Source organism: Papilio machaon, chromosome W (genome assembly GCF_912999745.1).
Source record: "Papilio machaon chromosome W, ilPapMach1.1, whole genome shotgun sequence".
Lineage (NCBI taxonomy): Eukaryota > Metazoa > Arthropoda > Insecta > Lepidoptera > Papilionidae > Papilio > Papilio machaon.
Window position 1 is genome coordinate 10,335,820 of NC_060015.1, and position 70,299 is coordinate 10,406,118.

Here is a 70,299-nt window from a genome sequence, read left to right on the forward strand (position 1 = left end):
CCTATACCCTCCACGGCGCGCTTTATATCCTCCAGATAGGGTTCCAGTGGTGCGTCCCCCTCGAGGTAGACCGAGACCACCCCTATCTCCCAGGCCCCTGTTCTTAATTTCACGACTGCTATGTTTTCGGTTGTAAGAGTTGGGAACTGGGTGACATTGATAGTGCCGTCAAACAGCATGATAGCTGCTTTGATGACTCGGTCGGTTGTAGATCTTACGCATACGATAATTCTTGTTCCCCGATATTGTTTCATTTCCCCTATCTGTCCGACATACGGCTCTTGCACCATGGCGAAGGTCAATTTTTTAGCCGCGGCCTCTGTGACGAGTTCAGCCGTTGCGGTTCTACTACGTTGTAAGTTGACTTGGAGATCGCAGTACTGGTGGGCGTTGCTTTTTGTGTTGCCATTGTTGCCCGGTGCGCCCTTAGCAATAGGAGATTGAAGACCTCGCTATTGTATCCCAGCGCATGCGCACCGGGCACTCTTGGCTGAACGCATAATGGTCAACTTTTTCTAATTTCGCTAATTTACAGTTACAGCACGAGGGTACTGCTCCCGTTTGCCATTCTGTGCACTCACTTCTTTGGTGTTGTCCTCCGCAGTGGGCACATTTTTCGGTCGTTTCTTTGCACAATCTTTTCGGGTGTCCATACCCCAGGCACAGCGAACACTGAGTGAGGGGGGACTGGTCCTCTACCCTCACTCTTTGTAGGTCTATCTGCACCTTCCCTGCTTCCACCAGTTTCTTCCATGCCTGTGGGTTCACCCTTAGTACAATGTGTTGTGTTAGAGGGTTTCTTGCCTTTTTTCTATATATAATGTCTAGTTTTTCTGTGTCGCTTTTTTCTGTTAGTATTGTTCTATTTTGGTTTCTTAGAGCGGCAATGATGTCCTCGTCTGTGTTTTTCTTTAGAACATCCCGGATTATCATTAGTGGGGTTTTTATTTTTCATCTCCTGTACGTCCAGCTGGTCTTCTGCGCTCAGTCTCTCTTTTAGTTTGCTTCTTTCTTCTTCTGTTTTACACCCCACTATGATTTTTCTGTCCTTCGCTTTTCTGACACTCTCTACCGCTATACCCCCTTCCTTCGCTTTGACTACTTTTCTTACTCTGTCCAAAACTTCTTCCCCTGTCTCTAGTGTATTTTTGGATGTTATTTTTATTGAGTGCAGTGCTGGTTTTCTTGTTTGTGTGTTTGATGCTACTACTGTTGCATATGTTCTATTATTGTTGTGTTCGATGTTGTATTTTATTAGATTTTCGTTCAGTTTTTCTATCTTTTTATTATTTTCGTTTATCAGTTTTGTGTGTTCTTCTATTGTTTTCATAAGTTTGTCCTCGCTTTCCTTGTATGAATTTTGTATATTCTTTTGTTGTTGCTGTGTGTTTATTTCCTTACTGTTTTTGTTGTTTTTTTCCATTTTCTATTTCAAGTTCTTTGAGTATTTCATATGTCTTATTTATTGTTTGTATTACGTCATTTATTGTTTCGTCTTTTAAGTTTGTTGATTTCTTTAATTGGGTTTTTGCATTTACTAGTAGTGCCTTTGCCTCTTTTATTTTGGAGATTTTTTGTTATTTCTGTTTGTTTATGCGGTGAAGTATCGGGGGCCATTGCCAGAGTTTCTGTTGGTGTTTGTGTTGTGGTGTCGGAAGCCAGTGTCGGTGTTTCTACTGGCATGTATGATGTAGTTTCGGCGGCCATTTCCGATATTTTTGCTGGCATGTGTGGTGTAGTATCGGAGGCCTGTGCCAGTGTTTCTGTTGACTTGAGTGGTGTGATTTTGGGGGCCAGTGTCTGTGTTTCTGGCTCCTTACTTGTGGAGGAGGCTCTTGATTGTGATCTGGTCCTCCTTTGATTCGGTTTTGGGAAAGTTAAACGAAGGCCCTTATTGTCTGTTGAGGTTGTTGGTTGTTGGTCATTTGGATCCATTGTCTTATGGTCTGTCTTTTGCTGGGGGGGTAAAGTTGGCGCCTTTTTGGTTTGTTTCCTAGGGGGTGAGTGTGTGATCGGCATGTTTCTAATTTATGATTAGTATGTGTATTTTTTTTTTTTTTTTTTGTTGACGCGGGGAATGCATTTACGCACTTCGCCGTCCGTGCTGCGGGGGCAGCAGGGACGGTTTCGTGTGGGACTCGTCGGCCGCAGAAGGCGACCGGAATACCCACTAAACCCCGCGGTGTTCTCCTTCGCCTGACCGGGCCGTGGCATCTACGTTAGTTTATCCACGACCCGGCTAGGGGAGCCCCTTGGTAGGGGCTCGACACGTGTAGGGAGGGGCTGTTTTTAACACCCCCTACCATCACCCTATGATGCCCTCCCTCGGAACACAGGAGAGAGGGCATCCGCCACATTCGGCGCAGCAGGCCCCCCGGCCTGCCGCGCGTGGCCACCTCAAGTTGGTTGAAGGGCCGCGGCGTACCTCGTACGCCTGCGGCCCCTCGCTGGGGCCCTGCGGGGCGGCAGCGTTTCGCTGGCGCGTTCCCGTTCCCGCAGGGCTTCTCTCTTGGCCGCCATCACCTCGCGTGCAAACGAGGCGATGGCGGCCCAGCTCTGCTCGCTGCCGGCCATCGATCTAACAACGGCCGGCAGCGACAGATCGCGTCCTATTGCGCCAGTGAGTGTGGCGCGTTGAGCGTCCCAGGCCGTGCACACGGCGAGCGTATGCTCGGCCGTGTCCACGGCGCCGGTCGCGCAATGTCGGCAACCGGGATCCGACTCTATTCCCACAACTTCACACAGGTAACGGCCAAAACAGCCGTGCCCTGTGAGAAGCTGCGTCAGGAAGTAAGTCGGCTCCCGGTGCTTCGCCTCCACCCACTGGCGCAGGACGGGGCGGACAGCCTCGACGAGTCGCCTGCTCACCGAGGTGTCCGCCAACCTCTCCTCCCATCGCCGGAAGAGATCGTCACGTCCTTCCTTCCTCCAGCGTACGATCTCTTCCGGGAGGGGTTCTTCCCCTCTATGCCGCATCAGGGCCCTTCTCCGGTAAACCTCCGCCAGGACCCCGGCTTCGAGGTCCCAAGGGAGGCTCCCGGAGATGAGGCACGCCGCCTCGTACGAGACGGTGCGATACGCTCTGGAGGCCCGCTGAGCCATGGTCCGTTGCGCACGTCGCAACAGGACCATGTTATCCTTGCTCAGGGGCCTCGACGCCCAAATGGGCGCTCCGTAGAGCGCCTTAGAGCGCACCACACCGTCGTATAGGCGGCGGCATACACCGCCCGCCCCCCCACAGTTGGGGAGCAGCCTGGTGAGCATTCCCGCATACTTCACCAGCTTTGGTGCAAGTATCCGGAAATGCTCACCGAACCCCCATCGGCTGTCGAGGACGAGACCAAGATATTTCATAGTCCCCCCGACAGCAATGGGGGTGCCGCTCACAACGATGGAATAGCCGCGGGGGGGCTTAGTCCGAGGCCCATGGAAGAACATGGCCTCGGACTTCTCGAGGGCCACGTTGAGGCCCAGGGCCCTGATGCGGCGCACCACGTGGGCCGTGCCCGCAGTTGCGAGCACGCCCGCGTCCCGGAACGTTGGGCCCCGCGCGGTGACCAGGGTGTCGTCGGCATAACAAAGAACTTCGACACCCCGGAGATTAGCACCGCGCAGAACCCAATCGTATCCGATGTTCCACAGGAGCGGCCCGAGGACCGACCCCTGTGGAACACCGCACGTCATGTCCCTGCGGACTACCTGGTCTCGGGCCGGATAAAATATGGCCCGGTCGACGAAGTAGTCCGCAAGGACTCGCCTGAGGTATCCCGGGACGCGGTGGTACCTCAGCGCCTCCGCGATTGTCGGCCAGGGGATCGTGTTGAAGGCGTTCGCGATGTCCAGCGACACCGCCAACAACACTCCCCCGTGGCCGACAACCTCCTCGACCCTGTCCCTGAGTCGGGTGATGGCGTCAATGGTGGACCGCCCGCGACGGAAGCCAAACTGGCCACCGCTCAAATTGGGCCCAACCGCCTCCATGTGCGCGACGAGACGCGCAGCGAGCACTCGCTCGAACAGCTTGCACGCCTCGTCGAGCAACACGATGGGGCGGTAGGCCGACGGCGAGTCGGCCGGGCGCCCGGGCTTCCGGAGAAGCACGAGCTTACCCGTCTTCCACCGCCGCGGGACTCTTCCGGACGCCAAGCACTCCGACAACAGGGACAGCGTCTCCTCCTGAAGGACCGGCACGACTTGGGCGAGGGCGCGCCCAGGGATGCCGTCTGGGCCCGGAGCGCGATTCTTCAGCCTTAGCTTCAGAATCGCGGCTCTGAGCTCGGCCTCAGATACGGGCGGGATTTCCTCGCCCGATACGGCCGGTCCCTCAGGATCCGGCGCCGCCATCCTCGGCGGCACCCACTCCTCCCTTGCCGGGAAGAGGGAGCTGACCACCTGCTCTGTGAGGAGCGGGTCGAGAGACCTGGTTAGCGGGGGGGCCCATGGTCGGAGCTTTTGGCTCACGATCTTATATGGGCGCCCCCACGGATCACGGTTCAGGCTCTCGAGCCACTCCTTCCAGGCTTCCTCCTTGGCGGCCTTTATGGCCGAGGTCAGCGCCGCACGAGCGGCCCGGTACGCGGCGAGCAGCAGCGCCTCTTGGTCCAGGTCCCTCCTGCTTCTTCTGCGGCTGCGGGTGTACGTGCGGCGTGCCACCTGACAAGCCGTACGAAGACCGGCCAGGTGAGGTCTCCACCAGTACACCCGCGTTCGCGGGAGGGCCGGACCTGCGCGTCGCATCGCCGCGTCGCAGACGCGAGTCAGTGCTCCAGCTAGTCGCTCGCACCTCGCGTCTGCGTCCAGGCCGTTCAACGTGCCATTGGCGCCCCACCTCTCCACAATGGCCGCCTCCTTGGCCAGCTCCGGATCCAGGGTGGACACCTTCCACCTTGGGCCCTCTCCCGGCAAGGGACGGTCCGGCGTTACAGCCGAAGCGTCCGCGGGGGTGGAGACCATGTCGAACCGGATATACCGATGATCCGACAGAGTCTCCACCCCCTCCTCCACTCTCCACCTCCTCGTGCGGCGAGCCAGTGCGGGGCTAGCGAATGAAAGATCCACGATAGACCCGCCCTGACTGCGCACGCACGTCTGGGCCGCCCCCCTATTCAGGAGGACGAGCCCCGTGGACACCGCCCAGTCCGCCAGTGTCTCCCCCCTGAGGTCTGTCACCGGAGAACCCCATGCACTCGATTTGGCGTTGAAGTCTCCAGCGACCACCACAGGGGTGGGGTGTGCATCGGCCACAAGAGCGCCGACTTCGGCGAGCATCCGCTCGAAGTCGGCAAAACTCCTGCTCGGCGCGAAGTACACCCCGATCACTGCAATGCCGCCCAGCGACGCAAGAACCCAACCGCGACCCTTTGTTATACTTTTGAAGGGTGTGGGGCCCGTGCGTCTCCAGGCGACGATAGCCACCGAGTCGTCGCGATCGCCCGCCCAATCATCGCGGTCGCGGACGTAGTACGGCTCGGCGACTATGACTACGTCGATCTTCCACTGCGCCGCGGTCTGTATCAATAAATCTTGAGCCGCGACGCAGTGGTTGACGTTCGCCTGCAGGATCGAGACACTGGGGGCCATTATTACTGGGCGGTGTCCATCGCCTCCGTGTCAGCGGCTGCTGTAGACGACGAGGCGGGGGGTCCCTGATTGCCCCCGCCTGTCTTTTTCTTGCCGCCTCTATTGGGGGGCCGGTTCATCGCTGGGCACTTCTTGTGACCCAAACGATGACCGGCCTCCACGCCCTCCGACGCACAAATTGCGCAGGAGGGCTCCTCCTTGCACGACGCGGCCTTGTGGCCCGGCTGGCCACATCGGAAGCACAGCGCGCTGCGGTCGACGCCGCAGTCGCACTGCACCCCCAGATGGCCGGGGACCAGGCAGCGGTAGCAGCGCTGCGGCCGCGCCTCCAGGAGGGTTGCCCTCACCGTCGACCAGCCGACCGTGAACCGGCCAGCGTCGACGATCTTTTTGGCCGCCAGGACAGGGCATTTCACCCACACGGTGCCCTGGCGGCCAGGTGGGCGATTTATGGAGCCCACATTCACACCTTCGGGAGGGCAACCCCCCAACTTCGCTACTTGCGCTGCCACCGCCTGGCTGGTGGCCGCGTCGCCCAGACCGGAGATGCGTATCTCAGCGCACAGCTCCGGCCGGGAGACGCGGGCCACATCGCCGATGGTTACCCGCAGCTTGGCCGCCAGTTCATCGGCCTTTTGGCCCTTGTCGGCGCCAGCCACCTCCAAGACTCGGCCGCCGGTTCTCGCCGTGCGGAACCGGAGCCCCTCTATGCCCAAGGCCGAGAGGTCGACAGACTTCTCGGCCCTGTCCAAGACGGCCTCGTAGGTCGTCATGGACCCCTCGGGTAATGTTACGACGACTGCTGCCGTTTTAGGGGCACGCAGTCGCCGTCGGGGGGCCCTCTTTCTCTTCTTCTTGGAGGCGGCGGGCGCCGCGGGGGCCGGCGCCGCCGGCTTCGGGGCCTTCGCCTTCCGCGCCACTACGTTCCAGGCCTCTTCGGGTTGGGGCTGGGGAGCGGGGGGCGCCGGCTCTGGCTTGCGGGCAGCCTCAGCCTCGCGGGCCGCCAGGCTCTTCTTGCCCTTCCCCTTCCCCTTTTTCGCCGCCGCGGCATATGTCGCAGCGGGGACTGGGGTCGGGGCGGGCACCGGCTCTACGGCCGGGGCGGGGGCAGCGCGCTTCACCTCGCGGCGGGTGCTGGTCGCTCCTGCGGTGGCGGTGGCGGCGGCGGCGGCATTATGCGCGTCCGCAGCCAGCGGAGGGCGCAATCTCGGCTCGGGCAGCAGGCGGTCGCCAATACCCGCGATCCGGGAGTCTACCATGAATAGGATCTCCTCCCGGGTCATCTGCGGGGGGGCGGCCGCCTGCCGCTTAACCGCCTCTAGTTCCGCCCTCATCGCAGCCAGCTCGGCCTGCAGGTGGGCGACCTCCTGCGACTCGGTGCGGGTTCGTAAAGCTCGCACTGCCTCGCCAATGGTCACCACTGCCTCGCGGACGCTGGCGATGTGCTGGCACTTCATTTTGGCCGATTTCTTGGCGACGCTGGCAATTACGTCCAGCGCCGCCTCGACCGTGCCGGCGAGGTCTTCGGCGGAGTGCTCGCCGGACGCCGCCTCTCCCGGACCTTCGGGCATCGCCGCCCTGGCCCGGGCTCGCAGCACCCGGCTCCTCTCCGCGACCTGCGCCGCCAGCTCCGCCTCCGCCTGCAGCTCTAGCTCCCGCTCCCGTTGGGCGTTGAGCTCCGCCTTTGCTTTGGCCAGGCCGGCGTACTCCCCCGTTGTTGTGGGGCGTCCGCGGCCTCTCTTTCGCGGCGCCGTTGTTCTGGCGCCTGCCGATCCCTCCTCCGGCGTCAGCGACCGCTTTCGCCAAAATCGGCTGGGTGGGGAGCGCGATCTTGAGCGCCTGCCCTCACCCCCGATTGCCTCTAATGAGGCGCAGCTGCCGCTGTCCGTATCGGACAGCTGCCTCCTCTCCAGGACCATGGGCGAGTCGCACCGAGAGAGCGATACCCGCAACTCCCGGACGGCCACACCCGCGGCCCTGTTCCCGCCTTCGACTGCTTCCACATCGTTGTGCGTCTCTTCTATCCTTTGTGCGTTGCCATTGTCGTCGTTGTGTTTTTTGTGTTCTGTATCCATATAGTTCCCACGAGTGTGGGGGAAAGGATACTCCAGACAGGCAGAGCCCCCTGTACCCAGACTGGGCGTACATACTGCGGAGGTCCGCCGGTATCCGCAGGTTTTAACGACTTCGCTGTCGGGTTTTTAGTGACTGATCCTTGTCTTGGGCCGGCCAATGAAGGCAAGCCCCCTGTCCCGGCGACGCCGCTAGACATGATCAACTGACACGTCTGACCGGGACAGGTTGCCCGACGTTGTCCCAAAGGACATCCCCCTGAGTGCGGGTTAGCACACCCAGGGGAACCGCCGCGCCGCGGAATACTCCCGCCAAAACTACGTCCGAAGACCGCTGTCCAACAGGACCGACAATGGGGAGAACACCGCTCCCAAGCCGACTAAGCCGGCGACGACGCCGGTCTGCACCAGTTCACCAGTCGACTCTGAAAACAGAGCCAAACCGTGCACTGAGCAGACCCGGCAACTCGCGGGGCGCTCTTAAAAGAGCGCCTCGCCGCGGACCTTGAAGGTCCGCCATCCCACGACCCCTCCATGGGTCAGCTGGCCGGATATTGGTCAGCGGCAGATGACTTCCCTCCCCCCCGTAGAAGAAAAGGAACCCATCTGCCGCCGTCCAGGGTGCACCGGACCAACCGCTTCCATTCCCCCAGGACTTGTCCCAGAGCAATCCAAGCGGCGGCCCAACGTGGAGGTTTCCGACCCTAGCACCCCTGATTAGTATGTGTATTTGCTTTGTGTTTTTATTCTAAGATTCTAGTTTTAAGTATCTGTTTTTTTTTTAAACGGCAAAACAAGTTTACAAAATTTTTTTTTTTTTTTTTAGAATTTTAGGTGGTTGACACACTATAGTGGTGATTTCTGAATTTATTTATATTATTTCAGCTATTGCTTATCGTATTGAGCTTCTTTATATTTATTCTTAATTTATAGTGTGATATTTTTATTTTATAATTTTAATTTTCTTAATATTTTAAGGATTAATATAGTATTCTTAAATTCTTATCTTACTTAATTTATACTAATTATGCTTACTTATAATTCTCTATTATATTTATGTATTATATCTAGTTGTTAACCTTCCTATACCCGCGCCAAATGTTTTAACACCTATACCCGCGCACGGTGTGACAGACCGAAACTTTGACTCCTATTATCTGGTTATTTTTCTATGATACTGTTTATATTTTTTTTACTTTACAGGAACTATAGGATGTAATAAAACAAAAAATATCAATTGTTAGCATAAACTATTTAATACTGTAATGACTATCAGTCTTTCCATAACAGCCTTAAAAAAGTCACATTTTTTCGTATAGTCTTGAAAAACAAACATAAAACTCTTTATTCTAAAAACAAACATAAAATACCTTTTAATTCTTAAAAATCACATATTTTGAGATCAATGTAAAATAAAATTAGTTACATATTACAGTTTTAAAGCAGTCAGAACATACCATAACAGCATGTTCTAAACAAAAATATTTGGTACAAGCGGCGCAGTTGTACCGTGTTTTTCTATTTTTTTTTTATTCGCAATATCCACATCGACCAATTTTATTATTGTTAGATGCAGCTGCAGATTCAGGGCCATCTAATTTGCATATTTCATTGAGCCTCAACCTCAGTGTCCTTGGCAGAGAAAGAGTGAGAGCTCGTCGCCTGAGGATTTAGTAAGTCGTAAGACAGTGTTTCCAAAAACATTCTGCGGCTAATCTTCTTGTTAGCATTATTCAAAAGATATAAAACAAACGAATTTATTCCTGCCACGTTCATCAAACTGTAAAATATTACCATAGGCCTAAGTAGCCTATGGTAATATCTTTTGTGCCTATATCATAATCTTCTGTCTCTGATTGAGAATCATTCTCTCAGTCCGAAGACTGAATTTCATCTTCAAAATTACGTTTTTCTTCTTGGGCTGGACTACCATCTTCAACTTCGCTACCAAATTCATCATCATAATTAGAGTCTGAACTTTCTTCCTCCAACGACGATCGAATACGTTCTTCATTCATTTTTGAAGCATTTATAACCTAAAAATTCATAAATCGAAATAGTAGTTGTAAACAAGTAAAATGCAAGACAAATCATTACATAAAAACAAATAAATAACATGTATATACACATAAACAAAAAAATATGACTTACGTAAAAAGTTGATCGTGTACCCGCGTCGGTGTCACAGACCGATCAGACCGTATTAGGCCTATGAATCCTGCTCGCACTACTTCGTGCCACGTACTAACCAAAAGCGAGCCCCAAATCGTGCAGCTAGCAGAAAGTGCGAATTCTCAAAGTTCTTGGAAAAAAAAATATTTACGAAAAACTGTTTCGTCGGTCTCACAGACATTTGCGCGGGTATAGGAAGGTTAATGTATAATGCTACAATATATTTTGTAAATTTATGTTTTACCGTTTGAATGGGTTGCGGCCCTAATGTTTATGGAATTTTAGATAAGAATGAGTTCGGGCGGTGGTTCACTAGAGTGATTGGTTTTTACTGATTTAATATTTATGTTTTTCAAAATAAGTATCTAAATTGCTTGTTGGAGTAGTTAATGTTAATTGTAGTTGCAATAATTATAATAATATTAATACAGTAATAATACTTATAAAGCTAGTCTTACTATATTGAGTTCTTATACTACACTTACGGTATATATTTGTACGCTAGTTTAAGTACCTAAAGATATGATTTATTACACAATTTTTATTTTACAATTTGTAATTTTAAAGAGATATCCTAACTAAGTAATGTTAATATTTCTAATTTTATCAATACTATATATTGTTATCACTGAGGTGGGTGGTATCCTAATTCGTGTAAGTTTTCAACTTTGGGCTCCTCAGTTTATGCTTTTCACCACTAGATGTCTTTAGAATTAACAGTTATCTTATTACGTTAAATTTCTAGAAACTCTTAGGTGAGTGACACACTATAGTATTACACTTAATATTTATAAAAATTTTTGTTTTGTTTTATTTTATATTAGATTCTATCTACTAATTACATAGGTTTAAATTAAATGAAAATTATTATTAATTACGTTATATTCTAAACTAATTTCTAGACTTATTACTAATTATGATATAATTCCTATATCTACTTATATAATTTTAGTATAGTTTATTTAATAATTTTTATTGACTATTTTAATGTTTTTATTAATTTTAATGGTGAAATTATATTATTGTAACTTATTTAGTAAGTAAGATAAATTTTTAAAATAATCACTTATCTATTTCTATTAACTGAGGTGGGTGACGACCCTTATATTTTAACCTCGGAGTCCGCCGTTTCAACTTCCTGTCGCTAGAGGTCACTATTTTTAGTTTACGATTTAACGTATATCCGTTAAATTTAGAAATTATTATGCCAGCAACACACAATAGTACTAAGGTTAATATAATGTTTTGAAATTTCTCTGTTTATTTAAATTAATTAAATGGTGAATGTTATATTTCTAAATTTAGATCTGGATGTTGATACTTATTAATTTTACAGTTTTTTATTACTTTTACAATGTAACAAACTCTTAATTTTTTAAAATATTTTAATGTTTTAGTTTTATTGATCACTAATAGTAAGGTTCTATTGTTAGACTAATTTACTACTGGAATGAGAGAAGTTAGAGATAATTGTAATAAAAGTATAAGTTAAAGTTATATTCTATTTTCTTACGTGTGTTGCTGTTCTAATGTCCTGTCCTTGGGATGTATGTTTCAGCTCTCCGTCGCTAGATGTCGCTGGCGTGTCGTGAGTTGAATTTTTTGTTTTTTGCTATTTATTTGCACTTATTTGCTGTAAATTACACTTTTGCTATTGTTTTTAAGTTACCTGGTCTAAGTCGAAATCGTGGGTATATGTCACAACACACTCCACTCACTACTTTTTGAATGACATATGGTCAAAGTTTAAAATGTTTATAAAGTTTTCTTTTTAAGCAGGAAAAATCCAATTTATACACCACAGGGAGGGGCTCTTCTCGACGAACAAAATGATTTTTTTTTTTTTTTTTTTTTTTTTAAGAGGGGAATGCTTTATGCATACGCCGTGTCCCGGGGGGGACACGGTAGTTATGCGAGATTCTCTCCCCTAATGGGAGCATACCCGCTAAACCACCTCTGTTCCTCCTACTGCGCATAGTGACGGGGTCACGGGTACTGCTTTCGCATATCTTCCGCGGCCCCGTCTGCGCTAGCCGCCGCAGCAGCTTCTCCACTGATAGTGGGCTACGCCCACCAACCTCCATTGGGGAGGCGCGCCGTCCTCCTGGCCCTTTGAAGCGGGTGACAGGTACCCCCGTACCTGCCACCACAGGGCTATGGAAGCCGGGGAGGCGGTTGTCCCACCTCCCCAGCCTCCAACGGCGGATCTGATGTTAGGTCCCGCCGTCGACCTTACCGGGCCGCAGAGGGGCTGGATAAGCCAGTACCCCCCCCCCCCACGGCCCCACCACACATCCGGCCACGAGGGGTGCAGGGTGGCAGGATAAACCAGTACCCGCCCACACCCCCCGCGGCCCCACCGCACATCCGGCCACGAGGGCTGCAGGGGGCAGGATAAACCAGTACCCACCCGCAGCCCCCACGACCCCACCACACATCCGGCCACGAGGGATGCAGGGTGGCAGGATAAACCAGTACCCGCCCACACCCCCCGCGGCCCCACCTACAGGCCCTCACAGGGGCAGACCCGCGAACATAGTCCACCCCTGGAGGCCTCCCCCAGGTGGGCCGGCCCGGCGCGCTACACTCGGCGGCTCCGGGGGGCAAGCGGCCAGTCCTGCACGCCGAACCGACCCTGGTTCCTCTTAGCTTCGCCGTGGGTGAAAATCCCACAGGTACTAGAGCCCCACCGCCACGACAAGGCGGGAACCGTTGGTGGGGGACGAACAAAATGATGTATTCAAACACCTATGTCGTCGATCTTATTGCTGAGATAATTCGTATCGAAATTTTTACACTTAACGGTTTTCAGTTTTTTTTTTTTTTTTTTTTTTTTTTTTTTTTTTTTTTTTTTTTTTGATATAACTCCTTGCAGGGTTTGTGGATCGCAAAGATTTTTGCACTAACTTATCCGCGGCGCTAAGACGCATCCGGTGATATGTAACACTGCACTATTTAGACACTTTTTTTTTTTTTTATGCAACTTTGAATTTTGTTAGTGCCCTCATTCAATGGGGGCAACCGCTGGACATCGTCGTGGCCGGGGACCTAAATGCCAAATCGAGAGCTTGGGGTTCCCCGGTCTCGGACTGTCGCGGAGATCTATTGCTGGAGTGGATGGCCCAGCACAACTTGGTGCCATTAAATACGGGCGCGGAGCATACGTGCGTGCGCATGCTGGGTGGTTCTATTATAGATGTCACATTCGCGAGCCCCGCCCTAGCATGTCGCGTGCAAAATTGGAGGGTCCTGACTGGGGTGGAGACACTGTCGGACCACAGGTACATCCGTTTCGAAGTTGTCTCCTCCCCATCCGGGGCCCAGACCAGGCGAAACACCCCTGCTCCCGCGGGGACTGGGCAAATGTGGTCCCTAAGATCGATGGACAAAGAAGTAGCCGAACTTGCCACCATCGTCGGCACCTGGTCCTACAAAATGGAGGGAAAAGAGATCAATGAAGGCGTGAACTGGCTGACCGAGACATTGGCGCATATTTCCGATAGCGCCATGTCGAAGGTTCGGCCAGCACAACATCGGAGAAATCGGGTCTACTGGTGGTCGGCAGAGCTATCGCGGTTGCGAGCTGTGTGTGTGGCTGCCCGCCACCAGTACGCTAGATACCGCAGACGTCGCGCAAGGGAAGAGACTGAGGAGCGGCGTCTCTACGTCTTATATCAAGATGCCAAGAAGGCCTTGAGATCTGAGATCGCCGCCTCCAAAGACCGGGCCTGGGAGGAATTTCTGAGCAGTCTGGAGTTGGACCCATGGGGCCGGCCGTACAAACTCGTCATGAGTAAGCTGCGCCCCTGGGCTCCTCCTCTAACTTCGACTCTGGACCCGGCGCTGTTAACATCTGTTGTGACCACGCTCTTTCCTCCCAGTGCCCGAAGCACCGGATTCGACTTCTCCGGCTCAATACCGCCCGGTTCTGTCCCGGAGGTATCCGAGTCGGAGATAACCCTTGCTAAAACGAAGATGCAGTGCAAGCGCACCGCCCCAGGTCCCGATGGGATTCATGGGTGGCTGCTTGCACTAGCATTAAACCACGGAATTGACGACGCGCTTAGGTCACTACTGACCAAGTGCCTAAACGATGGAGACTTCCCGTCAAAGTGGAAAGTGGGAAAACTGGTCCTACTGAGGAAACCCGGGAAACCGGAGGAAAGCCCGGCAGCCTATCGTCCAATAGTGCTGCTCGATGAGGCCGGCAAGCTGTTTGAGAGGGTGATTGCCGGCCGCATCAATCAACATCTCTCCTCAGTAGGGCCAGACTTGGCGGATTCCCAATTTGGCTTTAGGCGTCAACGGTCCACGGTAGACGCCATTGCCCATCTCCGGAATGTATGTACAGAGGCGACATCTCAGGGTGGGGTGGTGGTTGCAGTCTCGCTTGACATAGCGAATGCTTTCATCACCCTGCCCTGGGACAGTATAATGGCGGGACTGGAACACCACAGGGTCCCCCATTACCTAAGGAGAATTGTAGGCTGTTATCTTCGGGATAGAAAAATCCTATACCCTACTGGGGACGGCTGGGAGAGCCACATTGTGTCGTGTGGAGTTCCACAGGGGTCGGTCCTCGGGCCACTCCTGTGGAACATTGGCTATAACGCGGTGCTGCGGGGAGTGTTAGTCCGTGGCGTGCAGCTTATATGCTACGCGGACGACACGCTCGTCGTAGCTACCGGCTCCGACTTCAGGGAGGCCAAACTGCGGGCCACAGCCGGGGCCTCACAAGTCACGGCGAGGATCCGCGGTTTGGGTCTCAAAGTCGCCCTGGATAAATCGGAAGCGATCTGCTTTCATGGAAGTAGAAGAGCGCCCCAGACGGGACTAGAAATAGTGATCGGAGGCACTCCCATACCAATCCGCGGTACCATAAAATACCTCGGGTTGGTACTAGACTCGAAATGGACCTTCAGGCCGCACTTTGCGGCCCTTGCTCCAAAACTGGACGCCACGGCAGCGGCTTTGACCCGCATACTGCCCAACATCGGTGGCCCAAGTAGCCAAAGGAGAAAACTCTATGCGATGATGCTGAGATCGAAGGCCCTATACGGATGTCCGGTTTGGGCCGGCGATCTCTGCTCACAAAACAGGACTCTGCTGCGGCGGTCCCAACGTGCTGTGGCCATTAGGGTGGCCAGGGCGTACCGCACGGTGTCATTCGATGCCGTGTGTGTTATTGCCGGGCTCCCACCATGGCACTTGGAGGCCGCCGCCTTAGCGGATGTATACTGGAGGAGAGACAGTAGCAGGAGAGAAGGTGAGGAACCTCCCCTTGAACTAGTTCAGGAGTGGAGGGACCAAGCCCAGAGGAGAACCACACAAACATGGAGCGAGGAGTTGAGGATGTCAGTGGCGGGCAAGTGGACATTGGACGCTGTCCGCCCCAGACTCCGAGACTGGTTGGACAGGCGGTGGGGGCACCTCTCCTACCGGCTGGTGCAGATGCTGAGTGGCCATGGCTGCTTTGGCAAATATCTGCACCAAATAGCCGGTAGGGAACTAACACCTCGGTGCCACCACTGTCCTGCATTAATTGACGACGTGGCACACACCATCTTCGACTGCCCGGCATGGGAAACCGAAAGGCAACCTATAGCCCACATTCTGGATACGACGACACTGACTGGAGTGCTCGACAGTATGTTGCGTAACGAGCACGACTGGCGGGCATTCCAACAGTTTGCAGAAAACATTCTAAATATTAAGGAAGAAGCGGAGAGGGTAAGAGAGGCTGACCCAGCATCCGCCCCTCTTCGTCAAAGGAGAACGGGCCGGCGCCGGCGCGCATTCCATCGCCCGGCGTAGGCCATGTATATACATATTGGAGATAATATTTACAAATGTTTATATTTATATTTTATTTTATTTAATATTTATATAGTTATTTTGTGAATATAGATTATAAGGTGTTAGTGTTATATTTTTATACACACACGTTAAATTTTAAATTTTAAGGAGACAATTTATTATTATTATTTTATTAAGGAGATTTATTATTATTTCTATTTATTTGCTTATACACATTTTTATAGTGATGCAACGGATGTCTGTTTCCGTTTCCGCAAGTGCGGAAGTTCCGCGTGCTTTTCAACATCCGTTTCTGCTTCTGTTTCCGCAACTTTTATAACGGAGATAAAACGGAACTTTACGACGGCTGAGAGATCCAAATGCGCGGCGCGAGACGGGCAGTCCGTGCGCGGCCTTTCGTCACTTGTCGCATTTGTTTGTTTACGTACTATTTTGTGAATTTAAGCCCGTAATATTTTCTGCTGCTGTTTGAAACAATCAGTTTCTCTTGCTGGAGTAAACTGTCTAGTTGTTGTTCATATAAAATTTGACAACTGGCAAAATGTGACTATTTCATACTTACGAGTTATTAAATTTACTTTTGAATAGGTGATAACCATGTAATATATCATCATCATTATATAGTTAGAAATATATTTGTCCTTGGTCAACACGAGTGGTTTGGCGAACTTTAATTTGTAAATAGTGTAATTTTGTTTCCTGAAAATAAATTAAAAAAAACCCGTATTTTAACTTATTGCAGCGCAGTAAAAATACATACATTGAAGGCTAAAGGACACCGATATCCAATGCCTTAATAAATTAAAAACGAATACAAACTGTTTTTACCGAAAAAAATATTTTTGTAAATATGTTTTTTATTATTATTTACACTTCTGTTTCCGCATCCGTTTCCGTTTCCGTTTCTGCTAAAATTTATTTTTGACATCTGTTTCCGTTTCTGGTTCCGGTAAGCCACTTCCGTTGCATCACTAATTTTACCATTGTTATTGCTGTTGTTATGTAAATATGTGAATATGTAAATAAATAGGTTAATTAATGGAGAGCTGCGCAAGCAGCAGCACAGGTGGAAACTCTGGTTAAGGCACTGCTGATACAGGGTGAAACCAATGTGTAAGGTGGGCACGAGGGTTTTTAGTGGGTATGGCCGAACGCCTGTAGGCGAGTCCCACACTCCCTGCGCCATTGCACTGCCCGGCGCAGGGGTACGGAAGTGTATTTTCCCTCTGAAAAAAAAAAAAAAAAAAAAAAAGGTTCCACGGACCTCCACGGACCTGCTCGGTTGTCCGAGTGGGCGGAGAGGTGAACCCCGACGTGAAGGTTCCACCGACCTGCTCGGTTGTCCGAGTGGGCGGAGAGGAGTACTCCGACGTGGCGCGTCCCCGGGTGGTGGATAGGGGAACGCCCCGGCATATTGCTGGGGTAGTGCTTTTTTCGCCCCGCGAACCAAACACCAACAAACCCGTAAGTCCGCACTGAGCGGAAACGGGGGCTCTGCGCCTAGCGTGGGGCCGCGAGGAAGAAAACCTCTATAAAAAATCACCCGGTGGTGACACCACACTTGTCCGCCCCGTTGCGTTTTTGTGTTGTGTATTTTAAAGTTAAAATCGGAATCTAAAAAGTGAAATTTACAAACTCGAATTTTAAAAATAAATTTAGGTTGGTGATGCACTAGTGTTGAAATTTACAATTTTAATATTTTTCTGTTATTTTAGAATAGCAATTTTTATTTGTTGGTAAAAGTGATTAATATTAATTCCTTAATATAAAAAGTAATACTGTAAAATTTACAATTTTATTATTTTCAAAATTTAAATTTAGTGTTTTACTATCTTGACTTACGTAATTATTAATGTTTTAAAACTTACTTACAAATATCTGTTATATATTTAATTTATTTACTAAATATTGCTAAGTAATATAATATACTTTTAATAATTTTATACTATCACTAAAGTGAGTAACGACCCTAATGGTTATAAGTTTTAAGAACAGAGTTTTTAGTTTTGACTTTCAACACTAGATGTCGCGATTTAGTTAAACAAAATTCCAATTCGATAAGACTGATAAGATAGAACTTTAAAACTTCGGTGTGCGACACACTACAGTCGTATTTTGATTTTACTTTTATAAGTTACAATTTTTATTTTTATTTATTTGATGTAATTAACAATAATATTTATATAAAGTGGAATATTTAATTTTACTCTAATGTTATTAATATTAATATTTACGTATATTTGATATTTTAATTTTATAGTACTAATATTTTAATTTTAAATTACTAATATTTTAAATTTACAGTTTTTACAATTATATTTTATAGTTATTAGTACTTAAATTTTAATCCTAATTTGCTTATTTTAAATTAACTTATTTTAAAGAATATAATATTAATAAAAAGATTAATTGTATTCATGTCAAAATATAATTTTAAATTATTTTACCACTATGGTGTATTGTAGTCCTTATGTTTCTATAAGTTTCCGGTTACGGAAATCAGTTTCGGCTTTTCGCCGCTAGGTGTTGTTATAGAACGAGTAGAATATTCGAGAATGCTAAAGTGGGTTACACACAACTGAAATTAATATAATATTTGTAAAATTTTTAAGACCTATTTTTCATCTAGATTAGTATAATTAAGTATTTTATTTGTTAGTTTTTCTAACTTTTATTCTAATTTATATTTTAGTGAAATTATTAATTTTTATATTAATTTTAGCTATGTAAATTTTATAATTCTACTTTAATAAATTAATTATATAGTTAGTCTAGTTCTAATTATTGATATATTGATATTTTGATAAATTTTTCAATGAAATGTTATAGAGTAAAGTTAATGTACAAATTTAAGTAATTAAAATTTAAATATTCTTCCTGCTGTGTGCAACCTTCTTTATGTCGTGTCCTTGGAGTAGGCGGTTTCCACTTCTCGCCGCTAGATGTCGCTGCTTGCGCGAAGTATGAAATTTTTTTTTTAATGTTTTTTCGTATTTATCTATTGTATACTATGTTTTCACTATTGTACATGGATGCACTACACTGAGATGAAATCGTACATGTATTTCACTTCACTTTCCACTCACTAGTTTTTAAACTGTACTAGTTTGAAGTTAAAAATGTTTATAAATTTTTTATTATTTATGGGAAAAATCTGAATTATGTATGTCAAGAAAGGGCTCTTCTTGCTCTTTAAAATGATAAATATTTAAAAACTTATATGTCGTCGATCTTGTTCAAGATGCAACTCACATATTGTAATCACTTAGGTCGTTAGATGGCGTAGTGTTCTTATTAGATCGCACTATGGTTTGGTTAGCGTGGTATTGTATACGGACCGCGAGTTAAAAATAAAGACACGCTCAGATCAGAATACAGTTGTGGTTTTATTTAATTATTGACCCTTCTAGTAGTTCACAAATTTCGAGGAGCTGTCAAGAAAACACGCTCAGTGTTAAACAATCTTAATCTTGAAATATTTCCTTGCGAAATTTTTAACCGTGACAGTTTTTGGTTTTTACCTTATAACTTTTCGCTGGAATGCTGGATTCTCACCGTTTTTGCACTATTATATTCGTTGCACCGAGACGAATCCAGTAATATATAACACTATATTGTTTTCAAACTTCTTTTTCCACCACTTAGAATTTTATTGCTCTAGAGCCGCGCGGAACGATGCGTTCGCCTTGGCGGTTTTTTTTTTTTTTTTTTTTTTTTGTTGACGCGGGGAATGCATTTACGCACTTCGCCGTCCGTGCTGCGGGGGCAGCAGGGATGGTTTCGTGTGGGACTCGCCGGCCGCAGAAGGCGACCGGAATACCCACTAAACCCCGCGGTGTTCTCCTTCGCCTGACCGGGCCGTGGCATCTACGTTAGTTTATCCACGACCCGGCTAGGGGAGCCCCTTGGTAGGGGCTCGACACGTGTAGGGAGGGGCTGGATGTAACACCCCCTCCCATCACCCTATGATGCCCTCCCTCGGAACACACGAGAGAGGGCATCCGCCACATTCGGCGCAGCAGATCCCCCGACCTGCCGCGCGTGGCCACCTCAAATTGGTTGAAGGGCCGCGGCGTACCTTGTACGCCGGCGGGCCCTGCGGGGCGGCAGCGTTTCGCTGGCGCGTTCGCGTTCCCGCAGGGCTTCTCTCTTGGCCGCCATCACCTCGCGTGCAAACGAGGCGACGGCGGCCCAGCTCTGCTCGCTGCCGGCCATCGATCTAACGACGGCCGGCAGCGACAGATCGCGTCCTATTGCGCCAGTGAGTGTGGCGCGTTCAGCGTCCCAGGCCGTGCACACGGCGAGCGTATGCTCGGCCGTGTCCACGGCGCTGGTCGCGCAATGTCGGCAACCGGGATCCGACTCAATTCCCACAACTTCACACAGGTAACGGCCAAAACAGCCGTGCCCTGTGAGAAGCTGCGTCAGGAAGTAAGTCGGCTCCTGGTGCTTCGCCTCCACCCACTGGCGCAGGACAGGGCGGACAGCCTCGACGAGCCGCCTGCTCACCGAGGTGTCCGCCAACCTCTCCTCCCATCGCCGGAAGAGATCGTCACGTCCTTCCTTCCTCCAGCGTACGATCTCTTCCGGGAGGGGTTCTACACCTCTTTGTCGCATCAGGGCCCTTCTCCGGTAAACCTCCGCCAGGACCCCGGTTTCGAGGTCCCAAGGGAGGCTCCCGGAGATGAGGCACGCCGCCTCGTACGAGACGGTGCGATACGCTCTGGAGGCCCGCTGAGCCATGGTCCGTTGCGCACGTCGCAACAGGACCATGTTATCCTTGCTCAGGGGCCTCGACGCCCAAATGGGCGCTCCGTAGAGCGCCTTAGAGCGCACCACACCGTCGTATAGGCGGCGGCATACACCGCCCGCCCCCCCACAGTTGGGGAGCAGCCTGGCGAGCATTCCCGCATACCTCACCAGCTTTGGTGCAAGTATCCGGAAATGCTCACCGAACCCCCATCGGCTGTCGAGGACGAGACCAAGATATTTCATAGTCCCCCCGACAGCAATGGGGGTGCCGCTCACAACGATGGAATAGCCGCGGGGGGGCTTAGTCCGAGGCCCATGGAAGAACATGGCCTCGGACTTCTCGAGGGCCACGTTGAGGCCCAGGGCCCTGATGCGGCGCACCACGTGGGCCGTGCCCGCAGTTGCGAGCACGCCCGCGTCCCGGAACGTTAGGCCCCGCGCGGTGACCAGGGTGTCGTCGGCATAACAAAGAACTTCGACACCCCGGAGATTGGCACCGCGCAGAACCCAATCGTATCCGATGTTCCACAGGAGCGGCCCGAGGACCGACCCCTGTGGAACACCGCACGTCATGTCCCTGCGGACTACCTGGTCTCGGGCCGGATAAAATATGGCCCGGTCGACGAAGTAGTCCGCAAGGACTCGCCTGAGGTACCCCGGGACGCGGTGGTACCTCAGCGCCTCCGCGATTGTCGGCCAGGGGATCGTGTTGAAGGCGTTCGCGATATCCAGCGACACCGCCAACAACACTCCCCCGTGGCCGACAACCTCCTCGACCCTGTCCCTGAGTCGGGTGATGGCGTCAATGGTGGACCGCCCGCGACGGAAGCCGAACTGGCCGCCGCTCAAATTGGGCCCAACCGCCTCCATATGCGCGACGAGACGCGCAGCGAGCACTCGCTCGAACAGCTTGCACGCCTCGTCGAGCAACACGATGGGGCGGTAGGCCGACGGCGAGTCGGCCGGGCGCCCGGGCTTCCGGAGAAGCACGAGCTTACCCGTCTTCCACCGCCGCGGGACTCTTCCGGACGCCAAGCACTCCGACAACAGGGACAGCGTCTCCTCCTGAAGGACCGGCACGACTTGGGCGAGGGCGCGCCCAGGGACGCCGTCTGGGCCCGGAGCGCGGTTCTTCAGCCTTAGCTTCAGAATCGCGGCTCCGAGCTCGGCCTCAGATACGGGCGGGATTTCCTCGCCCGATACGGCCGGTCCCTCAGGATCCGGCGCCGCCATCCTCGGCGGCACCCACTCCTCCCTTGCCGGGAAGAGGGAGCTGACCACCTGCTCTGTGAGGAGCGGGTCGAGAGACCTGGTTAGCGGGGGGGCCCATGGTCGGAGCTTTTGGCTCACGATCTTATATGGGCGCCCCCACGGATCACGGTTCAGGCTCTCGAGCCACTCCTTCCAGGCTTCCTCCTTGGCGGCCTTTATGGCCGAGGTCAGCGCCACACGAGCGGCCCGGTACGCGGCGAGCAGCTGCGCCTCTTGGTCCAGGTCCCTCCTGCTTCTTCTGCGGCTGCGGGTGTACCTGCGTCGTGCCACCTGACAAGCCGTACGAAAACCGGCCAGGTGAGGTCTCCACCAGTACACCCGCGTTCGCGGGAGGGCCGGACCTGCGCTTCGCATCGCCGCGTCGCAGACGCGAGTCAGTGCTCCAGCTAGTCGCTCGCACCTCGCGTCTACGTCCAGGCCGTTCAGCGTGCCATTGGCGCCCCACCTCTCCACAATGGCCGCCTCCTTGGCCAGCTCCGGGTCCAGGGTGGACACCTTCCACCGTGGGCCCTCTCCCGGCAAGGGACGGTCCGGTGTTACGGCCGGAGCGTCCGCGGGGGTGGAGACCATGTCTAACCGGATATACCGATGACCCGACAGAGTCTCCACCCCCTCCTCCACTCTCCACCTCCTCGTGCGGCGAGCCAGGGCGGGGCTAGCGAATGAAAGATCCACGATAGACCCGCCCTGACTGCGCACGCACGTCTGGGCCGCCCCCCTGTTCAGGAGGACGAGCCCCGTGGACACCGCCCAATCCGCCAGTGTCTCCCCCCTGAGGTCTGTCACCGGAGAACCCCATGCACTCGATTTGGCGTTGAAGTCTCCAGCGACCACCACAGGGGTGGGGTGCACATCGGCCACAAGAGCGCCGACTTCAGCGAGCATCCGCTCAAAGTCGGCAAAACTCCTGCTCGGCGCGAAGTACACCCCGATCACTGCAATGCCGCCCAGCGACGCAAGAACCCAACCGCTACCCTTTGTTACACTTTCGAAGGGTGTGGGGCCCGTGCGTCGCCAGGCGACGATAGCCACCGAGCCGTCGCGATCGCCCGCCCAATCATCGCGGGCGCGGACGTAGTACGGCTCGGCGACTATGGCTACATCGATCTTCCACTGCGCCGCGGTCTGGATCAATAAATCTTGGGCCGCGACGCAGTGGTTGACATTCGCCTGCAGGATCGAGACACTGGAGGCCATTATTAATGGGCGGTGTCCATTGCCTCCACATCAGCTGCAGCTGCAGCTGGAGACGACGAGGCGGGGGGTCCCTGATTGCCCCCGCCTGTCTTTTTCTTGCCACCTTTGGTAGGGGGCCGGTTCATCGCTGGACACTTCTTGTGTCCCAAACGATGACCGGCCTCCACGCCCTCCGAAGCACAAATTGCGCAGGAGGGCTCCTCCTCGCACGACGCGGCCTTGTGGCCCGGCTGGCCACACCGAAAGCATAGCGCGCTGCGGTCGACGCCGCAGTCGCACTGCACCCCTAGGTGGCCGGAGACCAGGCAGCGGTAACACCGCTGCGGCCGCGCCTCCAGGAGGGTTGCCCTCACCGTCGACCAGCCGACCGTGAACCGGCCGGCGTCGACGATCTTCTTGGCTGCCAGGACGGGGCATTTCACCCACACGGTGCCCTGGCGGCCAGGTGGGCGATTTATAACGCCCACCTTTACACCTTCGGGAGGGCAACCCCCCAACTTCGCCACTTGCGCCGCCACCGCCTGGCTGGTGGCCGCATCGCCCAGACCGGAGATGCGTATCTCAGCGCAGAGCTCCGGCCGGGAGACGCGGGCCACGTCACCGATGGTCGCCCGCAGCTTGGCCGCCAGTTCATCGGCCTTTTGGCCCTTGTCGGCGCCAGCCACCTCCAAGACTCGGCCGCCGGTTCTCGCCGTGCGGAACCTGAGCCCCTCTATGCCCAGGGCCGAGAGGTCGACAGACTTCTCGGCCTTGTCCAGGACGGCCTCGTAGGTCGTCATGGACCCCTCGGGTAATGTTATGACGACTGCTGCCGTTTTAGGAGCACGCAGTCGCCGTCGGGGGGCCCTCTTCCTCTTCTTCTTGGATGCGGCGGGCGTCGCGGGGGCCGTTGCCGCCTGCTTCGGGGCCTTCGCCTTCCGCGTCACCACGTTCCAGGCCTCCTCAGGTTGGGACTGGGGAGCGGGGGGCGCCGGCTCTGGCTTGCGGGCGGCCTCGGCCTCGCGGGCAGCCAGGCTCTTCTTGCCCTTCCCCTTACCCTTTTTCGCCGCCGCGGCACACGTCGCAGCGGGGACTGGGGTCGGGGCGGGCACTGGCTCTACGGCCGGGGCGGGGGCAGCGCGCTTTGCCTCGCGACGAGTGTTGGTCGCTCCTGCGGTGGCGGCGGCGGCGGCGGCATTATGTGCGTCCGCAGCCAGCGGAGGGCGCAGCCTCGGCTCGGGCAGCAGGCGGTCGCCAATTCCCGCGATCCGGGAGTCTACCATAAATAAGATCTCCTCCCGGGTCATCTGCGGGGGGGCAGCCGCCTGCCGCTTTACCGCCTCCAGCTCCGCCCTCATAGCGGCCAGCTCGGCCTGCAGGTGAGCGACCTCCTGCGACTCAGTGCGGGACCGAAGCGCTCGCACCGCGTCGCCGATGGTCGACACCGCCTCGCGGACGCTGGCGATGTGCTGGCACTTCATCTTGGCCGATTTCTTGGCGACGCTGGCAATTACGTCCAGCGCCGCCTCGACCGTGCCGGCGAGGTCTTCGGCGGAGTGCTCGCCGGACGCCGCCTCTCCCGGACCTTCGGGCATCGCCGCCCTGGCCCGGGCTCGCAGCACCCGGCTCCTCTCCGCGACCTGCGCCGCCAGCTCCGCCTCCGCCTGCAGCTCTATCTCCCGCTCCCGTTGAGCGTTGAGCTCCGCCTTTGCTCGGGCCAGGCCGGCGTACTCCCCCGTTGTTACGGGGCGTCCGCGGCCTCTCTTTTGCGGCGCCGTTGTTCTGGCGCCTGCCGATCCCTCCTCCGGCGTCAGCGATCGCTTTCGCCAAACTCGGCTGGGTGGGGAGCGCGATCTTGAGCGCATGCCCTCACCCCCGATTGCCTCTAATGAGGCGCAGCTGCCGCTGTCCGTATCGGACAGCTGCCTCCTCTCCAGGACCATGGGCGAGTCGCACCGAGAGAGCGACACCCGCAACTCCCGGACGGCCACACCCGCGGCCCTGTTCCCGCCTTCAACTGCTTCCACATCGTTGTGCGTCTCTTCTGTCCTTTGTGCCTTGCCAATGTCGTCGTTGTTGTTTTGAGTTTTCTGATTTTCCATATAGTTCCCACGAGTGTGGGGGAAAGAAAACTCCAGCCAGGCAGAGCCCCCTGTACCCAGACCGGGCGTATATACTGCGGAGGTCCGCCGGTATCCACAGGTTTTAACGATTTCGCTGTCGGGTTTTTTTTTTTTTTTTTTTTTTTTTTTTTTTTTTTTTTTTTTTTTTTTTTTTTTTTTTTTTTTTTTAGTGACTGGTCCTTGTCTTGGGCCGGCCAATTAAGGCAAGCCCCCTGTCCCGGCGACGCCGCTAGACATGATCAACTGACACGTCTGACCGGGACAGGTTGCCCGACGTTGTCCCGAAGGACATCCCCCTGAGTGCGGGTTAGCACACCCAGGGGAACCGCCGCGCCGCGGAATACTCCCGCCGAAACTACGTCCGAAGACCGCTGTCCAACAGGACCGACAATAGGGAGAACACCGCTCCCAAGCCGACTAAGCCGGCGACGACGCCGGTCTGCACCAGTTCACCAGTCGACTCTGAAAACAGAGCCAAACCGTGAACTGAGCAGACCCGGCAACTCGCGGGGCGCTCTTAAAAGAGCGCCTCGCCGCGGACCTTGAAGGTCCGCCATCCCACGACCCCTCCATGGGTCAGCTGGCCGGATATTGGTCAGCGGCAGATGACTTCCCTCCCCCCCGTAGAGGAAAAGGAACCCATCTGCCGCCGTCCAGGGTGCACCGGACCAACCGCTTCCATTCCCCCAGGACTTGTCCCAGAGCAATCCAAGCGGCGGCCCAACGTGGAGGTTTCCGACCCTAGCACCCCTTCGCCTTGGCGGTTGGCACTCGACGGTTAGGTTAGGTTAGGTTAGGTTAGGTTCCACGGACCTGCTCGGTTGTCCGAGTGGGCGGAGAGGTGAACTCCGACGTGGCGCGTCCCCGGGTGGTGGATAGGGGAACGCCCCGGCCTTCTGCCGGGGTAGGGCTTCGGCCCCGCGAACCAAACGCCAACAAACCCGTAAGTCCGCACTGAGCGGAAACGGGGGCCCTGCGCTTATCGTGGGGCCGCGAGGAAGAAAACCTCTATAAAAAATTACCCTCAGGGGGGGTGGGGTTTAGGTAGGGTGGGGGGGGTTTTTCCGCGGGGCTACACCGGATAGGGCCACCCATACCGGGCAGGCCCGCGGAAAATTGGGGAGGGCGGCCCCGGCGTGCACTAACCTGCCGTCGGGGAGGGGGGTGGGGGTCATCCGTCCGCAACTAGGGAGGGTACGCCGACCTCCCTAGATTTCCGTAGACCTAGTGGCTTTGGGGGGGCTTTTTTCTTTTTTGTTTGTTTTTTCTTGCATTTTTTCGTTTTGGTCTTTTATATTTTTTGGTTATTTTTTGTTTGTTAAGGGGAATACCGCAACGACCTCGTAGAAGCGGCGCTATGAGTATGCGGGGCCACTAGGAGCGGAGCGCTTGCCTTAGCCGGCCGGCGCGCGAGAAAGGAAAACTCTATAAAAACCCGACAGTAAAGTCGTTAAAACCTACAGATACCTGGCGACCTCTGTAGTAAGAAGCCCCATTATCCGGAACGGGCGTCACCCGGTGGTGGAGTGTATATCGTCCCATAATCGTGGGAACAAGTATGGATATAAAAGAAAACAAAAGTAATGAGGAGGGGAACGTGATGAAGGAGTTGACGAAGGAGTTGAGGGTTGTGCTTACGCGCACCCCGATACCGGTAGGGCCTCAGGCCGACAGGAGGGTTTCGGAGTCCGACTCGGACGCGGCGGCGAGCATGGCGTCCGCTGCTAGTCGTGTTGGGTCCCTAGAGGTATTGAACCGGGACGATCTCGGTAGGTTCTGGAGTGAGGGTCGCGGGCAAAAGCGCCCCAGTGAAGTAGATATGGCAGGCTGGTCTGATGAGGAAAGGTCGGAGGCATCAGTTTGCATAGGGCCTCGTACAGAAAAGAGGGCCCAGGCGAAAGCAGCTAGGCAGCGGGCTGAGGAAGACCTCGCCAGGGAGGCAAATATCGCCCGCTTTCGGCGGGAGACCCGGGCTAAGTTGTTCCCGGAGCCCAAGCAGAGGATGGAAGAGAGGGGGGCAGCCCAGCTGCAGGAACAAGTAAAGGAGGACTTGGAGGTCATCACCAAGGTAGCCACCAAGTCCTCCAACCTGAAGGGTACATTCGTGCGGACCCTTAAGGACGCCGCGGCATCTATTAAGGAAGCCGTGGAAGTCCTCGGGGCCCGCACAGTCACGGAAGAGACGCGGCATTTGCAGGCGGACAACGCCCGCCTAAGAGCCGAGATGGCCAGCCTCCGCAAGGAGCTGGCAGAGCTACGGGAGGAAATGCAGAGAGGGCGGACACAAGGTCCCGCCCCCACAGCCACGGACATGACCGCGGAGGCCGCCCCTACAGGGCCCTCCCAACTAGAGGAGATCTGTCGGACGGTGATGGTCCAGGTGGGCGGGATGTTAAATGCCCGCCTGGCCTCGTTTGAAGACAGGCTCCTCCCGGAGAAAAGATTGCGGCCGCCGCTGGCAGCCGACAAGAGAAACAGCGGACGCTCTTACGCGGCGGCGCTCTCGGGGCCAGCACCGGTATCAGCACCGGTGCCAGCTCCACGAGTACAGGGCAAGGCGCCCCCAGCGCCGCCAGCCAAACCTGGCGCCAGCGGGCTTCCGCGGCAGGCGCCCGGTTTGTCCACGCAGCGCCCTGCGGCGTCTGCACAAATTCGTCCGCCCCAAGCCCAAGCGCGGGCTACAAAAGGAGGCACTTCTTCTACCCCGCTTTCGGAGGGGGAGAAGAGAAAAAAGAAAAAGAAGAAGAAGAAGAAGACAAAAAGTAGTCCTCCACAGGGGCTTCAGCAGCCGCCGCAGCCGCCGCAGCTTATTGAGTTCCCGTGGATTAAGGTGGGGCCTAAAAAGCGGCCCGACGCAAAGAGTCGCGCCCGTAAGCTCCAAGCACCCCAGTCGTCAGCAGTCGTCCTGACGTTGCAACCGGGGGCGGAAGAGAAGGGCGCGACTTATGCGAAGGTGATTGCCGCGGCAAAAGAAAAGATAGACGTGGCGGAATTCGGTGGCCAGGGGGTCCGACTTCGAAAGGCAGCCAATGGAGGCCGCCTTTTCGAATTCCCAGGGGCCTCCAGTGGTGAAAAGGCGGACTCCCTGGCTCAAAAGCTGCGGGAGGTCTTAGGTAGCGAAGTCGTCCGGGTCTCCAGGCCCATGAAAATGGCTAGCCTACGGGTTACGGGTCTGGACGACTCCGTTACCAGTGCCGAGGTGGTCGCCGCTGTTGCGGCGGCAGGAGTATGCCCAGCGGAACAAGTGCGGGCTGGAGGAATAAACGCCGGCCGCGACGGACTTGGGTCAATCATTGTTACCTGTCCCGTCGCAGCTGCGAAAAAAATTGTAGAGGGCGGAAGGCTGCTCGTGGGCTGGGTGTCCGCGCAGATTCAGCTTCTGGACGCCCGGCCCCTTATGTGCTTTAAGTGTCACGAACGTGGGCACACGGTGGGCCAATGCAGCGTAGAGGTTGATCGCAGCGCTTTGTGTTACCGTTGCGGTCAACCGGGCCACAAGGCCCGCGAGTGCTCCGCGGCACTGTGCTGCGCGGTTTGCACTGCCGCTGGCAGGCCGGCAGGCCACCGCGCGGGCAGCAGAGCCTGCGTCTCCCCACCCAAGGGGAAAAAGAAGGGAGGAACAGGCAGTTCGAGCCAGGTGGCCGGACAGTCTTCTTCCTCGCCCCAGGCGGTAGCGCCAGTGGCTGAGGGGGTTCCAATGGTCGAGGGTTAAGAATGGACCTGAATCTCCTCCAGGCTAATATCAACCACTCCGCCAGAGCTCAAGACTTATTGTTCCAGAGTATGGCGGAGTGGGGGATCCACATCGCAGTGGTAGCCGAGCCCTACCGCGTCCCGTCAGGGGATGATTGGGTGGGGGACATAGATGGTGTCGTGGCTTTGACGTCCCGGTCCATGGTGGGATCTCCGGCCTTCGCCAACGTTGTCCGAGGCCGGGGATACGTCTCCGCTCTTGTCGGCGACATCATGGTGGTCGGGGTGTACTTCTCGCCGAACCGGAGCCTCGCCGACTTTGAAGAGTTTATAGAAGAAGTCGGCGTTCTCATAGGCAGAAGTCACTCCGCCCGCGTGCTCGTCGCCGGAGACCTCAACGCCAAGTCAACGGCTTGGGGGTGCCCGGCGACGGATCCGCGCGGACAAGAGCTGGAGGAGTGGGCGACGGCGACCGGACTCACGGTCCTGAACCAGGGGTCGGTTAATACGTGCGTCCGACGCCAGGGCGGCTCAATAGTAGACGTCACTTTTGCCGGTGCCGCTCTGGCACGACGTATTCGGGGCTGGGAGGTGCTGGAGAACGTGGAGACACTGTCGGACCATCTTTACATAAGGCTCGTTGTCTCCACGACTCCGGCCAACCCCACGGGCCCAAGCCGACCCTTGCGGGGGGATGGTCCCCGCTGGTCGCTGCCACGCATGGACCGCGACTTCCTTGTTGAGGTTGCCCTTGTTGAGGCGTGGTTCTCCGCACCGCGTGAGGACAACGTCACCGACGCTGTACAGGAGGCGGAGCGCCTCGGTGCTGCCATGACGCGCATTTGCGACGGCGCCATGCCGAGAGTGCGTTCCGCCCCCTCGAGGCAAGCGGCGTATTGGTGGTGTGCGGAGGTCGCCTCACTGCGCCGCTCATGTGTGGCGGCGCGGCGCCAATACACCCGCTGCCGTCGTCGAAGAAGGCACAACTTGGCCGAAGAAGAGCGACTCTACTCCCTCTACAGAGAGGCGGTAAAGGCTCTGCGGACGGCCATCGGTGTGGCCAAAGACAGGGCCAACGACGAGATGCTGGGGACTCTGGATAGAGATCCGTTCGGGAGGCCCTATAAGATGGTTCGGAATAAGCTTCGGTCCAGGGGTCCTCCCATTACCCGGAGTCTTCAGCCTCTCGTCGTGGAGTCGGTGGTCGCGGCGCTGTTTCCGCAAAGAGCCGAACACGAGGCGCCCTGCATGGCGCCTCCAACTGTAGAGGGAGAAGAGAGCCTAGGCGCGCCACCGGTCACGGAGGCCGAGCTCGGGGCGGCGGTGATGCGCATGCGCGCGAAAAATACCGCCCCAGGCCCTGATGGCATCCCCGGTCGCGCCTGGGCGCTGGCACTAGGGCCGCTCGAACAGTGGGTTCGGGCTTTGTTCTGCGCCTGTCTCGAGCAGGGTCAGTTTCCGGGAGAATGGAAGAAGGGAAAGCTGGTCCTGCTCAGGAAGGATGGACGCCCGGCAAACGAGCCGTCGGCGTACCGACCGATCGTGTTGCTGGACGAGGTGAGTAAACTTTTTGAGCGTGTGATCGCTGATCGCCTCGTACTTGGAGACGGTGGGGCCGCACCTCAGCGCCAACCAGTATGGCTTCCGCAGGGGCAAATCCACCATCGACGCAATAGCGCGGGTGAAGGCCCTTGCGGACAGTGCGGTATCCCGGGGGGAGGTGTTGGTGGCGATATCTATTGACATCTCGAACGCCTTCAACACCTTGCCCTGGAGCTGCATCAAGGAGGCGCTGAGGTACCACACGGTCCCCCGGTACCTTCGGAGGATCGTGGCGGCCTACCTCTCCGAGCGATCGGTCGGGTACCCTACCAGCGGTGGCTGGTCAGAGAGGGAGATGTCGTGCGGTGTTCCACAGGGGTCGGTTCTTGGGCCCCTCCTGTGGAACATCGGGTACGACTGGGTCCTGCGCGGGGCCGTCCCGAGGGGTGTTAACGTCGTATGCTACGCCGACGACACCCTCGTGACGGCCTGTGGCAGCACGGACAGGGAGGCTCGAAGCAGAGCAACAGCCGGCGTGGCCCAAATAGTGGCCAGAATCCGAGGACTGGGATTGGAGGTAGCCTTACACAAATCTGAGGCCCTATACTTTCATGGGCCTCGAAGAGCGCCTCCAGCCCAGTCCGGAGTCGTGGTTGGCGGAGTTTCCATCGGCGTCGGGAGCACAATGAAATACTTAGGTCTTGTTCTCGACAGCCGATGGAACTTCGAGGAGCACTTTCGGCGTCTCGTCCCAAAGCTCGTGGGAGCGGCTAGAGCCCTCAGTAGGCTCCTGCCGAACTTGGGCGGACCGAGCTCGCGGTGTCGCCGCCTTTACACAGGTGTGGTGCGATCCATGGCGCTCTACGGAGCGCCTATTTGGTCGGACGCTCTGACCGCCCGTACTAGGGCCCTTTTACGTGGGCCCCAGAGAATCATGGCGGTCAGAGTGATCCGAGGATATCGCACCATATCATGTGAGGCGGCCTGTGTGTTGGCGGGGACGCCGCCCTGGGATTTGGACGCCGAAGTGCTCGCCGGTATTTACTGGCGGCGAGCGGATGCCCGTCTCCGGGGAGAACCCCCTCCCCCAGTGCAGGAACGTACGTGGCGGCAGGCGGCAGAGGCCGAACTTGTCGTTCAGTGGCAGGAGCGGCTTTTAACGCCGTCTGCCGGCCACCGCACAATTGAGGCGGTCCGGCCCGTCCTTGAGCTATGGACGGGCCGGAAGCATGGAGCTCTCTCTTTCCACCTGGTGCAGATCCTGTCGGGGCACGGTTGCTTCGGCAGGTATCTGTGCAGGGTGGCGAGACGAGAGCCCACCGAGGAGTGCCACGAGTGCGGCCACGTGGAAGACACAGCGCAACATACGCTGGAGTCATGCACTCATTGGTCGACCCAGCGGGCCGCACTAGTGGCGGCAATAGGAACGGACCTCTCGCTGCCCGCCGTCGCTAATGCCATGGCGAGCAGCGACAGTTCGTGGCAAGCCGTCGCCTCCTTTTGCGAGGAGGTGATGACGCAAAAGGAGGCGGCTGAGCGGCGGCGGGAGGACGATGCAGTCGGTAATCCTCTCCGCCGCCGCAGGGCCGGGCGCCGGGCGCAGGCAGCGTGCCCAAGACCGCCGCATGCCCCCATAGTGGCAGGGCTCCGGGCGGTGGACCTGAGATAGCCATCGCCCGCCGAGCGTCAAAATTGATCTCGAGGTGGAAGGCGCACTGTAATGTTCCCGGTGCGCCTTACATGAAGTTCGGGGACCCCAGGTCCCCACAAAGGAGGGTCTGCTTTGTCGGACGGCGCTGACCGGGTCGCGGAAGATTGCGCAAGTGTTCCCGTGACCCGGTCACCAGGCGCGTGGCGGAACGTCGTTGGGTTTTTAGTGGGTATTCCGGCCACTTCTTCTTGGCCGGCGAGTCCCACATACCCTCCCGGAAACGGGAGGGATGCGGAAATGCATTTTCCCAACGTAAAAAAAAAAAAAAAAAAAAAGGTTAGGTTAGGTTAGGTTAGGTTAGGTTTTTTTTTTTTTTTATTTTTTTTTTTTTTTTTTTTTTTTCCCGAGATCCCCCGACATATTTGTGGGTCGGAGACTTTGTCAATCCAGTTTACATTTTTGCCTCATATTTTTTCTGTTGTGTTAAGTTTATTAATGCTGGCTTGTGATGGTGCAAATGGTATATGTGGTGCGGTGTGCGGCGTTCACTCTTCGCATGAAAGCATGCGCCCAAGGAAGCCGCACCTTGCGAAGCCTTTTTACTATAGCATTTGCACCATTACGTTTCTTTCCCAGGTGTGAGGGGCCAATTTTGCTTCTGTTCGTGCGTTCCTGTCTACTTCCTTTGGTAAGTACGTTTTTTGTCTTCTTAATTTTGTTTCTAATCTTGTCTATTGCTTTATCCGTATCCCTTCCTATTCCAATTCCTGCTTTCCCAATATCCTTTTTTAATCCCCTTTTTTCGACCTTGTTGCCTTTTTTGTTACTGCCCTTCCTCGGGTCAGAGAACCGTGCGGCCAACGCAGACGCCGAAGGCCTACTCTCGATAAATGTTTGATCGTAAGTTTCATCATACGACCCCACCTTTACTGCCATCTTACTTGTTTTGACCTTGATGTGGTCCACACGGCTCTCGGTCCGTTGGTTCTTGTTTTGGCGAATGTGTAAAGAGACCCAGGTCGACTCCCAAATGTCCTTATTTAATCCCCTTTTGCCAACCATATTACCTTTTTTATTGCTGCCCTTCCTCGGGTCAGAAAACCGTGCGGCCAACGCAGACGCCAAAGGCCTACACTCGATAAATGTTTGGTCGTAAGTTTCAGCATACGACCCCACCTTTATTGCCGTCTTACTTGTTTTGACCTTAGTGTGGTCCACGCGGTTTTCGGACCGTTGGTTGTTGTTTTGTCGAATATGTAGAGGATCCCATGTCGACTCCTCAGTGCCCTTTTTTACTGCTCTTTTGTTAACCATTTTACCTTTTTTATTTCTGCCCTTCCTCGGGTCGGAAAACCGTGCGGCCAACGCAGACGCCGAAGGCCTACACTCGATAAATGTTTGGTCGTAAGTTTCAGCATACGACCCCACCTTTATTGCCGTCTTACTTGTTTTGACCTTAGTGTGGTCCACGCGGCTTTCCGACCGTTGGTTTTTATTGTGGCGAATGCGTGGAGGGCTCCAGATCGGCTCATTCGTTGAAGCCCACCCATCCTCTATGATGGACGAAACCTCATACATGTACCCATTTCTGCCAAAATACGTTTTCGTTGTCATTAATTTGTCATCATGCCGGTCGGGATTCCCTCCATCACCTTCGACCACTGTTCCTATGCTGTGATTATCTATTCGACTATTGAGAGTGCCCGGGACATCCTCAGCAGTATGCAATGGCGGCTCTCGCTATTGCATCCCATCTCTGCCTCACCGGGCACTCTCGGTCGAAGACGTTGTGGTTTAGGTTATCCATCTTCTCACGTTTGCACAAGAAACACACGGGTTCCTTCCCTTCACGCCATTCGATGCATTTTTCTTTTTTGTGTTCCGTGTCCCCGCAGTGACTACATCTTTCGTATCGACCGTTTCGGTCGCGGCACAACCTTTTTGGGTGGCCGTATTCGAGGCAGATCGAGCACTGCACGAGGGGCGAGTGGTCTTCCACCCGCACCCTCTGCAGGTCGATCTGCACCTTCTCCTTCTCAATCATACTCTTCCACACCTGCGGGGGCACTCGTAACACTATATGTCTTGCAAGTGCATTCCTTGCCCTTTTTCTATATAATATTTCTATTTCATCTTCCTCCTTAATTATAGGCTTATTTTGATTTCTTAGGGCCTCTATAATTTCTTCATCTGTATTATAGCTAAGGACGTCTTTCAATATTACTAGTGGATTTTTGTTTTTTATATCCTTGACCTCTAGTTGTTTTTCGGCTTTACTCAACCTCTCTTTTAAAACATTCCTGTCTTCCACCGTTTTGCAACTAACAATTATTTTCCTGTCTTTAACCCTTCTCAACTTCTCTACTACGACTCCGCCGTCCTTCGCGTTTACGGTCTTTCTTATTTTGTTTAAGACCTCCTCACCTGTATCTGTCTCATTCTTTGATGTAATCACAACAGAATGCAGAGCTGTCTGTTGTGGTCTTCTCATTCCCTTCGTCACGGCACTAGCATAAGTATAGGTTTGATTTTGAATTTCATTATGTTTATCCAATGTAGTTTTCAAATCATTAATTTTTAAATTACTTTGTTTTATTAACTCCTCATGTTCCTCCATTTTCTGTATTAAAGATTTTTTCATTTCATACATTTTTTCGTACATTTTGTCCTTTTCCTCTTTTTCCAGTTCCTTATTATCGTTCTTCTCTTCCTTCTTCCCTTCTTCCTTTCCTTCCCTGTTTTTATCTCCCTCTAATTCTTTAATTATCTGGTAAAGTTTATCAATAGCTAGCGTGACTTCATTTTTTATTTCTGTTTTTGTATTTCTGGATTGACTTAAATGTATTTTCGCTTTAACGACCCATGATTTCGCCTCCATGGCCCTGCTTCGATATTTGGGCGAACTCTCCGCTTTCTCCTTGTTATTTGTCAATTTCTTTTGCGCTTCCTTCACTAATCCTTGTGTTTTTTCAGGTGGAGTTTGCCGTGCTACACCAGATGTGGACGCCTGTCCAACCTTATTCTCTGGTGTGCGGAAGCCAAACATCTTGTGTTCGGGGGATTGTGTCAGTTTATAAAATTTTTATACAGTAAAAAGTTGAAAAAATTTTTTGTCGTTAAAACTTCAATCAGTAGGCAATAACCTGTAACGGACTTACGCTAATATTGTCGGCAATAAACCTATACAATATAATTAAAACTATTATTTTCCCAATATATAACTTTAGGCAAAAGCGCCTGTCAAAAACTAATAACTAAGTCCCAATAGTCTTTAAAAATTTAAAATTTAAGTTTAAAATATCTAAGTGTCCCAATAGGGGACACGGTCTAGTCTGTCTAATTTACCTTAATACTAATATAATTACAACTATTTTCTTTTATAATTTTAGGCAAAGCGCCTGTTGGAAAAACAATAGCAACTTATTACTAATACTGACGACAAAAGTCTAGTCAGTATGTCTATTTAAAACTATAAGGATCGACCTGTTTTATTCCAATATTTATTTTAAAACTTTGTTACCAACCAAGTATTAAACAATATTGAATTAAATATTAAATATTAAAACCTTTGTAATGCAGTATTGAAATTAGAGTTGAATTTAAAACTTAAAGATATTTCAGTACTGCTAGTTGATATAATGTGGATAAGCCTCTTTAAAGAATTTAAATTTAATTTAGTAAAATTTATATTAAAGTTTTATAGTTAAGTGAAATTAATTAAAACAAAATAAAAACAAATAAGCAATTAAAATGAAGTAATAAGTAAGTAAGTTTGAATTAAATTTTTTAGTCTTATCCACAGTATTTACACAATATATTAAACAAAAATTTAAATTACAATGATAAAATTTATAATGAAATGTATATATTTACAATTTGAGTAAGACTAGATTAAATTAAAATTTAAGATTTAAAATTTTTCAAATTTAAAATTAAAGTTTTGGTCTTATCCTTATTATCTTACTAACGATGCCCTATTGTTACAGTGCCGGCCGCCGCATTCCTTTCTTTGTTCTCTTAATGACTTCGGGCGAGCTCTCGGACACACAATGGGCGTATGCAACAACAATGTATTGTAAGTATTGTAAGTATTTTAAGTTTACGTAAACAAGTATTTTTGTTTATGTTACACAATATCTTTTTATGTTTCCAACTTTCTTATATTTAATTTATGATTACGGCCAAAATTTTCTAAATAAAGTCTACCTTTAAGTAAATTAATAATTACGATAATTAACTAATTAATTAATTAATTAAAGTAATTAAAATTAAAATCAAAATTAGAATTAAAATTAAAATTAAATTAAATTAAAATAAATTAAATTTTTAATACAGTCACATTTAATTTTAAAAAATTTTTACCTACAATACAAGTTGGTTATTTTACTTCTAATTTTACAATTTAATAAAATAATAAAATAATAAAGGCAAAAACGCCTGTCAGGTTTTTACATAAAACTTATCACTAATATTGCGGGCAATAGCCACGGTCAATATATTTAATTATTTACAATTTTCACTTAATTTAACAAATTTTTTCCGGGAGGGAATTTTTACAAAACTTTCTTTTGCTATTTTCTCCGGCCCCTTTCGTCCGATCTGGACGTTCGAGGTGTCAAAGTTATTTTTTCGTCGAGACCTTTCTTTTAAGACCACTCCCACTATTCTGGTACCAGTATTTCTGGTGCCAGTTTTTGGTTTTAAATTACGAAAAACCAAAATTTTATTTAAAATTAATTGTTTTTAAAATCTTAAATTATAGCTTCCCTGTTATATAGTGGGTCACTATGCTTCGTAGGTCATATTTACAATTATTTATAGATATATTTACACTTTTATGAAATTTTACAAAACTTTGTTTACCTTATTCTAAGTTGTTTCACACTAAAATCCTTAACTTTTTCTTGCACTTTTTTATTGTTTATTGTTCACTACACTGTCCTCTGTCTATTCACTGTATTTTCTTATTAATTAATCCTTAATGTCCTTATATTTTCACCATTTTTTGTCAAAGTGTTTTAATCAATCACGACCTACTGTGATTAATTTGTCATAACTTTTAAAATACTAGCCTAAAAAATCCAAGAGAGGTATCAAAATGTTCGTCAGGAGTTGTAGATTTTGTTTTAATAAATTTTGATATAGGTCGCAGCTTTACTTTTCGAGCTACGATTTTTTGAAAAAGGGGGAAAATTCTTCCCCACTTTGTGCCTCAATATCTCCTTTATTTGTTGTCCGATTTTAATTTTGATTTCACCATCAATCTCGGTTTTTCACAGGCTTTCCAACGAGGTGTGTCACGTCCCTCTGGCAGTCTTGGATCTTGGACCTCGTGTCCACGCGGTATACTTCTGCAAGTGATTTTCCGCGGTTTTCCTCAGCGGAAAATTCTGGAAGCTGGTCGAGGACCTAGATCTCGTCAAGATCTTTCGATCGATACCCAAAAAAGGGTATGTTGTCGATCATTTACGAGCAGCGTTATTTTTTGAAGACCAAATTTCTTCAAATTTTCAAGTTTTTTGGCTCTAAAAATTTCTTCTTTCACTTTTTTGTTTTGAAACTTTCACTGTTCGAACCACCGGATTTTTGCGCGTTCAACGATATGTCGCACTTGTAACTTTGCGGAAATAATCCCACAACTTGGAATTTTTTCCCGTTTTCGACGTACGGAGCTACTTTTTACGACTTTGCGCGCGCGGTGACACCTGGGCGGGCGGAACGTGACTGGGTTAGGTTAGGTTAGGTTAGGTTAGGTTAGGTTAGGTTAGGTTAGGTTAGGTTAGGTTAGGTTAGGTTAGGTTAGGTTAGGTTAGGTTAGGTTAGGTTAGTCGCGCGCCGGTTGCCGTACCGTGTGCATCGCTTCCGTGTCGCTCCGCATTTAAAAATCTTTAAATGTGGTAAAAAGTGAAGTGATTTACGTGTGTTATACATCGGGAGATGCGCCTCGGCGAGACGCATCTAGTGATATATAATACATAGTGGGCAGAGACCAAATTAGTTAAGTTTTTTAGTGTTTAGTGTTTTAACGGTTATTTTGGGCGTGGCACTTTTAACAAAGTTTAAAAAGTGCTTCGATTTAGACGTTTTATATATCGGGAGATGCGTCTCAGTGAGACAAATCGACCGGTATAGTTTTTAGTGTGGATAGAGACCAAATTAGTTAAGTTTTTAGTGTTTAAGTGTTGTAACGGTCGTTTTGGGCGTGGCACTTTTTCGATAAAGTCCAAAAAGTGCCCCGATTTCGACGTGTTATATATCGGGAGATGCGTCTCAGTGAGACAAGCCGACCGATATAGTTTTTAGGGTGGACAGAGACCATAATAGTTTAGTTTTTAGTGTTTAAGTGCGTATCTTAGTGTTTGTAGAACTTTACTTATGAAAAGTCTACAATCGCTATGAGCGACCGAAACAAAGCGGCTTACGACATGGGGGAGGACACCTCCATGTCGGACTACACGTGCTCGGAGGACGAGGGCGCCTCGGGGCGCCGGCTGGGAGCCGCGGGCGCCGTGTGCACCGAGGACGCCGCAAGGCAAAACAAGGGAGGTAAGCCGCGGTCAGCGGGCATGACATTAAGGTTCCGAACGGGAACGACCCATAAACGGCCGTTGGCCGCTACATCCGCAGATGAGGACGCCCCGGCCGTGGCGCATAAAGTGGCCTCCTCTTCGACGAGGGGCCGCGTTAGGCGCCCGGTAGGGGTATACAGCTTCCTCAAGGAGGCAAAGGACTACCTGGCTGATGGGGGGGATAGTGAGGGGGAGGACCCCGACCCAAGCTACCGTCCACACGGGAGGATGACGAGCCCCAAAATGGCCTCCGCAAAGGCCTCCGACGACGGGACCCCCGGCGCCCTATCCAGGGGCACGGTCGACGCCCTCGCCGAGGAGGCTCTCAAAAGTGTAGAGAAGATTAAGGAGGAGATTAAGAAGAGCAGCCACCTAAAGGGTACTGTGTGGGGCCAAATTAACCGGGCCACTAAATGCGTAGTAGAGGCGGTTGAGGGCCTCCGCGATATAACGCCTGAAGAAGAGCAGCGCAGGCTCCGTGCGGACAATGCTCGCCTAACAAGGGAGCTAGATATTGTCCGCAACGAGCTGCGTGCCTTCAAACAGGCGTACGTGGAGTCGCAGCGGAAGTCCGCTGCAGCCCCGAGAGAGGCGACAGGGCCCCAGCAGCCCAACTTTGAGGAGGTGCTCAGATGCGCCATGGAGGAGATGAAGGGGCAACTCCTGCAGTCAGTAGGCGGGATGATCAATGCCCGCCTACAAGACCTGGAGATGCGCCTTCCTCCGGAGCCCGTCATGAGGCCCCCTCTGCGTGCCGACCAACGGCAGCCGCCGCCGCCCCGTCACAAGTCCCGATCGGGGCTCGTGGAAGGCGCCATGGAGGTGGATGGGGAGGCCCAGCCACCCCAGGCGCCCACACCCAGGGCGGTAAAGAAGGCGCCGAAGAAGGGCGCCGCAAAGCGGCCGACTGCCCCCCCGCCTCCTCCTCCCTCCAAGGGAAAACAGGGGGCAGGACAGGCAGAAGTAATTCCTCCCCCCCCAACCGCTGGAACAAGCGGAGAGGGGGAAGCCCAGACGGGGACTGTGGGCAACTCCTGGTCCGAGGTTGTCCGGCGGAAGAAGAGGGGAAATGCCGCTGTCGCTGCTTATTCCCCCCCCTCAGTCGGAACAACCCGGCAGATCGCCCCGGCCCCACCAAAGGCCGTTAAAATCGTGGCCCCAAAAACCGCGGCCATAGTGGTGACCCTCAAGAAAGGGGCCACCATGACCAATGCGGAAGGGGCCACGACTGACGCGAAGTACACCGAGGTCCTGGCAAAGGCCAGGTCCTCGATATCCCTGAGGGAATTCGGTTTGGAGTCGGTCAAGATCCGAACGAGCATGACCGGCTCCAAACTGATGGAGGTCGGGGGGACCTCCCCCGAGGAAACTGCTGACCGCCTTGCCGCCGCCCTGGTGGAGGCAGTAGGCAGCTGGGCGGACATCACCCGCCCAACCAAAATGGCCGTCCTCAGGATCACCGGTCTGGATGACACGGTGACCACTGAGGAAGTGGCGGCCCAACTGGCATCGGTCGGCGGATGTCCCCCCGGCTCCATGAAAGTAGGCAACATCAGGCCGAGCTTCTGGGGCGGCGGCTCCGCCCTGATCAAGTGCCCAGCGACTGCTGCTAAGGCAATCGTGAAGGCGGGACGAGTGGCCATCGGATGGACGATGGCCACCGTCAAAGCAGTGGAGGCCCAGCCATTGCGATGCTATAAATGCATGATGCTGGGCCACACTCGCGCTCTATGCCCAGCGGAGGCAGAGAACGGGCGTCTCTGCTTCCGCTGCGGCAGTGAAGGGCACAAGTCGGCAGAGTGCGAGGCCCCCTGCAAATGCACCGTGTGTGCAACGACGGGGCGCCCACACTCACATGTGATGGGGGGTGCCAAGTGCACACCCCCGTCGGTGAAGGGCAAAGCCCCGTCGTCGAGCAGAGTGCCTCGCACTCAGCCCCAACCGCACGGCAGCCGCAGGGCTGAAGAGGAAGAAATGCAGGTGTCCTAATGCCTAGACACCTGCATTTCGAAATTTTACAGACGAACACCAACCACTCTGCCCGCGCACAGGACCTGCTCATGCAGTGCCTGGCAGAGTGGAGAATTGCTGTTTCCGTCGTGGCTGAGCCCTACTTTGTCCCCCCCCAACCCAGTTGGTTCGGGGACACAGAGGGCTCAGTAGCCATAGTGGTGCCGCCATCGAGTCAGCAACACCTCTCCCTCAGGGAGAGAGGAGCTGGCTACGTGGCGGTCAACTGGGGAGAAGTAGTACTCATAGGAGTATACTTCTCCCCAAACAGGAACCTCCGGCAATTCGAGAGGTTCCTGGATGGCCTGGAGCCGGTTGTGCAGAGAGCATCACCGGCCCAGGTCATCGTGATGGGGGACCTCAACGCTAAGTGCGCAGCGTGGGGGTCCTCCATCACTGACCTGAAAGGGGCGCTTCTCCGGGACTGGGCCGTCATGATCGGCTTAGTTCCGGAGAACCAAGGCAACGCCAACACGTGCGTGCGCCGACAAGGGGGATCAGTCGTGGACGTCACGTTCGCGACCCCCGGCATCGGTGCACGCATATCGTGTTGGCGTGTCCTTGAGGAGGTGGAGACCCTGTCCGATCATTTGTACATCCGGTTCAGGGTCTCCACCGCGCCCCAGGGGTCACAGGCCCGGACGGCGACGGCAGGACGGCGAGGCGCTGAGGGCTTCCCAAAGTGGCAGCTCTCACGCCTCGACCCTGACCTGGCGGAAGAAGCCGCCATCGTCCGGGCATGGGCGGAGGAACCCCCCCAAACGGTGGGGGTCGACGAGAGGGCGGCGAGATTTCGTCGAGATTTGACCGCCGTCTGCAACGCCGGAATGCCCAGGGCGCGACGTGGTTTCGCGCCCCGGGAAGGTGTGTACTGGTGGTCGCAGGACCTAGCCGCCCTGCGCTCCGCCAGTAACGCCGCCCGACGGGCATTCACCCGGTGCCGCAGACGGCGGAACAGAACAGAGGAGGAGCTGGAGCGCCTTCACACCGAGCTGAGCTCGGCAAAGAAGGCGTTCTCCAGTGCGATCAAGGCCGCCAAGGACTCTGCCTATGCGGAGTTCTTGGCGACCCTAGACGCAGACCCGTGGGGGCGCCCATACCGCATGGTGCGGGCGAAGTTGAAGGTGGCGCCCCCCACGGAAACGATGGAGCCGGCGGTCCTTAGCGCGGTGGTCGAAGGGCTGTTCCCGGATAGCCCTTCTTTTGTACCACCGCGCATGACAAGAGACATGCCGGCGGACATCGAGCCGTTGAACCGATCCGCCGCTCTCGCCCCACCCCCGATAACGAAGGAGGAAATGGCCAGGGCGGCGGGCCGGCTCAGGGGGACCCGCAAAGCCCCGGGGCCAGATGGAGTGCCTGGCAAAGTTTTGCACATTGCGCTGGAACACCTCGGGGAACGCCTCCGCAGACTGTTTAACGACTGTCTGGCGGAGGGGCGTTTCCCCGGGGTGTGGAAGGAGGGGCGACTGGTGTTGCTGAGGAAGGAGGGTCACCCCGTCGACTCTCCTTCCGGCCACCGGCCGCTCGTGATGCTGGATGAGGCCGGGAAGCTGCTCGAAAGGGTATTGGCTTCCCGGATCATCCAGCATCTGGAGACGGAAGGGCCGCAGCTCTCCGAGAATCAGTTCGGGTTCCGGTCCGGGCGATCCACCCTGGACGCTCTGACCGCCCTGAAAAGGTTCTCGGAGGATGCGGCCGAGAGAGGACAGGGGGCGATGGCGGTGTCACTCGACATCGCCAACGCCTTCGGCTCCCTCCCCTTCGGAGTAATAGAGGAGGCACTTCGGTTTCACGAACTGCCCCTCTATCTCCGGAGGATTGTGGGACACTACCTGCGAGAGCGGGTAGTGTCCTACATGGGGAGGGAGGGAAGAGAGGAGCGGCGGATGGCCTCCGGTGTTCCTCAGGGGTCCGTCCTAGGACCCCTGCTGTGGAACATCGGCTTTGACTGGGCCATCCGCGGGGAGGTGCTGCCCCGGATGGCTGTCATCTGCTACGCGGATGATACGATGATAGCCGTCCGGGACACCACCTGGAGGAAAGTCAAGAGGAGGGCGGAAGCCGGGGCCACCCTGTTGGTCCGGAGGATCGAGGCGCTCGGACTCCGCGTGGCACTCCACAAAACCGAAGCCCTTTGCTTCAAAGGGCCGAGGTGGAGAGTGCCCGCAGGAGCGACCCTCCGGATCAACGGGGACGAGGTCGAGGTTAAGGCCCGGATCAAATATCTTGGCCTTATCCTCGATGGGGGTTGGCGTTTCGGAGATCACTTCCGGACGCTAACCCCCCGACTCGTCGGCGCGGCTTCCGCCCTCGCCAGGCTCCTCCCGAACCTGAGAGGTCCGGGCGTGCAGGTCAGACGACTGTACGCCATGGTCGTTCGCAGTATGGCCCTGTACGGCGCGCCGATATGGGCAGAAGCCCTTGACGCGTCAAACAGGGCCCTCCTCCGCAGGCCGCAGCGCATCGTTGCGGTGCGCGCATGCATGGCCTACCGCACGGTGAGCCACGCGGCGGCCTGCGCTTTGGCCGGCACTCCCCCATGGGAGATAGAAGCGGGTGTGCTGGCTGAAGCGTACCGGGAGCGGGCCGAGCAAAGAGCTCGGGGCGAAGCCCCGGCTCCAGAGGAGCTCGCCCACTCCCGGGCGAGGAGAAAGCGAACGACCATAGAGCTGTGGGCTGCTGGCCTAGCGGACGCCGAATACGGCGCCCGCACCATAGAGGCCATACGCCCACGGCTCTCGGACTGGTGCGGGAGGCGCCACGGCGCAATAACATACAGAATTTCCCAAATACTTACAGGTCACGGGTGCTTCGCGCGATACCTTCATCGCATCAGAAGAGAGGAGACGACGTCGTGCCACGAGTGCGGCGCTGATGAGGACACCGCGCAACACACCCTTCAGGTTTGTACAGCGTGGTCCGAAGAGCGCCGCACTCTGGTAGCGGCGATTGGAGATGACCTCTCACTCCCAGGCGTAATTCGCGCCATGCTGGGCAGTGAGGGGTCATGGGAGGCGGTTTCCTCCTTCTGCGAAATAGTAATCTCGCAAAAGGAGGAAAGGGAGCGAGAGCGCGAGGATAATCCCCTCGCGCCCCCGCTCAGACGCAGGAGAGTGGGGAGAAGGAGGCGGGGTTTCGCCGCCGTACTTCTCCCCACAAACCATGCGTGAGAGGGAGGCCCCTTCAGGGCGATAACGCAGGCGGGGCCACGGAAGAGAGCTAAAGCGTCCCCGTGGCGCCCGCCATAATGCGTTAGAGGGCAGTCAGGTTTTAGTGGGTATTCTGGTCACCTTCTGTGGCCGGCGAGTCCCACACTCCCTACGCCATTGCACAGCCCGGCGTAGGCGTGCGTAAACGCATTTCCTGACTATAAAAAAAAAAAAAAAAAAAAAAAAAAAAAAAAAGGTTAGGTTAGGTTAGGTTAGGTTAGGTTAGGTTAGGTTAGGTTAGGTTAGGTTACCTCCTCCAGGCTAATATCAACCACTCCGCCAGAGCTCAAGACTTATTGTTCCAGAGTATGGCGGAGTGGGGGATCCACATCGCAGTGGTAGCCGAGCCCTACCGCGTCCCGTCAGGGGATGATTGGGTGGGGGACATAGATGGTGTCGTGGCTTTGACGTCCCGGTCCATGGTGGGATCTCCGGCCTTCGCCAACGTTGTCCGAGGCCGGGGATACGTCTCCGCTCTTGTCGGCGACATCATGGTGGTCGGGGTGTACTTCTCGCCGAACCGGAGCCTCGCCGACTTTGAAGAGTTTATAGAAGAAGTCGGCGTTCTCATAGGCAGAAGTCACTCCGCCCGCGTGCTCGTCGCCGGAGACCTCAACGCCAAGTCAACGGCTTGGGGGTGCCCGGCGACGGATCCGCGCGGACAAGAGCTGGAGGAGTGGGCGACGGCGACCGGACTCACGATCCTGAACCAGGGGTCGGTTAATACGTGCGTTCGGCGCCAGGGCGGCTCAATAGTAGACGTCACTTTTGCCGGTGCCGCTCTGGCACGACGTATTCGGGGCTGGGAGGTGCTGGAGAACGTGGAGACACTGTCGGACCATCTTTACATAAGGTTCGTTGTCTCCACGACTCCGGCCAACCCCACGGGCCCAAGCCGACCCTTGCGGGGGGATGGTCCCCGCTGGTCGCTCCCACGCATGGACCGCGACTTCCTTGTTGAGGTTGCCCTTGTTGAGGCGTGGTTCTCCGCACCGCGTGAGGACAACGTCACCGACGCCGGACAGGAGGCGGAGCGCCTCGGTGCTGCCATGACGCGCATTTGCGACGGCGCCATGCCGAGAGTGCGTTCCGCCCCCTCGAGGCAAGCGGCGTATTGGTGGTGTGCGGAGGTCGCCTCACTGCGCCGCTCATGTGTGGCGGCGCGGCGCCAATACACCCGCTGCCGTCGTCGAAGAAGGCACAACTTGGCCGAAGAAGAGCGACTCTACTCCCTCTACAGGGAGGCGGTAAAGGCTCTGCGGACGGCCATCGGTGTGGCCAAAGACAGGGCCAACGACGAGATGCTGGGGACTCTGGATAGAGATCCGTTCGGGAGGCCCTATAAGATGGTTCGGAATAAGCTTCGGTCCAGGGGTCCTCCCATTACCCGGAGTCTTCAGCCTCTCGTCGTGGAGTCGGTGGTCGCGGCGCTGTTTCCGCAAAGAGCTGAACACGAGGCGCCCTGCATGGCGCCTCCAACTGTAGAGGGAGAAGAGAGCCTAGGCGCGCCACCGGTCACGGAGGCCGAGCTCGGGGCGGCGGTGATGCGCATGCGCGCGAAAAATACCGCCCCAGGCCCTGATGGCATCCCCGGTCGCGCCTGGGCGCTGGCACTAGGGCCGCTCGAACAGTGGGTTCGGGCTTTGTTCTGCGCCTGTCTCGAGCAGGGTCGGTTTCCGGGAGAATGGAAGAAGGGAAAGCTGGTCCTGCTCAGGAAGGATGGACGCCCGGCAAACGAGCCGTCGGCGTACCGACCGATCGTGTTGCTGGACGAGGTGGGTAAACTTTTTGAGCGTGTGATCGCTGCTCGCCTCGTCCACCACTTGGAGACGGTGGGGCCGCACCTCAGCGCCAACCAGTATGGCTTCCGCAGGGGCAAATCCACCATCGACGCAATAGCGCGGGTGAAGGCCCTTGCGGACAGTGCGGTATCCCGGGGGGAGGTGTTGGTGGCGATATCTATTGACATCTCGAACGCCTTCAACACCTTGCCCTGGAGCTGCATCAAGGAGGCGCTGAGGTACCACACGGTCCCCCGGTACCTTCGGAGGATCGTGGCGGCCTACCTCTCCGAGCGATCGGTCGGGTACCCTACCAGCGGTGGCTGGTCAGAGAGGGAGATGTCGTGCGGTGTTCCACAGGGGTCGGTTCTTGGGCCCCTCCTGTGGAACATCGGGTACGACTGGGTCCTGCGCGGGGCCGTCCCGAGGGGTGTTAACGTCGTATGCTACGCCGACGACACCCTCGTGACGGCCTGTGGCAGCACGGACAGGGAGGCTCGAAGCAGAGCAACAGCCGGCGTGGCCCAAATAGTGGCCAGAATCCGAGGACTGGGATTGGAGGTAGCCTTACACAAATCTGAGGCCCTATACTTTCATGGGCCTCGAAGAGCGCCTCCAGCCCAGTCCGAAGTCGTGGTTGGCGGAGTTTCCATCGGCGTCGGGAGCACAATGAAATACTTAGGTCTTGTTCTCGACAGCCGATGGAACTTCGAGGAGCACTTTCGGCGTCTCGTCCCAAAGCTCGTGGGAGCGGCTAGAGCCCTCAGTAGGCTCCTGCCGAACTTGGGCGGACCGAGCTCGCGGTGTCGCCGCCTTTACACAGGTGTGGTGCGATCCATGGCGCTCTACGGAGCGCCTATTTGGTCGGACGCTCTGACCGCCCGTACTAGGGCCCTTTTACGTGGGCCCCAGAGAATCATGGCGGTCAGAGTGATCCGAGGATATCGCACCATATCATGTGAGGCGGCCTGTGTGTTGGCGGGGACGCCGCCCTGGGATTTGGACGCCGAAGTGCTCGCCGGTGTTTACTGGCGGCGAGCGGATGCCCGTCTCCGGGGAGAACCCCCTCCCCCAGTGCAGGAACGTACGTGGCGGCAGGCGGCGGAGGCCGAACTTGTCGTTCAGTGGCAGGAGCGGCTTTTAACGCCGTCTGCCGGCCACCGCACAATTGAGGCGGTCCGGCCCGTCCTTGAGCTATGGACGGGCCGGAAGCATGGAGCTCTCTCTTTCCACCTGGTGCAGATCCTGTCGGGGCACGGTTGCTTCGGCAGGTATCTGTGCAGGGTGGCGAGACGAGAGCCCACCGAGGAGTGCCACGAGTGCGGCCACGTGGAAGACACAGCGCAACATACGCTGGAGTCATGCACTCATTGGTCGACCCAGCGGGCCGCACTAGTGGCGGCAATAGGAACGGACCTCTCGCTGCCCGCCGTCGCTAATGCCATGGCGAGCAGCGACAGTTCGTGGCAAGCCGTCGCCTCCTTTTGCGAGGAGGTGATGACGCAAAAGGAGGCGGCTGAGCGGCGGCGGGAGGACGATGCAGTCGGTAATCCTCTCCGCCGCCGCAGGGCCGGGCGCAGGCAGCGTGCCCAAGACCGCCGCATGCCCCCATAGTGGCAGGGCCCCGGGCGATGGACCTGAGATAGCCATCGCCCGCCGAGCGTCAAAATTGATCTCGAGGTGGAAGGCGCACTGTAATGTTCCCGGTGCGCCTTACATGAAGTTCGGGGACCCCAGGTCCCCACAAAGGAGGGTCTGCTTTGTCGGACGGCGCTGACCGGGTCGCGGAAGATTGCGCAAGTGTTCCCGTGACCCGGTCACCAGGCGCGTGGCGGAACATCGTTGGGTTTTTAGTGGGTATTCCGGCCACTTCTTCTTGGCCGGCGAGTCCCACATACCCTCCCGGAAACGGGAGGGATGCGGAAATGCATTTTCCCAACGTAAAAAAAAAAAAAAAAAAAAAAAAAAAAAAAAAGGTTAGGTTAGGTTAGGTTAGGTTAGGTTAGGTTAGGTTAGGTTAGGTTCCACGGACCTGCTCGGTTGTCCGAGTGGGCGGAGAGGAGTACTCCGACGTGGCGCGTCCCCGGGTGGTGGATAGGGGAACGCCCCGGCTTCGGCTGGGGTAGGGCTTCGGCCCCGCGAACCAAACTCTAGGGTCGGTCATCGTGTTGGGTGTTGCACATGACCGACCCACCTGGAGAGGGCCGTCAGTGGTGGGTCACAGCAGTGACTCCGCCCTGACCATGCCCAACCGGGGTTGCACCGGCAGATGCGACGTGGTGGGGCCGCGGGGGGTGTGGGTGGGTACTGGTTTATCCTGCCCATCTTACAGCCCTCGTGGCCGGATGTGGGGTGAGGTCGTGGGGGCTGTGGGTGGGTACTGGTTTATCCTGCCCCCTGCGGCCCCCATGGCCAGATGTGAGGAGAGGGATGAATGTGAGATGGAGAGGCCGAGGGGGGATACTGGTTTTCCAGTCCCCTCTGCGGCACGTAGAGTAGGGCGAGGGCGGGACCGGTTGGCCCCGCCGGTGGGGGCTGGGGTGGTAGGACACAAAAGATCCTGCCTCTCTGGCTTTCACCACTTAGGGAGAGGCGCTTCGGCGTCAGACGCGCGGCCCGAGCTTTGGTTATGGCTCAGCTGGTACAAAGCTCGGGTCATTGCGTTAAGGTGGGCATGAGGGTTTTTAGTGGGTATGGCTGAACGACTGTAGGCGAGTCCCACACTCCCTGCGCCATTGCACTGCCCGGCGCAGGGGTACGGAAGTGTATTTTCCCTCGTTACAAAAAAAAAAAAAAAAAAAAAAAAAAAAGGTTAGGTTAGGTTCCACGGACCTGCTCGGTTGTCCGAGTGGGCGGAGAGGTGAACTCCGACGTGGCGCGTCCCCGGGTGGTGGATAGGGGAACGCCCCGGCTTCGGCTGGGGTAGGGCTTCGGCCCCGCGAACCAAACACTGGTAGGTTAGCTAGGGTAAGTTAGGTAAGGTTAGGTTTAGTAGATTAGGGTAGGGCGGCGTCTCGCCGAAAGGCGAGCGCCTACTAGGTTAGTTAGGTTAGGCTGCGGGCCCACTTGTGGGCTCGCAGAAATAGGGAGTAGTTAGGTTAGTTAGTATAAGATAGGTAGGGTAGAGCGGCGTCTCGTCGCAAGGCGAGCGCCCATTATTAGGATAGTTTAGTTAGTTAGTATAAGTTAGGTTAGGCTGCGGGCCCACTTGTGGGCCCGTAAAGGAGAGGACGGCGTCTCGCCGCAAGGCGAGCGCCTTTTAAGAGATGAGCCCGAACTTAGTATCATTGCCTAACCACCAGATCTCCTCCTAATGGTGACCTGGCTAAGAGAAAAGTGAGGGCGATTCTGCAGGTGGAGGGCGCAAGCCCGATGCCGGGGCGGCGCGACCACCAGATCTAGCCACTCTGGTCGTGGGTCGCGGCCGTCGGTCTTAGGTTAGTTTAGAGTAGACTAGGCTAAGTCGGTTAGTTAAGTTAGACTAATTAGATTAGTTAGTTAGGCTAGGCTAGTTAGGTTAGGCTGCGGGGCCACTCGTGGGTCCGCAGAGGAGAGGGTGGCAAACCCAAGCCGAGTACCTGCCCTTTTCAGGGCAGCGAAAGGTAAGGGTGAGCCTAGTGTGGTTGTGGGGCCGCGGGGGGTGTGGGTGGGTACTGGTTTATCCTGCCCATCTTACAGCCCTCGTGGCCGGATGTGGGGTGAGGTCGTGGGGGCTGTGGGTGGGTACTGGTTTACCATGCCCCCTGCGGCCCTCATGGCCAGATGTGAGATGTATGGATGTGGGATGGAGAGGCCGAGGGGGGGTACTGGTTTTCCAGCCCCCTCTGCGGCACGTAGAGTAGGGTAGAGGGCGGGCCGGTTGGTTCCGCCGGTGGGGGCTGGGGTGGTAGGACAAAAAAGATCCTACCTCTCTGGCTCTCACCACCTAGGGTGAGGCGCTCTCAGCGCCAGACGCACGGCCCGAGCTTTGGTTAAGGCTCAGCTGATACAAAGCTCGGGTCACCGCGTTGAGATGGGCATGAGGGTTTTTAGTGGGTATGGCTGAACGACTGTAGGCGAGTCCCACACTCCCTGCGCCATTGCACTGCCCGGCGCAGGGGTACGGAAGTGTATTTTCCCTCGTTACAAAAAAAAAAAAAAGGTTAGGTTAGGTTAGGTTAGGTTCCACGGACCTGCTCGGTTGTCCGAGTGGGCGGAGAGGTGAACTCCGACGTGGCGCGTCCCCGGGTGGTGGATAGGGGAACGCCCCGGCATATTGCTTGGGTAGGGCTTTTTTCGCCCCGCGAACCAAACACCAAAACCCGTAAGTCCGCACTGAGCGGAAACGGGGGCTCTGCGCACTGAGCGTGGGGCCGCGAGGAAGAAAACCTCTATAAAAAATCACCCGGTGGTGACACCACACTTGGTCGCCCACTGGTCTTTATGATCGGTGGACGCCAAGTAAACCGTAAGTCCGCACTGAGCGGAAACGGGGGCTCTGCGCACTGAGCGTGGGGCCGCGAGGAAGAAAACCTCTATAAAAAATTACCCGGTGGTGACACCACACTTGGCCGCCCACTGGTCTTTATGATCGGTGGACGCCAAGTAGACCGTAAGTCCGCACTGAGCGGAAACGGGGGCTCTGCGCACTGAGCGTGGGGCCGCGAGGAAGAAAACCTCTATAAAAAATTACCCGGTGGTGACACCACACTTGGCCGCCCACTGGTCTTTATGATCGGTGGACGCCAAGTAGACCGTAAGTCCGCACTGAGCGGAAACGGGGGCTCTGCGCACTGAGCGTGGGGCCGCGAGGAAGAAAACCTCTATAAAAAATTACCCGGTGGCAACACCACACTTGGCCCCACTGGTCTTTATGATCAGTGGACGCCAAGTAAACCGTAATCCGCACTGAGCGGACCGGGGGCCCTGCGCACTGAGCGTGGGGCTGCGAGGAAGAAAACCTCTCTAAAAAATCACCCGGTGGCAACACCACACTTGGCCGCCCACCGGTCTTTATGATCGGTGGACGCCAAGTAAACCGTAATCCGCACTGAGCGGACCGGGGGCCCTACGCACTGAGCGTGGGGCTGCGAGGAAGAAAACCTCTCTAAAAAATCACCCGGAGGAGGGCACGCCTTCAGGGCGGTGCGGGGCGCGACGTGCACCGAGGTGCCGCCGTGCGGAGTGGTGGGGTGTTCTTCCGCGGGGCTACGCCGGACAGGGCCTCCCATACCGGACAGGCTCGCGGGAAACACCAGTGGACCCTGAGGGGTCGTAGGATGGAGGGCCTTCAAGGCCCTCGGCGCGGCAGGGTCGGTTTGAGTCTTCCGTAAGGCCAAATCAGGCCAGGTCGTGCAAACATCGGAGTGCGGCAGCACTATAAACTGCAGCGGACTTCGGTCGGAGGATGACGGCCTTCAAGGCCGTGCGGGACCTCACCCTGTACCAAAGGCGGTTTCCGGTGTCCGACAACACTGGAAAAAGTAAAAGTAAATGATGGCATCTCCCAAAACACAACTACCCCAGGAGGGTACCTCCGGCACCGCCGGGGGAGAATCCCTCCCCGTGGCTTCGGCCGCGGGCTGCCCCTCGTACTCTGGGGGGGGCAAGGACTGCCTTTCAGATACAAACACAACGACGACCCAGGCTAGAATTATGGAACTGATAGCAAGAGATTTGGACTCGAAGGTGACGAGGCGCCCTTCAATAGAAGGCGTCGAACTAAAGGAAGTGAGAGTGCGGCTGGAGCGCGCTCCCATTGCGGCGCCTAGCGCCCAACAACAGCGCATACCGACACTCAGTGACACGTCGGAATCCGACATGGAGATTGAGGCACCAGAGAACCGTGCAGACCAGCACCCCGGACAATGGGGGAGTCTTGGTCGGAAGCGGCATCTAGCCGCCGCGGCAGGCGATATAGAGACGGGTCCCTCGCCCAAAGTGGCAGGAACAAGGAAGGGCCGAGGGCGGCCGCCTACAACAGGAGACTACGTTGGGCTCGCCAAAGCGAAACGGGAGTTGGCATTGGCCACCCGGCGACAACTCGAGTGGGAAGCGGAGAAGGACGTCGCCGAGCTTACGATGGGGCTGCGATCGACCAGAGCGGGGGTCCGACTCTCAGAGACCTCCGCATCTGAAATAGAAGACGAAGATGAGCTGGGCTCAGTTGAACTCGGCGGACAAATTGAGCTTGGCGCAGCGGCAGTGGCGGCCGTCTGCGACAAATCAAGTAACCTAAAAGGGACCTCTAAAAAGGCGCTTAAGGAGGCGGTTGCGCAGATCCGGGCGGCGGCAAAACGTCTAACGTCACGGAACGTCAATGAGGAGACGAGGCTCCTGCGAGCGGCCAACTCCCGCCTACAGGCGGAGATGGCTGCACTAAAGAAAGAGGTGGCTGAGCTGAAGGCGTGCGTGTCGCAGGCGGGGGTGTCACCCAAACCCGTCACAGCGGCATGCCCGCAACCCACGGAGGAGGAATTAGAAAACCGGATCTTGAGCAGGCTCTCGGACCGGCTCAACGCCCGAATAGACGGGCTAGAGCCGCGCCTAAATCCGGAGCCTCGCCTGCGACCGGCACTGGCTCATGACAGGCGCGAGGCGGAAGCCAGACCACCACCCCCGGCAAGCCGTCCACGCCAAACACTGGAGACTACCCAGGCGGAATTGCCTGAAGTGCGCCTCCCTGAAACAGTCCAATCGGGCTGGATCAAGGTTGGCGCAAAAGGAAAAAAGAAGGCGCCTACCTCTACATTGGCGCCGGCCGTCGCTTCTTCTTCTTCCGCCGCGGCCCAATCTGCCCATCCGGGCCAAAAGGCGAAGACAAAAAAGAAGGCCGCTAAAAAGAAGGGCAAGGCCAAGAAACCAGAGACGGGACGTCCCCTCCCGCCGGCGCCTGCTTCCATGAAGGAGACCATGGCGTCGGTGGTTAAGAGGGGCCTGAGAGAAAAGGCGCCGACTACCACCAGATCAGCGCCCACGACGAAGAAGAAGGGGCAAGAGAAGGTCAGGTCCTCGCCTAAGCTGCGGGCCCCCAAGACCTCGGCAGTCGTGGTGACTCTACATCCCACGGCTGTGGAGAAGGGGGTCACATACGCCAAGGCTCTCGCTGAGGCAAAACAAAAGGTGAACCTCAAGGACCTAGAAATTGAGAGCGTCCGCTTCAAGCGGGCGGCAACCGGGGCGTCCATCATCGAAATCCCCGGTGCCACTAGCGCGCCAAAGGCGGACCTCCTCGCGGAGAGGCTTCGCGAGGTCTTCGGGAACGGAGGCGACATCACCGTCTCCCGTCCAACTAAAATGTCGGAGATGATAGTGGCGGGACTAGACGATTCCGTCACAAAAGAAGAAGTCACAGCCGCGGTCGCGGCTAAAGGCGGATGCGCGGCAAACTGTATCAAAGTTGGCACACTCCGCCAGGAGAGGTCCGGTCTATTTGCCGTGTGGGTTTCCTGCCCCGTTGAAGCCGCCAAGAGGGTGGTTGAGGGGAAGCTCCTCGTCGGATGGGTCTCGGCCAGAGTGAAGCTCCTAGAACGAAGGGAGCTGAGGTGCTTCAGGTGCCTTCACTCTGGCCACGTCAAGGCGCGGTGTACTGCGGAGGTCGACCGGGGGCTTCAGTGCTACCGGTGCGGCCAGTTGGGACACCGCGCCGCAGAGTGTAATGCTGCCCCCCACTGCACACTGTGTGCGGAGGCTGGGAAGGCAGCTAACCATCTCTTGGGGAGCAAGATATGCTCGGCCCCCAAGAAAAGGATGCTTAGGAGAGTATTTGTTGCGAGCAGAGCCAGCCCGCAACAGGCACAATCACCACCGAGCGGTGAAGAAGTAGAGATGGAGACAGAAAACACCACAAAATGACGACGACGGCTAATAATAAATACCTGCAAGCCAACATCAACCACTGCGCCAGAGCTCAGGATTTATTGATTCAAAGCATGGTGCAGTGGTCGATAGATGTTACGGTGGTGACTGAGCCCTACTTCATTCCCGCGAGGAACAACTGGGTGGGCGATGACGATGGGCTGGCGGCAATCGCGGTGTCAAACAACGCCATGATAAGGAGGTCGCGGAAGGGCCGAGGAGTCGTCGCGGCTCTGTGCGGCGAGGTGATGGTGGTCGCGGCATATTTCTCGCCAAACCGGCCTCTGTCTGATTTTGAAACTTTCCTCGTGGAAATGGACTCGGTCCTGGCCTGGTGCCGCCCAAACCGGATCGTCGTGGCTGGCGATCTGAACGCTAAGTCCACGATCTGGGGGTGCCCTACCACGGATGCGAGGGGAGAATTGGTGGAGGAGTGGCTTGCCTCGAATGGGCTGGTCGTCCTGAACGTAGGGAACACGGAAACATGCGTGCGGATGCAGGGTGGCTCAATTGTAGACGTGTCCTTCGCCAGTACGGACCTGGCACGAACCGTCCGGGACTGGGCAGTCCTGGAGGGTGTGGAGACTTTGTCTGACCACAGGTATATTCGGTTTGACGTCTCCCCCCTCCCTGGCGGTTCCGGTCCCGGGCGTGTTGCGTCGTCGTCGGAGATCGGCCCGAGGTGGGCCCTCAAAAAACTTGACGGGGAAGCGGCGATCCAGGCGTCTCTGGTCGCAAGCTGGAATCCAATACCGAACGAGACAGTAGTAGAGTCCGAGTCGCAGTGGCTCCACGAAACGGTCACGCACATTTGTGACGTCGCGATGCCCCGCGTGGTGCGCCCTCCGGCTCGGACGGCGGTGTATTGGTGGTCGGAAGATCTCGGTCGTCTTCGTGTGTCCTGCGTGTCAGCAAGGCGGCAGTACTCCAGGTACCGTCGTCGCCGTAGACGAAGCGGGCATACCGAGGAAGAGGAGAGGCGCCTCTACACCGCCTACCAGGACGCGAAAAAGGCCCTCAGGGTGGCCATCGCTATTGCGAAAGAGGAGGCCTGGCAGGAGCTGCTGGCGTCGCTTGAAGTCGACCCCTGGGGTCGGCCATATCGGCTCGTGATGAGCAAACTCAGGCCTTGGGCCCCACCTCTAACAGCGAGCATGGACCCAGAAGTACTGGTCAGGGTAGTGGAGACCTTGTTCCCCTCGATGAGGGAGGAATTTGTGCCGCCATCAATGGTGTTTGCGCCAGCGACTTCAAATCGCGATGCGGACGGGGAAGTCCCGGAAGTGGAAGAAAGGGAACTGTGGGCGGCTGTGTCACGGCTTCAGGCCAAAAACACCGCCCCAGGCCCCGATGGGATCCCCGGACGCATATGGGTCCTGGCCCTAAAGAACGGACTGGACGACAGGTTCCGAGCTTTCCTTACTCGGTGCCTCAAGGAACATACTTTCCCAGACGACTGGAAGACGGGGAAACTCGTACTGATTGGAAAGGCAGGGAGACCGGCGGATTCACCTTCGGCGTATCGCCCAATAGTCCTGCTCGGGGAGGCGGGTAAGCTTTTTGAGCGCGTTATTGCGACCCGCCTCACAGAACACCTCGACCGAGTAGGGCCAAATTTGGCAGACTGCCAGTATGGTTTCCGGCGCGGCCGCTCCACCATCGATGCTATTGCACGGGTGAGGGCCGTCGCCGAAGAGGAGGTCCTTAAGGGCGGCGTCGTCTTGGCGGTATCTTTAGATATCGCCAACGCTTTTAACACGCTGCCTCACGCTTGTATAATGGAGGCCCTTTGTTTTCATGGGGTCCCGTTGTACTTGCGTGAGACGATTAAGGCCTACCTATCGGACAGGACAGTGGTATATCCCACAACTACCGGATTGGGACAGAGAAGAGTGTCGTGCGGCGTCCCACAGGGTTCCGTTTTAGGGCCATTACTGTGGAACGTCGGTTACGACTGGGTCCTTCGCGGCCCGACTCTCCATGGCGTTAGCGTCGTCTGTTACGCGGACGACACACTGGTGTTGGCAAGGGGCAGTAGCTATCGGGAAGCGAGTGTGTTAGCTACTGCCGGAGTAGCCCAAGTAGTGGGCAGGATTAGGAGTCTGGGCCTGACGGTGGCCCTGGAGAAGTCCGAAGCCCTGTGTTTCCACGGGCCTCGCCGAGCGCCACCGCCAGGCGCTCATCTGATTGTGGGCGGAGTTTCCATCGGCGTCGGGTCCAAAATGAAATATCTGGGAGTTGTACTCGACAGCCGGTGGAACTTCCAAGAACATTTCCGGCAGATGGCACCAAAGCTCGCGCGCACCTCGTTCGCCCTGAGCAGGTTATTGCCTAATCTGGGCGGACCGAGCGCGAGTTGTCGTCGCCTCTATGCCGGAATTGTCAGGTCGATGGCGTTGTACGGAGCCCCTATCTGGGCGGATGCCCTCGAGCGCCGCAATAAAGCCCAACTGCGCAGATCGCAGAGGGCAGTGGCGCTCCGAGCGGCTCGTGCATACCGCACCGTGTCGCTGGAGGCGGCATGCGTGCTAGCTGGGACTCCCCCATGGGAACTGGAGGCGTCGGCGTTGGCGGAGGTCTATTGGAAAACCGCCGACGCCAAAGGTCGGGGGGAGGTCCCCAGCATGGAAGTGATCGAAGAGTGGAGAAGAAGCGCAAAGGACACTGTCCAGCGCTGCTGGCCCGAACATCTGAGCCAGCCGGGAGCGGGTCATCGCACCATTGCGGCGATCCGCCCCGTCCTACGAGGATGGTTAACGCGACGGTGGGGCGCGCTCTCATATCGCCTAGTGCAGGTCCTCTCGGGGCATGGCTGCTTCGGGAGGTACCTGTGCAACGTGGCCAGACGGGAGCGCACTCCGCAGTGCCGATTCTGTGATGCCGCGGAAGACGACGCGGATCACACATTGACGTTCTGCACAGCATGGGCTGAGGAGAGAGCCGTGCTTGTGCACCAAATAGGAGTTGACACCTCGCTGCCGGCTGTCGTTTCTGCGATGGTCGGCAGTGAACCCGGATGGAGTGCCGTCGCCGCCTTTTGCGAGGCGGTGATGAAGAAAAAGGAAGAGGACGAGCGGCGCCGGGAGGATGATCCGGAGGAGGATCCCGTGCGCCGCCGCCGACCGATGCGCCGACGCCGGGCTTTTGCCCAGGCGTCTTAATAGTTTTTATTTTACAAAGACGTATTGGTCGGTGCCGGGTTGGGGGACCTGGTAGGAGTAGGGCGGCAGTTCTCCGTCGCCCACTCGGAGGTGGTTAATGTGGCCATGTGCGCCACGAGAGGTGGGTCCTAAAAGGACAAACGCTCTGCCGGGACAAGGATAAGGGAAACTGTCACCTTAGCCCCGGCACAAGCGGGATGGCGGTTTCGAGGAGTTTTGGTCGGTAGTAGCCCCTCCGGTCATTTACGGGCCGGGGGAGCGGCTGAGTCCGACACACCTGCCCGCTCCCTCCCCCGAGCGGGTAGACGGCTCATAAACGGGTTTCTCCTCGTAAAAAAAAAAAAAAAAAGGTTAGGTTAGGTTAGGTTAGGTTAGGTTTTTTTTTTTTTTTTTTTTTATTGTTCGCCGTCCTAATTCTTTCTTGCGTGGCAAGAATTTTTTTGTCTTTAATAATGTACCATATTCTTGTATTTACTAGCCATTTGTTTTCGGCATTTCCAATTTGTATAATTTTACAATAATTTTCCTACTTGCTTGCCTATATTTTGCTTTCTTTGTCAATTTTACTTCTACATTATTTTATTGATATCTTGACTCTAATTTATTTTACTATTTTACTATTTTATTTATTTATTTATTTATTTTATAACTTCATTCCAATTCCTTGCCGACGGCATTATATTTATTCTTGTTTCCTGAATTATTATGATTTATCTAGTTTTATTTCTGTTGTTTGCGATTTTTACAATTTTGAGGCAGAACCGCTCCAGATGCGGCCTGGAGTGTTTGTTTGCCATTATTTGAGCAATCGTTATCTCATTTAATTTTATACCTGTACTTACTTCCAGGTCGTATCTGTCGCGGTTGTGCCTCGGGCATTCTAACAAAAGATGTTTTACTGTTTCAGGCACTTCCGGGTCACATTCGCAAGCCGCAGTGTCCTTCAGCTTAAATCTCCACAGGTAAGCCGCAAAACCGCCGTGCCCAGTTAGTATCTGTGCCCATAGATTTGTCTTGTCGAAGCACCTTAAAATCTTATATGCGCCGGACACGTCGGGGAAGAACATGCGGGTGACCGCCGCCGTAGCTCCACCTGTGTACCTCTCATTCCATTTCCGGATTGCACCCTCTCTTATACGTCTTTTGACGTAGGAGAGTGGACACCTGTCATAAGCTGGGGCGACCTCGGACTGGACCGCCGCCTGCCTTGCCAACTCGTCGGCGCGCTCGTTTCCGGGTATACCGACATGAGCTTTCACCCAGTAGAACTGGAGTATTTTGCCCATCCCCTCTAACTCCCTAATATTCTTACGAATATGGGTAGCGAGGGGATGGTGCGTCTCCGGGTTCCGCACCAAGTCCAGCGAGGACCGGGAGTCGCTGAGCACCGCCGCGCAGTCGAAGCTGCTCGCGACAACCAAGTCCGTAGCCTTGGCTATCGCCAGCAGCTCCGCCTGAAAGACGGTGCACAGCGGCTCCAGCCTCATCCGCTCGGCGCGGACTTCGGAGCCATCCCGCCAGTACGAGTATGCTGCCCCGACCCCGTCCACCGATTTACTACCGTCTGTGTAGATCATATGGACGGGGAGCTGTAGATGGGCCACAGTATCGGGGAGCATATTTTCTAGACAGCGATAGTTAATGTCTGGCTCGCTGGCGGGATGTGGGGCCTTTATAAAGGCCTCACGCTCCTCCAGTTCGCGGTTTTCAAGCTCCTCAATTGGTCGGCCCCTTTTGCACTCAAACAGCCGGGCCGCCTCCCAAACTCGAATATCGAGAGGGAGGAGACCCGACAGCAGGAGTGCCGCATTTAGCGACACCGTACGGTGTGATTTGGAGATCTTTTGTGCAAAACCCCTTTGGACGGTTGCAAAGATTTTCTGCACAGAGATCTTCTCGGCAGCCTTCGCCCAGGCACTAGCGCCGTACAGAATGGTGGGTTCGACAACTGCAATATATATCGTCCTGATAATCTCCGGGCACAAGCCCCACTCCACACGAGCCATCGTCGACAGCTTCCTATACAAGTTTGTGGCCTTTCGGCAGACGTAGGAAACATGGCTGTTAAAAGTTAATTTGCTGTCGACGATGACTCCGAGGATCTTTAACTCGGTCACCATTGAGATGTCGACGCCGTCCATCCGCACGACCGGTGTGTCATACTTAAGCTTTCGCGTGACTACCATCGCCTGAGTCTTTTCGGCGGAAAAGCGAAGCTTATTCATGACACCCCAGTCGCGCGCGCAGGTAAGTGCGGCGTTGGCATCTCGTTGGATCTCGAGCGCAGTGCGCCCGGAGAATACCAGAACGATATCATCCGCGAACGCCTGCACGTACGCCCCCAGCCTATCCAGGTCGTCCAAGAGGGGATCCAGAAGCATGTTCCAGAATAGAGGCCCACCGATGGAGCCTTGAACGCAGCCTTTGGTCTGCGTCTTCCGCTCTGCCCTTCCAGCGTAATGTACCACTACGCTCCGGTCCCGGAAGTAGTCCTCCACCAGTCGTCGTAAATTTACGGGGACACCCTTCTCCATCAACCTACACTTGATGGCCGGCCACCATGCGTTGTCGAACGCCCCTTCAATGTCGAGGGAGACCAGTAGTGCGATCTGTTTTTTGTGGAGGATGCCCCTGACGTGTTGCATCAGGTCATACAGCGTGTCCTCCGTGCTCCGCTGCGGAGTGAAGCCGTACTGCCTCGCGTTGGACTTGGGCAAGACGTGCCAACGGATTCGTCGACAGAGAACCTTCTCAAAGGTCTTGCCCAAGATGGGCAGCAGTCCAATGGGGCGGTACGACTTTGCGCGGGCATAGTCTGGACGCGCTGGTTTCCTGAGCACCACGACAGACGCCTCTTTCCACGGTGCTGGGAAGCACGCCAAGTCAAGGCACCGGTTCAGGATAGCCAGGAAAACCTCGATTTCCGCGTATATTGCGCGACAACAAATATCGCTGGTAAATCCGTCCTGGCCCGGTGCCTTTTTTGGACTGAAACTGCTCAGAGCTCGGACCAACTCCGCCCTGGTGATCGGGGGGTCATCTGTTTCTCCCGGAAGGCGCGTACCCACCTGGTCCGCCCTGCCTCTAATAATTGTGTGTATTTCAGAATCCACTCCAACATCATCATCGGCAAAGAACGTCCTGGCCAGCAGCGCCACTGATTGATCCGGGCTCTGGACTGCTCCATCCTCCACGAGAAGCTGGTGTTCGTGGTTACCTGACGCCGCCCTAATAACCCGGTAAATGCCATCCCAGACGGACTCCTTTTCTTGTTTGGTGCAGAACGCTTTCCAACTCTCTGTCTGTGCAATGGTGGCCCTCTTTTCATACTCTGCTTTTGCTTTCAGGTACTCATCGACGACGAGTTGTCTGCGGCGCGGCGCTGCGCAGCGGACTCTGCGGCGCTTCGTGTTGACCTCACGTCGCAGACGTTCCAAATCGCCGTTCCACCAAGGTAAGCGCTTATTCATTTTGGGTGGTTTACGGGGTGGGATGGTTGCTTCACACGCTTCATTTATACAGTCTATGTACTCGGAGACTACTTGTTCTAAGTCGTTCTTATTTAATACTTTGCTCATTCGTTCTAAAGTAAGTCCCCGAGTATCGAGACCTCTGCGCATCTCTTCGGTGAATCGGTCCCATCTCGCCTTTTTTGTGTTGAAGCGTCGAGTGGACTTCCGGGTTCCACCCGCAGGTGGCGCCTTGAGACCCATAACTAAGCGTATCGCTCGATGGTCGGAGCTAGTGACGGAGTCGTCCACCTTCCAGTCTCGGACGCTTCTCAACAATCCCTGGGTGCAGACGGTGACGTCGACATGACTCGTGTACCTCCTGCCCCCGCGGATCGTGTCGAAGGTGGGGACGACTCCTTCGTTCAATACGTGCAGTTCCAGGTCGTCGAAGAAACCTCTCAAGATCTCGCCGCGGGTGTCCTCCTCGACGCTCCCCCACCAGGGACTCCATGCGTTCCAGTCTCCGCCCAGAAGGATCGCGCCTGTGCCGACCCGACCCATGAAGTCGCGTATCTGCGAGAGGTAAGGTTCGATATCCTCCGTGCCCTCGAGGTACACAGAGATAACCGCTACGGTCCAATCGCCAGTTTTAAGAACAGCAGCCACGATGTTCTCAGTGACGATCTGAGGGTTCACATGAACCTCCAATCCATCATGAAAGACCATGACTGCCGCCTTTACAGGTTTGGTCCTGGCAGACTCCCTCTGTATCACTCTGACGCCACGGAGGCTACCGATCCGCCCCTCGGAGCCAACGTATGGTTCCTGGATGAGTGCGACACCAACACCACCCCTCTGAGCAGACATGACCAACTCCTGAGTCGCCAGGCGGCTACGCTGTAGGTTGGCCTGATATACCACAAAATGGTCTTCCACTGCGGCGCCCTTAGCAATAACTTATTGACGCGCGCGCTATAGCGTCCCATCTTTGTCGTATGGGGCAGTCGCCGCTGAATGCAGTGTGTCCCGCCTCCTGCTGTCCGGCTCGGTCGCAATTCCGACAGACGGGGGCCCTTCCGTCCATGCGTGAGGGGCACTTCGCACGCTCGTGCTCCCCCCCGCAATGGCCGCAAAGGTCCACCGTCTCTTTACAGTGCTTGCGGCCATGACCATAGCCCAGGCAACGGGTACACTGCATCAGCGGCGACTGATCCTCCGCGATCAGGCCCTGGATGTCGATAAAAATGGTCCCCGCCTCGATTAGCCTTCGCCAAACCTGAGGGGAGACCTGTAGGATCACGTGGGCCTGATGAGGGTTACGCGCTCTCTTTCGGTATACTTCTTTCACTCTAAAGTGACTTGGATCCATATTCAGCCACAATCTCTTATTTTGTACCCTTAAGGACTCAATAATGTCCGTTTCGGAGTTGTAGCTGAATACGTTCCTCACTATCACTCGGGGGTCCCGATTTGCCGCCGGCTCTAGTTTTAACCCGTCGTTAGCTTTAAGTCGCGTTTCCATCTTCTCGAGCTCAGGTTTATTTCCGCAGCAGATTACCACTTTGCCGTCCCTTATCTTTCGTATTCTGTCTATTTGTATCCCAGACTTACGTGCGTCGAGGGTCTCCCTAACTTTATCAATCACATTCTCACTCGTATCCTTCTCCGAGCAAGAGGATACGATGAGGGCATGATTCGGTCGGCATAGTGGGGGCTGGGCCTTTGATATCGGGACCCTCGCTGTCTCAGCGTATGTAGCCACCGGGACTTTGAGGGCCTCTATGGCCTTTCCGGTTTCCCTAACGGTTTCTCCGTACTTTTTCACCCCCTCCGTTACCTCCCCAACCCTTGTCCCGACTGTCTCTACTTTTTGGTCTGTCTCTTCTATCTTCTTAAATATCTCTTCTGACATCTTTTCAGCACCTTCCGTTGCCTTAACAAGCTTTTCCATCTTCTTACTGGTTTTTTCTGTATTTATTTTTATTTCTTTTATTTCTTCCATGAGGCCCTCTAACTTCTTCACGTTTCCACATAGTGCCCTACCCGGGGGGTACTCGTCGAACCTATTCATTATATCGTGATTTATCATCTTTTTTATTGACTCCGTATTTGTAATGAGCTCCTTTATTTTGATCCCAATGTCCGCTCCACTATTTTTGCTCCGGACCAATTCCTCAATGCACCTGTCCTTTTCCTCAATCTTTTCCCTAAGTTCCTTCTCCTGATCAAAGTGCCACTGCTTCAGCCGATTCTCTAGGGTGCAAATACGTTCGTCCGCCTGGAGGGCTATCTTGTACAGTCCTAGTAGGTTGTCCAGGACGCCCTCCTTTATAGACGACTTTAAGTTCCCCGAGGACTCTAATTGAGTCTTTGCAGCCTGGTACAACTTCTTGGCACGGTCTCTGGGGCCTTCCGTTTGAAGGGCGCCAGTCTGCGGCTTGACCTGAGGCGGGGCCTCAGTGGCTCCTCGCGATTTCTGTTCTTCATCCTCTTTACGTTCTGTATAGGTGACTGTAACATTTTTGACGTTTTTCCCTAATGGAGGGGGAGACATGATTAGTTTATCAGGAAACAAGAACAACCTAACCTAATTGTCAAATGATTTAAAAACGTCACCAATAAGGGTGACGGTCAAAAGGACTTTAAATCGGCACAAAGTAATCTTAAATCTAAAAATCGTAAAGTCCCAATAGGGGGACAAACGGACTACACACAACACAGATTGATTTGTTTTAATTAGGTCTTTGACCAGTCTAATATTTTAAAACTTAACTATTTAACTAAACTAATTGGTCAATAAACCCTATTCTTATATTTATAAATCTATAAAATAGATCTAATATCACAGATAATGACCTTGTCAGTATGCAACTATAACTACAACTGTTTATGGCAACAAGTTAAATTATAAAAATTATAAAAATCCAAATTATTGCTAAGTCTAATTTCTAATTTTAAGTTACAATTTAATTAAATATAAAAGAAAAAGAATAAAGTGAAATAAAAGGAAATGAAAAGTTTTACAATTTTTTATAACTTCACTAAATAAATTGATTTTGTTAAATTTTTAAATTCTTGTTTAAATTTTGTTAAGTTCCAGTTGATTTTTTAAGTTTAATAATTATTATAATTTAAAGATTTAAAAGTTTAACAATTACAAAAGTTTTCAAATTTAGATTAGTAAGAAACTACGTCAATATTTACAATGATAACTAACAGGTTTTTGTTAACCAAGCAGTCAATTAATTACAATAAAATTCCCAATGCCTGAGACAATAGGTCATTAAATTTATTCTTAAGTACTTTGTTTTGTTTCACGCACAACAGTTGCAGTTATGTCGCTCTGTGGTTCCGGGCCACGCCCCTTTTTAAAACTGTAAACAATGTTCAAGAATATTCACAAGAGTTTTATTTTATTTTGTTGTTTGTTGTAAATTGTGTGTAAAATGTATTTGGAATATTTTACAATTTTAGTCGTCCAGTGTTTGTTATGAATTAGGTTTAAAATTTTTAATATGAAATTAAATTCGTCTAACACTAAAGGTCAATAACCTTGTCAACACTCGACGTAGTATCGGGGCAGTGACCCCGGGCCGTTTCTTAATTCTATTTCTTAATACTATTTGCGGCGGGCAATAACTCCGCCAGCAATTCAAACTTATATAAAATAAAAGAAAATTTTTTAAAAAAAGTTATTGTTAAATATAAGTGCTAATACTATGTATTGTTTATTCAAGTCGTTCCTTATTATCTAAGTGACTTAACAATAACTACGCCCTATTGTGTTACAGAATGGCCGCCGCCGCGCTCCTTTGTTTCACTAATGACCGCGGGCGAGCGAGCTCTCGGAACACAATAGGCGTATGCAAATGATAATGTAAGTTAAAATGTAAACACACTATTTCTTATTTTATTTAAATTAACAATATTAAAGTTTTAAGATATGAAAGTTTTTCAAAATTTTCCAACAATTTTTTAAAATGTTTTAAATATTAATAAATTTAGTTATTATGGTCGTTATATTTGTCAATATTTACACTTGATTATGTTAGTCTTAATAATCTTAATAATCTAATTCCAATAATAACACTTTTTACGTCTAATACAAAGGTCAATAAACCTTGTCAAAATATGGCGTCACGTCTAGGGCAATGACCCCGGACCGTTATCTTAATCCTATTGACGGCGGGCAACAACTCCGCCGGTCATTCAACTTATAATAACTTATAACTAATATTGTCGGGAAAAGCCCGGGTCAATATGTTGATTCTGACTTTTTCCGACTTGACCAGTTTTACAAAATCTTATCTTAATTTATTTATTTTATAATTTAGAAACACGTTTAGACAATTTCGTTTACTTATTTTTATGATATAATTTACGTTACTTTAATTAAATTGCCAAATTTATAATTTTTACATCAATTAATGCAATTTTTTAAAACTCTGATAATTACTATTTACTAAATTTTTACACTTTAATATTATACACTTTTATTCTAGTCCTTTATATTACAATAATAACACATTAATACAACTACTAAATATTACTAACTAATTCAGTCGTCAAGTCGGTTTAATAATTGTCTAGTTTATAATTTATCTGCAGCGCGAGTGTGCAGTTACGTCATAAGCTCCGCCTTCCACGGCCAGCAAGGTGCGGTGAGGTGCGGGCGGCGGAGGAGGAGGGGGAGCGCGGCTGCAGGTGCGCGCTATGACGTCACTTGTTTTCGTGATTTGTAATAACTTTATAATAACTTAACCGGATTTAACCAGTTATTTTTCTAAATGTTTCCAAAAATTTTCTTAAATTTACACAAAATGTTTTATTAAAAATAGCTTTATTACACGCTTCACTCTTGCTTTATTACTTAAGTTTTGAATTTTTATTTTACAATTTTAACACTTTTTTGAAAATTGTTTTTCTCAAAAACTGCACACGAGAAAAATCCAAGCAGGGTGTCTTTTTGTTCGTCTTGAAATGCACTATCTAACTATAATTTAAAATATATATGTCCTCGCTTTAAATCAAAAGTTATGATTTTTTGAAGTTTATGCACTTTTTGTCAGTTTTTAAAATGTTTATAACTTTTTAACCACTGACCTGATTTTCCTTTTGAAAATTGGTACCTGCTCGGTTTTTGAAGGGCTATCCAGCAATGTAAGTCACGTCCTTCTAGCACGTCTGGAACCAGGTCCACGTTGTCACGCCGTTTTGGTTTTTCCCCATTTTCTCGGGATTTTCTTACGGGAAAAATTCGGGAGACAACTCGAGGTCCTAGTCCTCGTCGAGACCTTTACAACGATGTAATAAAAACTATATGTTGTCGCGTTAAATTTCGCAGCGGGAATTTTTAAAGTTTTAAAATTTGCACAATTGGTGGTTTTTCACCAATAACTCCCTGGTCTTCCAACCTATAACTGCGATTTTCACACCGTTGTGTTCGTGGTAATTTTCCCTATCTCACGATATGTCGCACTAGTAACTTCACCCGACTTTTACCACCACTTTGATTTTTCGAGCGTTTTTGGCTTGCGGAGCACTATTTTCACACTTTGCGCGCGACGCGTCGTCAGGGCGGGCGGGACGTGACTGGGTTAGGTTAGGTTAGGTTAGGTTAGGTTAGGTTAGGTTAGGTTAGGTTAGGTTAGGTTAGGTTAGGTTAGGTTAGGTTAGGTTAGGTTAGGTTAGGTTAGGTTAGGTTAGGTTAGGTTAGGTTAGGTTAGGTTAGGTTAGGTTAGGTTAGGTTAGGTTAGGTTAGGTTAGGTTAGGTTAGGTTAGGTTAGGTTAGGTTAGGTTAGGTTAGGTTAGGTTAGGTTAGGTTAGGTTAGGTTAGGTTAGGTTAGGTTAGGTTAGGTTAGGTTAGGTTAGGTTAGGTTAGGTTAGGTTAGGTTAGGTTAGGTTAGGTTAGGTTAGGTTAGGTTAGGTTAGGTTAGGTTAGGTTAGGTTAGGTTAGGTTAGGTTAGGTTAGGTTAGGTTAGGTTAGGTTAGGTTAGGTTAGGTTAGGTTAGGTTAGGTTAGGTTAGGTTAGGTTAGGTTAGGTTAGGTTAGGTTAGGTTAGGTTAGGTTAGGTTAGGTTAGGTTAGGTTAGGTTAGGTTAGGTTAGGTTAGGTTAGGTTAGGTTAGGTTAGGTTAGGTTAGGTTAGGTTAGGTTAGGTTAGGTTAGGTTAGGTTAGGTTAGGTTAGGTTAGGTTAGGTTAGGTTAGGTTTTTTTTTTTTTTTTTTTTTGTTGACCTAACCTAATTTTGGTTAGGCCATACTATCTACTTCTAACATGAAGGTCAGAATCTTTGTCTGCTATTGTACTCTTTCATGCAAGTTCTCACTTTTATGCCTCTCGCACTTTCTTTCTTCATACTATTTCTTTCTTGTTTACATCGTCTTTCTTACTCATACGGGTGGGATTCCCGTCTATTCTACTCTATTCTATATTTTACTTTATTTATTTATTTATTCTTATAGGGTATTAAAACTACTACAACTCTGTCTCTTTATTATACATCTTGAAACTTACATACTAACTTATTTTATCTTATTTCTATTTTACATTTTTTATCTTATATTACTATTTTATATTTTGCTTTATTTATTTGTTATTTGTTGTTACAGGTGTAATAAAACTACTACAACTCTGCTTCTTTATTTTACAGCTTAGTACTTACATACTAACTTAATCTATCTTATACAATTATTTTGTTACTTTTTATTTTCTTATGCAGATTACTTATCTGTTCTAACTTTTATGTTTATTTAATATTATATTTACAAAGTGCCATATTGGTATATATTGTGGATTTATCAGTGTTTACATTTATTCTGGTTTTTATAATACTTAATTACACTTAATATGTTATAATTATCAATTAAGGTTTACAATTTTACTTTATTATTGGTACTATAACATTTTAATTTTTTAATATTTTTGTAATTTTACTTTACATTCTTTGTACCTTTTTTCTTGTTTACTTTACTTGTTTGTTCACAATATTTGTTGTTATTTATATTATAAAACATTACAATTGGTTGACTGATATTTGTATAATTTTGTCTCGGTGCCTTCTATATGCAATTTTTTAAAATTTTTAAATTTCCTTCCCTGCCTGTATATGTTTTATTTTTATATAATTTCTATATGCATATGTGTGTGTTGTGTGTGTGTTATAATTTGTTTTTATGTATTGTATGTACTTGTGTTTATGTGAATGTTGTATGATTGGTATGTTTACATTGTATTGTGTTGTTGTATTTTGAGTGTATGTGTGTATACACATTGTGTTTGTGTTGTGTATTGTTTGTGTTTATGTATGTTTGTATTTTGTGTGCATTTGTGTATGTTTGTTTATATTTTTGTATATGTTTTGGGTGTATGTTATACCTAAGTGTGATATACATCTATATTTTAATATTGTGGTTTTGTTGTTTTGTTTTATGATTTTACTAATTTGTAATATACTATAATTGTGAGTAATATATTAAATAAAATATTTTTATGAGTATTGTTTTATTAGCTGTGTTATACTTTTTATGTATAGTGTGTTATTTAATGTTAGTATAAATCCACTTTTACTGTTTTACAATGGTTATTATTTTTAAAATTTTTTGCATATTTATTTTACAATATTTGTATTTTATTTAATTTGTATAAAACTGTAAAAGTGGTTTGTTTGTGAATGTGTGTGTTTATGTATTTTCTTAGCTTGTGTATGTGTATGTTATTATGTGTGTTTATATATTTATTTATATATTGTATATATGTATTTTATAATGTGTTTAGTTGTGTTTGTGTTATATTTATGTATATGTATGTGAAATCTATGAGTATGCTATTGTTGACCGTGCTATTTGTTCCCATTTTCTTCTTATTGGGCATTCCTGGCTGAATGCGTTGTGATTGTGGTTGTTTACTTTTGCTTGCTTACAGTTACAGCATGTGGGTTCAGATTTGTTTTTCCATTCTTCACATTCAGATCGTTTGTGGGATCCTCCACAGTGGCTACATTTTTCTTCTTTATCTTTGCAGAACCGTTTGGGATGTCCATAACCCAGGCAGGTCGAGCATTGGATCAATGGTGATTGGTCTTCTACACGTAGCTTTTGTAAGTCTATCCGGACTTTACCAGCTTCCATCATGCTCTTCCAGACCTGGGGGGGGACTCTTATTACTACATGATTTGTTTGCGGATTTTTTGCTTTCTTTTTGTAGAGGATTTCCATTTTGTCTGTTTCAGTGTAGTTATTGAAAATATCTTTGTTTTGTTTCTGTAGGGCTGCCAGTATTTCCTCATCGGTGTTGTAGTTTAGTACATCCCTAATAACAACCAATGGGTTTTTGTTTTGTATATCCTGCACGTTTAGGTTTTCTGTATCTTTTAATTTTTCTTTTACTAGTTCTCTTTCTTTTTCTGTTTTAAAACCTATAATTATTTTCTGGTCCTTAGCTTTTCTTATTCTTTCTATTTCGACACCTCCCTCTTTAGCCTGAAGGGCCTTTCTAATTTTATCTAGAACCTCCTCTCCTGTATCTATTGGATTTTTAGATGTGATCTTTATAGAGTGTAGTGTTTGTTCTATTGTTTTTATTGGTGTGTTAGATGTTACTACTGATGCGTATGTTTTGCTTCTGTTGTTTTCGGTGTTTTGGTTTTTTATTATATTTTCGTTTAATTCTTCTATTCTTTTGCTGTTTTCTTGAATGATTTTGTTTCCCCTCTCCGTAATGCTTGCATATGTTTCTATTTGTTTGCTTATTCCATTCTCAAGTTTTTCCAATTTGTTCAAGTTATCCAGGGTGTCCAGTTTGTCCAACTTGTCCAATTTTACCGAATTTATTATGTTAGTCCTTCCCATCCCTTCCAACTCTTTGCGTATAATGTCCATCGTTTTGTTGTTCTCTGCGAGGAGTTTTGAGTGTTCCTCTATTTTCTGTGAAAAATTTCTATATTCATTAGTACTTGGGGGTGGGGGTGGAGAGGGGGGGAGATGGGTGGAGTTTGTGTTCTTTCTTAGGTTGCTTGATTCGAGTTCTTTGATGGTTTCCTTGAAGACTTTGAAGAGGCGCTTTACGGCGTTTTCGATTCCTTCTTTTATTTCTCTTTTAAGGTTTCTGGAGTTGTTTAGATTTATAAGGGCTTGTTTGTGGGCTGATTTCGCCTCTTCTATGTAGCTGTGGAGGGTGTTTGTTTCCCTAGTTGGTGTTTTGTTTTCTTTTCTTTCTAGTAGTGATGTGTGTGCGAGGTAGGTGTAGTATTCTGATTCAGAATCGGTTTCCATTTCTATTTCACTATACTGTGGTATATATATATTACTGTGTGCTGGTGTGGTTATTTCTGCAACTTCCTGTGTGGACGATGGTCTTTGTTTGGTTGGTGTTCGTTGCATGTTGTTTAGTGATATTTGTTTTATAATAGTTACTATCTGAGTCTAAATTCAAAATATTCTGTAAATATTTGCCGTTAGAATGGGTTGCGGTCCTAATATTATGGAGTTTGATAAGAATGATTGGGTACGGGCTGTGATTCACTAGAGTGATGATTTAACTGATTAATATTTATGTTTTCAAATAAGTATCTATTCGCTTGTTGGTGTAATTAATGTTGATTGTAGTTGCAAATAATTATAATGATGATATCAATACAGTGATAATACTTATTAAACTAATCTTATACTATATGTGCACAAGTATTATTACGAACGATTAAAGCGAGTGACACACAACAGTACTTAAAATAATTTTAATATTTTTAAAGAGTGTTTAATAATTTTCTATATAGACGTTAATTCTAATTTAGTTATATACAATAATTATTTTATAAAAATGGTAAGTTTAATTATCTAAATTTAACTTATTAATGGTATATTTGTTCGTTACTCTTATATTTAATGGTTTAATTTTAGTTTTACTTAGTATTAACTTCTAATCTAATAACTAGTAATTATTTGTAATTTATGAAATAATAAAATTAAATGTATTAAATGTATCAATTGTATTTCTATTTCTTCCACCCTGTTGTGTGTCAGTCTTTATTTCTTAATTTGTTATCTTTAGTTAAACTTTTCGTCACTAGGTGGCTCTAGTTCAAAATACAGTTGTAATACAAGTGTTTAAACTTAAGCTGGTGACACACGACAGTTTTTGAATTAATATAATATATTGAAGTTCTAAATATGTTTATGTAGGGTTTATAATCTATTTCCGCTATGTGTATTATTTAATTTATTTAATATTATACTAATTTGATGAATTTCTTATGAAGTGTAATACATTAAACTTGAAATATGTTAATTATTCTAATTAAATTCTATTTCTTTTTACTATGGTGTGTGACTGTCTTTATATTTTATTACTGTTATCTACAGTTCAGCTTTTCGCCGCTAGATGTCACCAACTTTAATTCACAGTCAGAGTACAATGGATTTTTCCAGAACAAC

At 51.9% G+C, this 70,299-nt stretch overlaps 5 protein-coding genes across 5 annotated transcripts; 2 read left to right on the plus strand and 3 right to left on the minus strand.

Annotated features, from left to right (window-relative positions):
- Nucleotides 1–1,479: 1,479 nt before the first annotated feature.
- Nucleotides 1,480–2,019, minus strand: LOC123723148 (mediator of DNA damage checkpoint protein 1-like). Its single transcript, XM_045685707.1, has one exon. The coding sequence runs from the start codon at nt 2,017–2,019 to the stop codon at nt 1,480–1,482; it is 540 nt and encodes a 179-aa protein (XP_045541663.1).
- A 20,845-nt stretch (nt 2,020–22,864) lies between these two features.
- LOC123723149 lies at nt 22,865–24,943 on the minus strand. Its single transcript, XM_045685708.1, has one exon. It carries the CDS (start codon nt 24,941–24,943, stop codon nt 22,865–22,867), a length of 2,079 nt encoding a protein of 692 aa, XP_045541664.1.
- An 8,620-nt stretch (nt 24,944–33,563) lies between these two features.
- On the minus strand, nt 33,564–35,091 carry LOC106720407. Its single transcript, XM_014515102.2, has one exon. The coding sequence runs from the start codon at nt 34,894–34,896 to the stop codon at nt 33,565–33,567; it is 1,332 nt and encodes a 443-aa protein (XP_014370588.2). The 5' UTR covers nt 34,897–35,091; the 3' UTR covers nt 33,564.
- A 3,184-nt stretch (nt 35,092–38,275) lies between these two features.
- On the plus strand, nt 38,276–40,408 carry LOC123723150. The gene has a single exon (XM_045685710.1). It carries the CDS (start codon nt 38,276–38,278, stop codon nt 40,406–40,408), a length of 2,133 nt encoding a protein of 710 aa, XP_045541666.1.
- Nucleotides 40,409–50,897: 10,489 nt separating this feature from the next.
- Nucleotides 50,898–53,255, plus strand: LOC123723151. Its single transcript, XM_045685711.1, has one exon. The coding sequence runs from the start codon at nt 50,898–50,900 to the stop codon at nt 53,253–53,255; it is 2,358 nt and encodes a 785-aa protein (XP_045541667.1).
- Nucleotides 53,256–70,299: the final 17,044 nt, after the last annotated feature.

Excerpts from the sequence above, each read along its gene's own strand:
- LOC123723148 (XM_045685707.1), bottom strand. The coding sequence starts at position 2,019 with ATGCCGATCACACACTCACCCCCTAGGAAACAAACCAAAAAGGCGCCA.
- LOC123723149 (XM_045685708.1), bottom strand. The coding sequence starts at position 24,943 with ATGGAAAATCAGAAAACTCAAAACAACAACGACGACATTGGCAAGGCA.
- LOC106720407 (XM_014515102.2), bottom strand. The coding sequence starts at position 34,896 with ATGTTTGGCTTCCGCACACCAGAGAATAAGGTTGGACAGGCGTCCACA.
- LOC123723150 (XM_045685710.1), top strand. The coding sequence starts at position 38,276 with ATGGGGGAGGACACCTCCATGTCGGACTACACGTGCTCGGAGGACGAG.
- LOC123723151 (XM_045685711.1), top strand. The coding sequence starts at position 50,898 with ATGGCATCTCCCAAAACACAACTACCCCAGGAGGGTACCTCCGGCACC.